The sequence below is a fragment of the Mustela lutreola genome, chromosome 3, assembly GCF_030435805.1.
Source record: "Mustela lutreola isolate mMusLut2 chromosome 3, mMusLut2.pri, whole genome shotgun sequence".
NCBI classification, from domain to species: domain Eukaryota; kingdom Metazoa; phylum Chordata; class Mammalia; order Carnivora; family Mustelidae; genus Mustela; species Mustela lutreola.
The window spans coordinates 84,372,550-84,444,638 of record NC_081292.1 but is presented as its reverse complement, the minus strand read 5'-3'; the positions used below and the strand labels follow the sequence as shown (position 1 = coordinate 84,444,638).

General features: G+C 39.9%; 1 protein-coding gene across 4 annotated transcripts; it reads right to left on the bottom strand.

The window, feature by feature from the left end:
* Positions 1–21,705: 21,705 nt before the first annotated feature.
* Positions 21,706–48,051, bottom strand: CLXN (calaxin). Of its 4 annotated transcripts, none has more exons than XM_059166484.1 (7): positions 47,873–48,051; positions 39,372–39,530; positions 38,546–38,650; positions 37,680–37,831; positions 37,332–37,436; positions 28,448–28,529; positions 21,706–24,795 (listed from the first exon to the last, which is right to left on the bottom strand). In XM_059166484.1, exons 1-6 carry the CDS (start codon positions 47,928–47,930, stop codon positions 28,470–28,472), a joined length of 639 nt encoding a protein of 212 aa, XP_059022467.1. In that variant the 5' UTR covers positions 47,931–48,051; the 3' UTR covers positions 21,706–24,795; positions 28,448–28,469. The 4 variants fall into 4 exon arrangements, with proteins under 4 accessions (XP_059022467.1, XP_059022466.1, XP_059022464.1 ...); XM_059166483.1 differs by lacking the exon at positions 21,706–24,795 and adding an exon at positions 24,812–25,050; XM_059166481.1 differs by lacking the exon at positions 21,706–24,795 and adding an exon at positions 26,959–27,316.
* Between the last annotated feature and the right edge of the window lie 24,038 nt (positions 48,052–72,089).

The following is a 72,089-nucleotide window of genomic DNA, read 5'->3' as shown; positions in this document are numbered from 1 at the left end:
CCTTCTGTGACCCTGCGGGACCTGAGGCCACGCTGACCCCGTGTGGGCTTTGCCCCGGGTAGCCTCTGGAGCGATGTCCCTCAGCGGAACAGACTTTTAAAAGTCCTGATTTTGTGCGCGGTTGCTCCGCCGCTTGCCGGGAGCCGGCCCCTCCCCCCGGAGTCTATCTTCCCGTCGCTTTGGATTCACTTCTCCGCCAGTCCTACCTTTCAGAAAGTGGTTGTTTTCTGTTTCCAGAATTGCTGTTCTTCTTCTCTTCGATCTGCCGATGGATTTTCAAGTGTTTGCAATCTTTAGATAAGCTATCTAGCTGATCTCTGGCTAGCTGAAGTAGTCTCGGCCTGCTACTTTTCCGCCATCTTGACTCCTCCTCGTGTGTAATTTCTTTTAATGTACTAAAATTTTAGGAGAACAATCTTTAAAAAACAATTTAAGCCACAACGTATATACCATTATTATATGTTTGGATAAGAATATGGTTTAAATGTACAAACATGGACAATAATCTTTAATTTACCTGTTACTGGCATGAGGATATCTAAACTGTTTTTGAGTACTAGCATTTTGGTACATTATCTTTTGGTAATTATCACCAAAGAAATTCATTTAATCAGAATTTCTTTCTTGCTTGCTACAAAAATTAAATATCCCTACTGTTTCCTTAGGAAAAACATTTAGGTAAGTAGATCTCCTTTAAATTGGCTAGAATTTTCATACATGCAAGAAAAACTAAGAAAGACCTTAGCCAATGTTGCGCTGGTAAATGTCTAATAACCAGCTCTCCAGAGAGAAAAAAAAATGTGTGCATATATACACACATAATTTTATTATCAACAATCCTGACATAAATATATTTTGCATACATTATTTTGTATACATTATTTTGTACACATTATTCTTTATCATAAATTCCATTTGATTCTCAAAGAATACTTTTGTTGACTTTTGCTGAAATCTTAGGTCTGTAGCCATCCTAACATTGCAGCAAATGTACAAATGTGATTCTGACATGACTGTGGTTTGATATTTTCATAGTTAAGCAAGTGAGGAAAGAGAAAGTGAAATCATGAAGGTGAATGTTAGGGTTTCAAGGGTTCTTCAGGACATGAGTGACTTCTTGCTAAATTGGATAGTAGGTGTTGAACACTGAAGGAGCATTCTTTCAATTTCTTGTGCTACTTCATAGGGTAACAGCTATATATATAACACACTTTTAGCTTTAAACTGCATTATAAACATTCTCTTCACCATTTCCTGAAGCCTTGACAGACAAGATAATAAATCAAATCCTGATTAGGGATGTTTGCTGATTTCTGTGGCATAAAGACCTGCCCACAACCTGTCTCATGCTACCAATGACATGTGACTAAATATGGAGCTAGGACTAGGTGTGCACTAGCTTCCACCACACTGGTGTGATAGATGCAATACCGCTAAAGAACACAAGACACAGAGTAAAATGGAGTAAAATGTTTGGGAAGGATGATTTTTGAGTTCTTACTACTTTTTCATTTAATATAATAAAATATAAGTTTATATAATTTAATAGTAAATAACAGTAAATGTTTAGAAACATCCAAAAAACTTCCTGAAAATTTAGCAGGTGTTTCTCATGTGTCATGATGAGCTAGTTTCACCACATTGCTCCTCTTGGCAAAATGTATATCCCACTGAAACTGTTAATTATGCAGTTGAGTTTGGTGAATGGCTCAATCATTAATATTAAATACAAGTATAGTTTTAGAAAACTCTTTTAAGAAGTTGTACTTTATTTACAGAACATTTAACACTGGTTCCTAACAAGATCAGTTCCTTGCATTTCTTTCACGGAGTTACCTTTGAAACTCATAATGTATGTAGTAACTTTTATTGACATATATCAGAATAAGTATACATACTGCAATAGTGAGCCAATTAATTGACCTAATTACTAATAGTAGATATGGTGGATTGCATACTGACAACGAATATGGAGCCTCACAAAACACAGATTATAAATTCTGTGGGTGTGGGGACTGGACCCCTCTAAATTCTTATAAAATAACATGGGTTATTCTTGGTAATTTGCATCTAATTATTAAAGTCTATCATTATGATAATGTGTCATCCATATTGAAACCACTTATACAGGTAAAACCATTCATGAGGTTAGCATATAAAATATAACATGGACCCAAGTAGTGATTATTGATTAAATATAGATAGGAGGACAACACTGAATATGCTATCTTAGTGAAATTAATATGAAATGCTTCTTTGAATATCTACTTCTTTTTCTTCTGGTTCCTGATAAGGCTTACTTAATTATGAATGATGGTATGTCTTGTATATGGAAGCTCTAGTGTGTGGTACCCCTGGTAGGCACAATGTGTAACTTTGCAGAAGAAAAAAAGCAAAGAATGAATAAATAAGTAGTGTATGAAGGGGAGAACCCTGATGTTTGTTGCTGGAGGGCAGAGACTTTCTCACACACCTGGCCAGGCCCTTCACAAACTATGCGGGAACCAGTCCAGGTAGGGGGGCCATCAGTACACTGGGGAGCAGCCCTCTGGCCTGTGACTGGAGTAAGGACCAGGAGGTATTACTGTTCCATGTCATGGCCACCTCTGGACATCTGTGTAAATGTCTTCTACTGTCAGATTTAAATGTCTACCTGACGCCTCTTAGTAAAGATACATAATTTTCTCCCTTAACTCGTGTTTTTCCCTAGGTGATCTACTTACATTTCTAAAATTGGATATAACTTTCACCAGTCAGGTGGAATGCACTTCTTGGGTTTTCTCTGGCCTGGATGCCCTGCTGGGAAGAACTGGAACCCTAGTAGCTGGGCCGCTAACAGAATTTCCTTTGAACCTGACCTGAGCAGGAACAGCAACTCTGTAGCTGAGGTGCTGTCACTCATACTTTATGATCCCATGCCTCAAAGACACAGGTAGACAATATGTACAATAAACACAATTAATGAATTCACAGGGAGGCCAGGCCCATCCCTCCTTGGCATTGTTAAACCTGCAGCTTCAATCACTGTGAAAAGCTTGATTGCTCAGTTCCCATGCTATAAGCAGGGTTCCCAGATTTGCTCTACTGTAGTGAATCTTGCAGTTGCATTTAATTGGTCTGCATACAGAGAATACATATTTCAGTTATTGAAATAGGAGGTAAAACTCGGAACTTTTTGTAGGAAAGAGTACAAGTGCAGAACAAGCAACCCTAGAAAATGGACCTGATTGCTAACCTCTATACACTCCCCTATCCACCAGTCAGAAACAAAACACACCACAGAAACTAAATAAGCATATACAAATATCTGCACTGGGAACACATGAAGGTTGCCACAACCTTGCAGTGTCCATTTCATAGGGAAGTTGCCACATATCAACAAATTTTATTGTTACTGGTTTTTATGTAGGGCTAATGCAAAGAAAGTTTGATTATTTAAACTCAGGCTAAACAAAGAATAAACTAAGCCTTCCTATGAAAAATAATAAAACAAAATACAAATGCATATAGAAATAGTGTCTAAGGGAACCAAGATATATAATTTTGAATTATATATTCAAAATGATTTTAAGAAATTATTTCCTAATAATATTGACAATATTAGCTAATGCTAGATACTGTTCTAAGTATATACCATATTAATATAAATTACTTATTTTCTCCTAAATCCAACCCCCAGCTGTCAATCCCATCTTCCCCAAGTCAGAGAGACCTGAAGGAAGGTAACTACAGGGGGATGGGATGTCTGCTGTGCTCTAGCACCATATGGCAGACAGAGTCTTAGAGACATAGCACCTGACAGTGTCATTTGCCTCCTATCTATAACAGAGTGACAGGGCCCAGGCACCTCACAAGTGTAGAAAGAAGAGCAGGAGGAAAGGGTCTTCCAAACAGGGAGAGCAGTGTGAGCGAAGACTTCAAATTCTGCAAGGCTGCAGAGGGCATGCCAGGAGCTGTTCCTCTATCTGCTTGAGGCTTTTTTTTTTTTTTTTTTTGGTTCCCCACCCCCACTAGTATTTTATTTCTATTCTTTTTCTTTTTTTTAATTTAATTTTATTTTCTCTATGCTTGAGTTTTTTGTGTATGTATATGACAGAAACAGATAACATGAGATCTACCCTCTTAACAAATTTTTAAGTATTTACAGTATAGTAAAGTATTACAGTATTGTTAACTGCATTACAGTATTGTAATATTACAGCATTGTTAACTATAAGCACAATGTGGCACAGCAGGTCTCTAGAATATATTTATTTTGCTAACTGAAACTTTATACCACTGAACAATAATGCCCCATTGCCCCTTCCCTAACCCCTGGCAACCATCATTCTACTTTCTGTGAGTTTGACTACTTTAGACACCTTATATAAGGGAACTCATGCAGTATTTATCCTTCTGTGACTGGCTTACTTCACTGGGCATAATGTCCTAAAATTTCATCCATGTTGTCCCATATGTAAGGGTCTTCTGCTTTTTTTAAGGCTGAATGATATTCCAATATACACATAGACCACAACTGCTCTGTTGATATATATAAGGTTGGTCCACAAATATCTAGAGTGTGTGTCCTATTGAAGCATCAGGTCAGAGCATCAACACACAAAAAACTGTTTGAAAGCCAAGTGGACTTTGCCAAGGTTTTAGAGCTGGGGTTTTGGGCAAGGATTACTTACTACAGTACTCAAAGGCACCCAGGTGTATGAACCTCACCAGGGGCCAGGAGCCCCACAGGATATGGTCAAGAGCCAGAGGCAAGTGTTTCCTCCTACTCTGTGTTAGGACTGGCTGCAATGTAATATTGAAGACTAGGATAGTGAAAAGTCAACATTCTTTGTATCTCTCTTCCCTTGAAGAGGTGGATGATGTGACTGCATTCTGCAGAATAAAGTACCTATAGTGAAATATCTCCCTGAGATTACCTGGTCTTAGAATCCTTTCCTTCAATATTCATTTACTTTCCCTTGGAAACCTGATTTTCATGGATATGAGACATTTGTTCTCTTGCCTTTGGATCTGTCAGATGGAATAGTACTTCCATTTAACAGCACCAACAGAAAAGTAGTGAAACAGTTGATATCTAAACATTGCTCAGATATTTTCTGAAATTTCTTCCTTCCAGCTCTTCTTCCTAAGTTTTTGAGTATATAAACTCCCTGTGCTTTGACTAAGAACTGGGGGAGACCTTACAAAGTGTTTTCTTAGATGTAGAAATCACTAGGCCTCAGGAGAAGAGCAGAGAAATCCTCATGCCCGAATCCTCCATGAGCAGAAAGAAACCACATCTGTGGGAAGTCATCATGAGGAGAAAATTGGGCTCATGCCTGCTCCAAAAATTAGACATTGTAAAGAAGAGTTCAGGCCAGCAGTGCCTGGCCCAGGGTAGTGAGTGGGGTATTCTTCCAGGCCACAACAGAAGCTCAGAGAGGCTGCGGGTCTTCTCTAGGTTTCACTAGAAAGGGAGTTTGCTCTGTTACAGCTGATTGGACCTCAGGCTTCATGACAGTCAGAGCTAGGAAGAACTGACTTAATAAAAAAATAAGAAACACTACCATAAGCTCTTTCCCTTGAAAGAGCTGCTGCCAATAAGTCACTGTATGAGATCTTGGCTTCCCTCTGGACTGGGAGCTGGTGGGGGCTTGCACTTTGGGTCAGAGAATCTGCTTCTTCTTGCTTGTTGTCTTATATTGGGGGTGGTACTGGTAGAGGGGCCTGTGGTCCACAGAGTGTGGGAGTGATGAGCGGGGCTGGGGTGGGGAGGGGAGGTTGCATCTTGTGGCTGGCACTGGAGCTGGTCCCTGTGACTCAGGACAAGATTGGTGGTATGGTGGGGTGGGCTGCCGCATGCCAGGGTCCTGATGGTAGTTGTGGGGGCCAAGTGTGGTGGCGGTTGCCTTCTGGCTCCTCCCTAGAGCCATGTGTCTGGGTCTGTGATTACGGGAAGCAACCAGCTACAGGCCCAGACTCGTTTGCGTACTTAGTTCCTCTGAAAGTGCAGATGCCCTTCTCAAGAAGCAGAGCTCCCCAGGAGCAGGCGAGCAGGTGCGTGGGCCTGGTAAATGTGTTTGTTCATGACCTCAGGGAACCAGGATGCATATGGCTGCTTTCAGCCTCCATTGAAAAACTTCTAAGGAACAGGAAGTGTTTGCCATTAGAATCTTACTCTGAATATGTATAAAATAAAATTAAAACTGAGTCCTGGATCCCCTATTTTTATCTGTTCCTGAGAGAATATCCTTGGTTTATTTATGATTTGAGTACCTTATAAGAAAAGAAATATAATATAAAAAATGTGTTAATGTCCTATAAAAACAAACCTATTCAATATAATTTATTAGAAATACGACCCCACACAAATATCCTTATACTTGGAAGTCACCTTAAGTTAACTTTGAGCTTAATCTTTGGCATCCTGTATAATATAGAATCTAAGTAGCTTACAGCAAATACTCAGAGGACTTTGCAGCTTTGAATTGGATGCTCTGACCCCTGAATCCTATAGGAACCAGGTGTCCTTTATCAGAAGTAGCAAGCCAAATGGCCCATGACAGTCTGAGATTATAAAATTGGATCTCATAATACCTTTTTTTCCCACATGTACTTTTTGTCTCCCTAATGATGTCTTAACCAAAAGGTACATGGATACAACCTATTTCAATATAATTGCTTTCCTTTAATTGTATTTATGTTATTCTGTACTTTTATTATATTGAGGAGAAAGTTTATAGGCCTCACAGAAGGCAAAGTAGTCCACACAAAGAGGCTAAGACCCCCTCACCAAGGTACACTCCAGAATTTTCAGGAAGTCCCACATCCCTTAGTTTGCTGTCATCCCTCAGCATCTACCCCTTCCCTGAAACCTCGGACCTGACACCTGGCCCCACAAAGGGGAACATACTGCCCTATTTCAACCCACTCCAAGATTGGCCTCTTCCTATGAAGACTGACTATAGAAAGTGATCCTCCCTGTCAAAGGAATCCATGCCCCACATGGGAGCATGGGTTGGCCTTTGGTCCTAAAGAGCAGTTTCATGATTACCTGGGTCATGGTTCTTGAAGAAAGAGCGTGCTAGCCTTCAAGAGTAGGTAGTGTAGTATAGGCCCTGTCAGGCCCACACTCTGAACCTAGGTGATGTGTTGGGTGTTGCAGCATCTTTTTTGGCTCTTCATTGAGGTCTTAAAGTCTGTTGCCAGTCTTGCCTGTTGCTTAAGCAATAACTTCAGAAGATACAACTGCCCTGTTTTTGCTTTCGTGTTTTTCATGTGGAAAGTAAAATGACAAAATGTAGGATACAGTATTTGTTCAGAGGAAACATGCTGGGGAAGTCAAGGATTGATTATAGAGTGGCACTAGGGATTTGAGCTTAAGCTTTGTTTTCAAATAGGGCATGAACCCCAATGAAGACAGTGGTGTCACCCCACCATGACCCTGAGCCTGGGCTTCTGGCTGTGTTTCAGGGCATACCTGTGACTGCAGGTAGAGAGAAGGCTGCTTTGCTAGGAAGCATTTGCAGATGTGGACCTAAGACTCACCTCATCCTCTTAGCATCATCCATTTGTGCATCCAGATCTGAGGCCACATCATGGAGCTGTTTTGTGTAGAAGTTGAGGATACTGTGTCCAAAGATTCGAAGGTCTGTGTGTCAGAGCTCTTCTGTGCTGTTTATTTGCTGAATTACCTTAGACCCAATTTTTGGTCCCAGTTTCCTTATCTGTAATAACAGAACCTTCCATCATTTCAACCTTAGTCCTACATCTATGAGCTAGCTGTGAGGCTGAGAACCACCTGGGCCACACTCTCCCAACTACAGGATGGGCCCATAATCTACTTGGCCTTCACTGTTTCCAATATCCCCACCCGCCAGGATGGCACTTTGTGACTTCCTAGCAATCAAAATACCTATTTCAATGTCATTTCAAGATCCTTTCCAGACGTGTAAAATTCTTTCTGTCCTAGTGAAGGACAATGACTGCTTTTGTTTCAGCAAGTTCAATGCCAGCCATGCCAGTAGGCCCTTGCCACTTCACGTTGTTAATATTTGACTGTTACTGTTTTTTTTTTTAACCGCATGTGCTTATTTTTTCAAATTGATAAACTTCCAGAGCCCTCTTGAGTTTGTAGTCTTTCTAAAGTTCACATTCCTCCTACTGGATTAAGAAGCAAGGTCTTTGAATTCATTCCTACCTAAATTTTCTTTTACATTTCCCCTCAGAGAAAAAAACCCACAGTGCACTGAAACTGGGAAATCCCTCCCCAGTAGGAGTTTTTCACAACATGTTGCTGTGGAAGGGACATCCTGTAGGACCTTAGCCCTTTTCACCCCCTCCTTCCACTTCCGAGGGGGAAGTATCCATGTGACGGCAGATCTTGGCTTTGTTGTCCTGCTAGCAGGAAACCAGTGTGGTTTCCCTCATTATTATGGTAGAAGGTTTTCCCCCACTTTTTTTCTTTCTCTTTCATTCTCCTCCTCTTCTTCTCCTTCTCCTTCTTCTTCTTTTTTTAAAATCAGGAACCCTTTGCACTGCAATTTTTAAAAAACTCTTATTCATTTGACAGATCACAAGTAGGCAGAGAGGCAGGCAGAGAGAGAGAGAGAGGAGGAGGAGGAGGAGGAAACAGGTTCCCCACTGAGCAGAGAGCCCGATGTGGGGCTCGATCCCAGGATCCTGGGATCATGACCTGAGGGAGGGCAGAGGCTTTAACCCACTGAGCCACACAGGTGTCCCTGTACTGCAATTTTTATGGGCAGTATCCTTTCTATGGTTTGGTGGAAGTGAGATGTGAAACCAGAGGGAAATGTGATTCAAACACAGGTGGCAGAAATCTTTGTCAAGAAGAATAATTTCCTCTGAGCCCTCTCTCTCCTCTCTCAAGGTCTCGTGTTTCCAGGCAGGTTGCTTTCTGGAGAGACAGGTGTGTGTGCCTGAGTGCGTGCATGTGTGCACATGCACACATGCATAGGAAACAAAGAAACTGAGGCCTTGAGGGACTCCATTTCCAGGAAATCTCCTCGCTATGGTTGATGCAAAGACAAAAAAAAAAAAAAAAAAAAAAAATCCCCATGGTCTCTTCATTTAAAAACATTTTTTAAAATAGAAATTTAAATATTCAGCACTTTGGTGATGATAATGATGCAGTCAACTTTTTTTTTTTTTTTTTTTTTTTAAATTCTTTGAACTTTTTAAAGCCCTTTGTGTTTCCCTAACTGTTACTCATAGGGCCGGGATAGGAAAAATGCAGGCAGGCTGGTGCCTGCTTCTGAGAACTCAAGTTTGAGCAATAGTATACCACACAAATTCAGCTAGTATATATATATTTTTTTCCTGATGGTGGCAGCAAGAAGTTGGATGGGTTTCTGGGCACATCTTGTTTCCAGTTAAATGAATGATTTCCTTTCAGCCTTGTAGGTTTGAAACAAGTTCCTGACACAGGCTCTGTGTCCTGATAGGAGCTGCTTGCCTGCGTGAAAACAGCTGGTAGGGCCGAGGTCTCCAGGCGTCCCAGATTGCTCTGTGCTAACCAGGCCCAGACGCCACCTTGTCTACCTGAGGGCTGGGGGAGGAAGGGCCGTTACTACCATGTTGACCCCTATCTCCCTCCAGGTGTCTCAAGTCAGCTTTGGGCTCTGATGTTTTAGGACATGTGGTGGGATGCTCCTGGCAGAAGCTGCAGTTGCTTTTGAAGTGTCCTTGTGGCCAGGCTTGGTGGGCAAATGGCCAAGAGATGCTATCTTTATAACATCTGCTGTCATCTCTGTTGTGTGGGAACTAATGGCTGTGTTTGAATAATTAGGCCTTTGCACCGCAGCACAACAGAAGCATGCATTGCTTCATTAAAACAAACATAATTATTGTGGTGCACATATTCAAAGCCCCTTTCATCCCTTCAGAACCTGCAGGATTTGGGAAAGTCTATGTGCTGGAGTGCTTCCTCAGGTCTCATGGATGCAAACCACCACCGGTGAGGACCTCTCTTAGGGTAGAGAGTGCATGTCTGGGAGTTCGGTTCTTGGATCTTCCTCTGTGTTCCATTACACTTTAGTCAGACTTCTGTTTTTGCATTCATTCCTTCTTGGATCTACTAGCATATGGACTTGGTTTGTCTTACTAAGCTGCTGGGGTTCTCTGCATTAGCCCTTGCTATCATGTCCATAGTTATTTCTCTTATGCAGACTTTGGAGCTGAGGTCTGCTAACCTCTCTGTGCCTCAATTTATTCATGCATTAATCATCACATCTGCCCCAGCCACTTCTAGGACACTGTGAAGATCAAATGTAGTCATAGATATAAAAATGATTTGCAAAGTATAAAAATACCACACAAATAATAAAAATCCTACAGCTACCTGAATTACAGCATGGGTACTATTTAACCAGCCCTGCCAACCTTTTGACTCAGGATGTGGCTCTTTAATAAATACAGTTGGGAAATAGGTCTTGTTTTTGTGGTGGCCAAGAAAACTCTAAAGAATGACAGTCTTGTTTATGAGAAACTCTGATCTTCAGTTTCCTGGAAGATGTTCCCTCCATGTCAGTGATCAGTGTGTTCTTTTCATTAATCAACTGATCAACATTTATGGAACACTTATAATAGGGAAAACAATGTGCCAGTTGATGCTGAAATATGAAAATGTGTGGAAGCAGTGGGGAATATGTCTCTCAAGACCCTTAAATCTACCAAACTCTGTCATTTGATGGTTAAGACAAAGATGGTATCAAGAATTCATAGGAGAGAGAATTTCTGTCCTATAGGACAAGGGAATTTCTGCACACCTCTCATTTTCAATTTTTGTTATTTGTTGATGAAGCTAGGGTTGGAGGTGTGCCATGGAGGTAGGATTTGACCTACACCATCAAGGATGAACTGCCTCTTAGTTGACAGAGGAAAATTGGCTTGTCACAAGACAATTCATTGATATACTGATTTTTTTTTTTAGACTTTAATTTTTTATTTTTTATAAACATATATTTTTATCCCCAGGGGTACAGGTCTGTGAATCACCAGGTTTACACACTTCACAGCACTCACCAAATCACATACCCTCCCCAATGTCCATAATCCCACCCCCTTCTCCCAAACCCCCTCCCCCCGGCAACCCTCAGTTTGTTTTGTGATATACTGATTTTAATCATATTTTGGAATTTGCCCCAAGATACCCAGCCGCCTATAACTTTCATATGTAGTTTATACCCATAGTACATGTGATGAACACTCATTATGACTGCCAGTTGTAGGAAAACCCAAGATTAACCTGGGACAGAGAGAAATCATCAAGGAGCTTGTGGCTGCATTGCATTGTGGGTGAAAGGGGAAATGGGATATAAAATCCTTTACACATGTCAGCTCCTGAATGAAGAAGTGTTTTGTTCTCCCATTTGGAATTTTAAGCCCATAGAGAAGGACATGAATAGATTTTGTTTTCCTTAGATATTAGCAGTACTCCTGGAGTGCTCTAAAAGGATCCAGACACTTTTCTATTTCTGCAAATCCTACAGCTTTATGGATGCTACCCAGACTTTGTATAGAGTCCTCACACAGATGAGATATTAATGAGTCATTAGCTGACAAGGAATTGCAGATAGATGAGGCACATGTTATCCTGGAGGAGTGTATCTTTTGTAGAATATGAAAGTACACTAGCCGGAAGTTGTATGATAAGTGGCTGACTACAGCAGGGTATGGTAAAATCTCAACAGGGGCTACCAGGGATAGTTTCTCGACAGAGATAAGGTCAGAAGCAAGTCTGGTGCATGTCTCCATCTCCTGATGGAGAAAAAGGACAAAGAATGTCAGGAAGAGGAAATAAAGAAAGATCAGTGCAAGTTGGTAATTTGGGAGAAGGCATTGGGATGAAATGATGGAGGTATCTATGATATGGGTGTTAAAGCGAAATGATCCTAGAGTTTGAGAGGCTGGAATTTAGCAGATCATGTTCAAAGTTCAGAATAATTGAGATGGAGATTTTAGAGGAGAATGTAGTCTAGTGATAGCAGGTCTGTGGTGTGGCTTGCTTGCTGAGAGGGTCATGCACGCTGAGGCTATATAGGATGGATAGTCACACAAACCTTTGTCATTCATGAGGGTAGAAGACCTTAAGTATGTTTGGGGAAATTTCAGAGCTCTCTAGAGCTGATGAATTTGGTGAAGAGCATTCTTCACATATCTGTCACTTTAATGGAGAATTATCATATGTCACACGAAGGCACTGAAATGAATTATGGCCCCTGGCTTGTGTGAAATCAAAGTTGAAAAATGAGTGCAATGCTATATGATGCTGTAAGAGAGGTCTGTACCACAGGCTCTGTGGTGGTGATGGTTCGAGGGTGTGCAGACCTCTTGGCAAAGACCAGGGCGGTTCATAGTAGAGAAGAAATTTGACTTGAAGGGGGAGTGGAGTTTGTCAGGCAGGGGAGGTGGAACGAAGGCAATTTCTGAAGAAGGGGTGGAGGTGACAAGACTGCTGGGTCAGCATAATGGCAAATGTAGCCTGAAGGAACATCCAAATTCTGCTGTCTTACTAAAGCACTCCAGGACACACAGAGAATCAGGCAACCACTCAGAAGCACTAAGCTTCCCTCACATCTTCTCCAGGCAGGCTCAGATATCATCCACTTCTGAAATGCAGTAGATACCTGCTAAGATAGAAAGATTTTTCTCACTCAGTGAAACCTTTATCATAAAATCACCAATCCTGTTGATCTACACATTCCCTTCTTCTAAAATTTAAGGTTTGGTGGCTAGCCATGCACTAAAAACTATAAGATTTGAAACCCTTGACATTATAACTTTACCCAGGGCTTGGAACATCAGTAGAGTCATCATCCTCAGGGAGAAATCAGTTAGCTCCCTGCAGGGGTTTGTCAATCATATAATATCTGACAATCCAACTTTTAAGTTTCACAGTGATATTTGTCCCTTAGCAGATTGTCACAATTTGTTATAGCCATGTCAATTGAATAACATTTATTTATGTCAAACCAAATTTACTATATACATCAGTTGGAGTCTTTTTATTTTCACTCCACTATTTGAAAGGTATGTTCCATTTAATAAACTTCCATAGGTAAAGTTCCAGTAAAGGCTTCAACTCAGCTTTTACTCTTCTCCAGGCAAAGAAAGACTTTCCCAGTTATGTGAGTGTCTCTGGTTAATTCATTTTTTTTTTTTTTCTGTAAGAGGCCATTTTCAATTCTATTTGCTGACCAAATGAACAAGATGCTACTGAAGCCCTTGCAAGGGTGGGCAGCAAGCAAATACTGACTCCTATTCATGATTTCATGCAATAAATCTTAGGCCTCAGGGCTGCTTTGGACCAAGGAATGCCAGTTCAGCGCTTCACTTTGTATTGTGGAGCACATTATAGAGTCATATCAATTTCCTCAAAAGATAATGCTACCCTGAGCTCACAAATTCTGTTGAGATCCAATACAAAAAAAAAAAAAAAAAAAAAAAAAAAAAAAAAAAAAAAAAAAGGTTTCCAATAGCATTTGTTTTGGGATTTAGTCATTTAGCAAATATTTATTGAGTGCCTACTATCTATTTGTGGGGTCAAGGAAGAACTCTAAGACTGACAGGTTCCATGGATTTACATTCTGGTAGAAGGAAAAACACAATGAAACAAGTAAATAGAAAAAAAAAAAAAGGAAAGAGTGAGAGCAGAGTGATGTGCCAAATGGGCACTGGCAACCGTACCATGTGGGGGCCATGCTGGGCCTCCCCTCCAGGGCTGAAGTCATGAGCCTGATCTTCCCTTTCATATTACTGAGGTGGTTTAAGAGTTTAAATGGGGTGATGGTGCTATTGAACTTTACATTTACCTTCTAAGGTTTAGGTAGCTCATTCAGCATCCACTTACTCAAAAAAATACTGATAGAAATATTAAAAACGGTCTCTGTCTGGGGATCAAAGCCTTTTGGAGAATGAAACTGCGTGTTAGGACCAGAGGTCCCAGTCTAAGTTTGCAGTGTCATGTAGACATCAAGATAGAAGAGAGCCCTCCCAGAAACTGAGGTCCTTGATCAAGGGACAGCGAGTCCCAACAGTAGGTATGACACTGTGTGGGTTCCTGGGGTGTGTAGAGAGAACCTGTGTGGCATTTGGAAGTTGTGGGGCTTTCGAGCACTGAGTTCTGGACTGCTAAGGTAGTCACTCAGCCCAAAGATGACTGAAGGAGGAAGGAAAAAGATGCTGTGTGTGGAGGACAGGAGGATAGTTCTGAGTGGCGGCCAGCAAAGTCTGTGTCTATCACAGCCTCTGGAGAAAGGAGAGCCCTCCCAGGGGGATGCAGGGCTGCATGGGACAAGTGTCCACCACCAACACTCCCCTTGCATGGTCTCAGCCTCTTCCAGTTGTACCTCACTTCTGGAGCAGCCTGTGTGTGTCATCAAAGCCGCCAGAGCTAGAGACTCCACCAAACCACTCCCTCCTCCCGTCCCCTCCCACTGCAAACCATAATCTTGCAGGCAGACAATGAAGATAGGACAGCTATTCAGAAAAACGCGTGGCTTTGGAGGCTCAGGACATGTCCCAACTGCACCTGCAGGTTTTCCTTTCCTGGGGCCGACGGGCACTGGCTGCGCTGCACCTGCCGCGGGCCAGCTCCCTGCCTTTCAGTCACATACCTCGTGCTGGGCGTGCAGGCCCTGGCCTGCTCCACATCCTGCTCTGCCCTGAAGATAGCTCCTCCACTCCACTGGCTTCTCAACACACTCTGCAAGGGAGGCTGTCCCTCTTCTCTCTGACTGTGGATTTTCTGTAATAACATGGCTATTAAAAACAGACACAAGCACCACCCTCTTGGTCCCTCTCCCTTCCATAGTTCATGGTGGGCCCTCACTTGCCTTCACACAATCTGTTGTTCATTAGTCTCTATCCTTATTGTGGTTTTCTAAGAAGCAAACCAACATGACATATGTGGGTTTAAGCTGTGTAGGTGAAGTTGGGAAAGAAATAAAACTAATCAGGAAAACCGAATTTGGTAGGATTAGAAGGCTTTTTTGAGGAGGGATTTTCTATCAGAACTCACATATCAACTCTTTGTAAGAGCAAATGCTGTTTGCTACTCTACCTTCTTTGCAAATTTCAATAAATTATTTTGAGTTGTAAGATATACATGCAGAAAGGAGATTGTACAGAAAGACAAGGAGGGAGACACCAGAAAGAAAACAGCAGTGTAAGACCCACAAGTACTGTGCCTACATGAGGGAAAGACAGTGAATTTCTTTGCTAACTCACAGAATGGCACCACTCTGAGCCCTATTAACTACACGTCTGACTCATTAGCAAGGATCTGACTAGATGGTTTTTAATAATATTGCTTCTGTGATTTGTTAGTCAGTACCAGAAAAATGCAAAGATTTTGTTATTAATGATGAAGCACATGCCATAACTTTTCTGGCAAAAACAGTTATTAAAGTATTCAAAACATTCTCCAATGACAAGAATTTAAAGTCTTATTTCATTTTCCACTTAGACACTTGTATTTCCTTCAAACTCCATTTTGTGTAGGGCTGGGAAAGCACTCTGTGCATGTGTGACTGGCAGGTGGGGACACTCCCTGGATGCTGGTGGCCCAGAGTGGTGGATCATGAAGTGAGTTTCAGGCGAAAGAGGAGGAGCAGCCCAGGTTTTACTCATTCATTCAAATGTCCTTTTGCCTGACAACCCCTCATTCTGGGAACTCTGTGTGGGGCTGGGCCACATAATAGGGGCAGTGTAGGCTGAAGAGGCAGGAGGAGATGAAAATAAACAAGAAGATGTGTGTCTTAGGAGGAGGAATATTTTTTTGAGGGATTAAATCATGGCGTGAGTATACAGCAAGCCACAAATCACTGAGGATGAGGGCCATGCTGTTCAACACACCAAAGGATGCTGGCAATTGCATGAAGATATGACATACCAAGAGGATTTCTGGCAGGTCTTCAGTAACCCCCCTCCCCACGTTGTTCCTGACTTGTGTGAGTGTCCATGTATGTAGATGAAAGGCAAGTAGGGACACCATGTTCACTTGATGTATACATTGAGGTAAAATTTATTTTAAATACCAGATTGATTGCTGGACCTTCAACATCATAGCAGCTCCATTCCTTCCTTGTTTATAAGCCAATGATCTTTTCAACTCTCTAGACTGCTGTCCTTAGGCTGGCTACAAACATTCCAATGAGGGAAAACATGTATGCTATTGTTGAACTGATGATCTACCAAGGCATTCTTCCTCATGTCTTACCAAATTATTTCTGGCTTCAAAAGAAAGACACTTGTTTTCTTCCTTCCTTCCTCTCTCCCTCCCTTCCCCCCTTCCTACATATTTCTTTGGGGATGAGTAAAATCAGATTGGCATTTGGATTAAATAAACTCCCCATTTTGTTGTCCTTTTAGGACTCAATGCATTTAAACCTTAGTTTTCATTTCTATAGGTCAGATAAGTCATTTCTTTAGCAATATGTGATGAGATTGTAAAGTCTTTGCTAGTACTGAGGATCATGCTTGGTTGATCTCCAGGCCATCAAGAGCCACGCTTCTCACACATGCCTATGCATCACCATGGAATCTAAGGAAAGGAGGGTTCCTACTCAGCAGGGATGGTGGGGCCCAAGACTTTATATTCTAGCCAAATTCCCATGAGTTGTTGCCTCTACAGGCAGTGGACTGCAGATACTCTGTAACCAAATGGACAGTCAGTATGTCCAGATTTACCTTCCAAGGAGAAGGGAGCTCCCTGAGATGAGCACATGCTTGCACCTGTGCTGAAGCATGGGTCCAGTACAGCGGTGCTCCATCCCGAGGTCAAGGTGCTCTCTGTACCCTCCCATCCCTCTGCTCACCTCTACCATGTTGTGTCATTCCTGCTATGACCAGGGAAAGGGTGACCCTAAAATAGGTGGCCCATTCCTAGGAGCTCTTTGTCATCCAACTCACCCCCTATTTATCAAGCTGGCCCATGTGCCATGAGCATGGGATGCATGGGGACACCACTGTGAGCAAGGAACCCCCTTCCTGCTCCCCACAGAGCCTGAGGTCTGGTTTGTTTATTATTCCTGGAGCCTGTGCTTAGCCATTTCCTCCTCATGTCCATCAGAAGCGTTTTTCCTAGAGAAGGTAAAACACATCTCTGTTTTCCTATACCACACACCTGGCGAAACCTAGATAAGGGTAGGGTTCATGCTGTTCTTTTTCTTTCCCTTTCTTTTCTCTACTTTACTTTTTTCCCTCTTGCCTCCCCCTTTCTTATCTCCACTTTGCCTGTCTTTGTCCCTCTTCTCCTTGTGTGTGTCTAACTTGGCATTCCACATGGAAGGGCAGATGTCTATGCTTCTACGTGGACTCCTATAGTGATGCCTGTTGTAGTGGCACTCTTTTGTTAACTGCTTCTATTTTTTGAGGTTATGGGCTTATTCTAAGCAGAGGGATTTAAGGAACCCACTTGCATAATCATGTAGAGTTTGTGTGGCCTGGCTAATTCAGGCTTTCCTTCCCCATCCTCTGAGTACTGGGCACTAACCAGCCAGCTCACTTCTGATCCCACTGCCGGAGTAAACGGGAGGATTTTTGCAGATGGGCCTTAAAGAGCCAATGTCCAGAACCAGCCTTTTGTCTGAAGGTTTTTGTCAAAGTCCTGGAGATGACATATCTGTTGCCTGTGATCCCAAGACTGTGTCCAGCTCACCTTTATTTTCTGAGCCCCACATGGGGCCCATTTTCCTATTATCTTTTATGAAGTAACTAGAAATGATCAACACGGGAGAGATGATGTACTTCAGACAGGAAAAAAAAATGATGATCTAGAGGTTTCATAGGAAGACACACAAGTCAGTGCAAAAACAAGTGGAGTTTGGTAGTGAAGACCCAAAAGATTTGGAAAGGAGAAAGTCTCACTGCATGGATAGGTGAGTTTAGTTATGTGTACATGAACACATGTGTGGGCATGCATACACATCACACACAACCGTAGCTTAAATTAAGGCTAGATGACAAAGCAAACTGAAACTCCCATAGTAGTGGGTTGTGATTTGGTGGTTAATAATAGATAGGAGGAAGGAGTCCTTAGAAGTAGCCTGTCTTCAAGAATGCTATTTTTTGTAAGGAGAAATCTCCTGGATGTTAAATGAAAAGAAATTCTTATGGCCAAGGGTTAGCATCCTATGAAAATAAACCATTCCATTCTTAGTCAAGAATTTTTGCAGGGAAGGTATTTGCCACATAGACTGAGGACTCTTTTTTTTTTTTTTTTAATGTTAGTCACCATACAGTACATCATTAGTTTTTGATGTAGTGTTCCATGATTCATTATTTGTGTATAAATCCAGTGTTCATTGCAACACGTGCCCTCCTTAATACCCATCATTGAGCTACCAGTTCGCCTACCCCCCTTCCCTCTGAAACCCTCAGACTGTTTCCTGGAGTCCATAGTTTCTCATGGTTCATCCCCCTCTGATTTCCTTCCCTTTAGTTTTCCCTTCCTTCGCCTGTGGTCCTCCATGCTATTCCTTATGTTCCACATGAATGAAAGCTTATTCTCTGCTTGACTTATTTCACTTAGCATAATCCCCTCCAACTCTATACATGTCAATGCAAATGGTAGGTATTCTCCTTTCTGATGGCTGAGTAATATTCCATTATATATATGAACCATAGCTTTTTTTTTTTTTTTTTAAATCCATTTGTCTGTTGAAGAGCATCTAGGCTCTTTCCACAATTTAGCTCTTGTGGAAATTGCTGCTATGAGCATTAGGGTGACTCTTAATCACCTCTTCATGACTGCTTAGCCGTGCTTGCCTTTGCTTCTTCCAAGCATGCCCGCTTAGGATGCAGACCCTTGGAGGAATTCCAGTCCAGCTCAGGAATTGTAGCAGGCTGACAGCCTGTGTACTTACTGAGTGCTGTCTGAATGCTATAAGGGGTAACCAAAGGAGCAACCAATATTATAGCTATTCTTGAAAACATGACACTGAATAATAAGACAGTTCCCAGATTCCTGAAATGCAGCCAGAGCATACAATCTTTACATTATAAGTTATCTATAGTTAACAATTATCTATCTATCTATCTATCTAACCTCACGTCTATTAAGATTCTAAGAGCTCTTAATCTATTCATGACTTAAACCTTCACTACGCTATGTGGCAGATGTTCTGTTGACCCCCAAATGCAGTTGTGTAAAGTAAGGCACAGAGTGGTCAAGGCATCTCTCCTGGGTCATATAAGCAAATGGTGAGAGCAGTGTTCAGTCCTGAATGGCTCTAGAACCCACTCCTAACCCTGGCTGTGTGACCTCTCCAGGTATACACAAAGACTGCTTGGGGTGGGGTTGGAGATGGTGGTGTGGCGGGTAGTGGAGCTGTGTGTGCATGGGCTCTGAAGGAGGGTACCCCCATTTTCTGTCATGATGCTCAGTAACTGTAAAGTATGTTTGCTCAGTCCTGGGGTTGTTGCTCTGAGCGTTGGGGATGTACAAAGCGCAAGTCTCCAGCTCAGATGGGAGTGGAGGCCTTGTTGAAAATGGGTACTGTGCTGCACCTATTCCCCTGGGGTTGGAAGAAAACAGAGTTTCATCGTCTCTGATTCTTTGAGTTCAAGGACCAAAGAGACTCAAATCAACTCCCCCTGGCCCCTGCCCCCTGCATCCTGCGGTCAAGTCTTAAATTGTTCTATGTTCTGATTTTATACTTTAACTATGCATACCCCACACTCCCCAAAGCAGGGCTCTCCCCTTTCAGCATTTGAAAGGATTTGATATTTTTGCATTCTTCCCCTGGAAGCAACAGGTCCTGACAGGGCATGCGGTTGGAACAGCCGCCTGCATGCCCCAGGTGGACTGAGGCAGGCCAAGAATGAAAGGGGGAGGTGTGGGGCGGCCAGAATGCAGTCACCTGAGAAAGGAGGAATTCAACCCAGAGTAATCCCTCACCCTCTTCCATGGGTGCACTTCTCCCCACCCACCCAGATGCCGTCTCCCCTCCCAGAGCTCTACAGGACAGGATGTGGGAGCACGTGGCTTCTCAGGACACCTGCCAGCGTCTCCTTGTCCTGGTGGCCTCCTCTGTACCCCTCTAGCAGTCTCTCCACATTCCTCACCCTCTCTTCCCTCTGGCCTCTCTCCAGATCCAGTGTGCTGGGCTGTGCCATGGCTTGCATGGTTCTTTGGGGTACTATTTTGAAGGGACCAGATTGTTCCTTACTGTTTTCTCTAATTTTTGTTCTGGAGGCTTCTTCCTATCCCAGCACTGCTTTTTCTGGATCACTACATTTTTTCCCTGGTTGCACATTCAGTCATAGAACATTTCTTCACCCTGACACCCTTTCCTCCTCATTCCTTTGGTCGCAGGCATTGCTAGAGCAATTACTATACACTCAAGTTAAATATTTAAAAATATTAAATACCCTCATATTTAATACATTTCTTCTACCCCCCCATCTCTAATAGACCTTTTTGACCCAGGTGGAAGTTTCACCTTGACCAAGTATAGGGAATTTGCAAAAGGGCCATGGCTCCATTTCTTTCTCCTGTTTCCAATTATTCATGACAGTTGCTTATTTGCAAAACTGCTTCTGATTATAGGTCATCAGAGGGCTGAGAGGTCCTTGGTCAAGGGACAGCGAGTCCCAACAGTAGGTATGACACTGTGTGCGTTCCTGGGGTGTGTAGAGAGAACCTGTGTGGCATTTGGAAGTTGTGGGGCTTTCGAGCACTGAGTTCTGGACTGCTAAGGTAGTCACTCAGCCCAAAGATGACTGAAGGAGGAAGGAAAAAGATGCTGTGTGTGGAGGACAGGAGGATAGTTCTGAGTGGCGGCCAGCAAAGTCTGTGTCTATCATAGCCTCTGGAGAAAGGAGAGCCCTCCCAGGGGGATGCAGGGCTGCATGGGACAAGTGTCCACCACCAACACTCCCCTTGCATGGTCTCAGCCTCTTCCAGTTGTACCTCACTTCTGGAGCAGCCTGTGTGTGTCATCAAAGCCGCCAGAGCTAGAGACTCCACCAAACCACTCCCTCCTCCCGTCCCCTCCCACTGCAAACCATAATCTTGCAGGCAGACAATGAAGATAGGACAGCTATTCAGAAAAACGCGTGGCTTTGGAGGCTCAGGACATGTCCCAACTGCACCTGCAGGTTTTCCTTTCCTGGGGCCGACGGGCACTGGCTGCGCTGCACCTGCCGCGGGCCAGCTCCCTGCCTTTCAGTCACATACCTCGTGCTGGGCGTGCAGGCCCTGGCCTGCTCCACATCCTGCTCTGCCCTGAAGATAGCTCCTCCACTCCACTGGCTTCTCAACACACTCTGCAAGGGAGGCTGTCCCTCTTCTCTCTGACTGTGGATTTTCTGTAATAACATGGCTATTAAAAAGTGATGCAACATGGGGGCTTAAGTGGGTAGGAGAAGAATCAATGAAACAAGATGGGATTGGGAGGGAGACAAACCATAAGTGACTCTTAATCTCACAAAACAAACTGAGGGTTGCTGGGGGGAGGGGGTTTGGGAGAAGGGGGTGGGATTATGGACATTGGGGAGGGTATGTGCTATGGTGAGTGCTGTGAAGTGTGTAAACCTGGTGATTCACAGACCTGTACCCCTGGGGATAAAAATATATGCTTATAAAAAATAAAAAATTAAAAAAAAAACAGACACAAGCACCACCCTCCTTTATTCTTCTGCTCATATCTGTTTTCTTTAAAGAAAGTCATGCCATAAAATATTTTTGCTCTTACTTATTTCATTTTATTTTTCCATCTCCTCCTCCTCTCTCATTCCTTTTTTCTCCTTCTCCTCCTATTTTCCAAGACAACAGCAAGTCTGATTTCCTAGATGGTTTGCTATTTGCAGACAGGGACAATATCCTTTTCTCCATCTCCCTTTTGTTACCCAGTATGTAGTCTGTGGATACTGGGTGTATTGCCATGCAGACATCATACATAAATCCAAACATGATGATTTTCACAGTCCTTGGAAATAAAGAGAGTGCACCCACTTCCTCGTTATAATTTGAGTGTAATTCCTAGGGCTGCATGTGCATGAATCAAAATACAGTACGTCTGTTTTGCCCTTAGTCAAATTTATACTATCCAATTTAAGAACATAGCAAGTAGACCAAGGTGTCTTGGCTAGTTGAGGCTCACATAATTTGGATGTAAGTTCATGTTTATTCAGTGGATTTCTTACTTCTAATCTTTCATACAAACCATGCATCTTATTCATTTCTCTTTAATATTTCAGTACCTTAGAGCCAGCATAGCAAACACATCATCTTGATTGTAGTTAATCAGGACTGTAATCATTAACAGCATGGTACTGATTGCTTTAGAATTAGTGGTATCTTGACAGGGTGAGAGTGAAATTCAGGATACTCTAATGTGTCTGTTAAATATAATAAACCACTGTGTGTATGTCTGTGAGTTTGTTAGGAGAGATGTATGTGTATGTATGTGTGTATGTGTGTTAATAGGAGACATAATTTCACTAACTCCAATCATGAAAATTCTAGTGTTGTTTATATTGAAGTTTTATCCACATTTTGTGAGATTCATGTCTATAAATACACTAGATTACTAAATATATTTTTAGAGCTACCCTTTGGATTTCTTTTACTGGCTAAGTAGCTTAAGCAATGTCACACATTTAATCAAATGTATCTCATTTCTACGTTGTTGTTCTTCTTATTGCTTCATTATATATGAGAACACAAGCATGCTCCAAGACAGAGCATGGATTCCACTGTCTAGTACATACCTGTATCAATATATGTATTTGTATTGTACTTCACAGGTCACAAAATGATGTCATAGATATTATCACATTCAATTCTTAAAAAACCTTGTGTGTTTGAGATACAGAGAGTAGGTATTATTCTCATTTTACATCAAATGAAATTTGAGTAGTACATAGCTTGCCATGAGTGGCTGTATATCCCAATTTATTTGGGATTACATTGTCCCAGTATAATTATTAGCATTTCCCTTTCTCTCTCAGTATCTTCAGTTTGGATGACAAATGCAATGTCCACACCAAAATATCCACCATTTTTCACTTCTATCAGACTTTTTAAGTTTGTGTGACCCATGCAAGGCCATGCGATACCTTGTGACAATGAGAGAGCATTGGAGCTAGAACAGGGTCTTGGCTGGGCTACAAATTCATTTCCACCTCGATTAGCATCCTTGGACCAGTTACTGGCACCCAGGAAAGGCCATATCATCATTGCTAATATTTGCCACTAAATTATGTCCTCTCATCATTGGCATCTTCTTCAGATAGACATCTTTCTTTGGTACTACCCAAGATGGCCCAAGAAACATTCTCCATTTGAGGAGTTCAGCCATTTCCTCTCCTTTCTTAAGGACTTCCATCCTCCTCACAAACCAGAAATGGTTTCAGCCTCTGTTTTCTCCTTCCATTGGAGAAAACGGTTGGTTGGGTGACACTCATCTTACTTCTAACCCTGTGCTGACCGTGGAGCCACAGAGTATAACAGCTTGGCCACCATTCATGAATCACATTTACCACATGTGGACTCCTGACAAGGCACAGTTCCAATACAATGTTTAGATTTTTATTGGTTCCAAATGTAGGCAGGTTTACATCCAAATTGTAAACTTCAGCTAAAGAAGGAAAGATGAGAACAGTGCCCTTAAAGAGAGTTGTCAACAGTCTCATTCACTAGAATGCCAGGTACATAGGGTGACTTGAAGGGGCAATTTGAAGATTATTCAGGAAGTAGGGGTGCTCAGTAATTTCAAACATCAAGAGTATGTATGGCAAGAAGAATACATATTGCTTTAGAGAAACATCTTCAATGTTAGAACTAGTTGAGGTTTGAATCTTGGCTTTGTTCTTGACCAGCTTAAGATGTTGAAGGAGTTCCTTGATTTTCTTAAACTCCTATTGTCTCATATGTAGGATAAAGACAGTAAATAATGTTTACCTCTTAGTGTAGTTGTGAGAAATGAGTAAGATAATGAATATAAAGTACTTAGCATAATACCTGGAACAAAAGTGCTCTCTGGATTGTTGTAGAATGTATTATTGAGATTGTAGCAGTCATTTTATCCACTTTCTGACTCTCTTGTATTTCTGAAGGAGTCATTAAGGAGGACTTGGCCAAATGGTTTTAATTACTCTCCTGGACTTCCCTGGGCTTTGGAGTTAATCATTCCTACCAGGAGGCAGTGACACAAGCTCTAAATGTCTCTTGCAGGAGAACTTGTAAATTCCTCTGCTTCCTTCTGTGCCATTCTCCATCTTCAGGCTCACTGTTGCCCAGCTCTGGGCTGACTTTGGAGACGGGGACAGAAGACAGGAAGGTGCACCTCAGGTTAAGTGGAGGACAGCTTGTATTTTACCCAATTTATTCAAATGCCTTTAAGTTAGCAAGCTTCTCACCCAGGGAAATCTCTGTGAGTCTGGCTGGGGCCACATAATAGGGGCAGTGTAGAGCTTAACAGGCAGGAGGGAGGTGAAAATAAACAAGAGGATGTGTGTCTTAGGGGGAGGAATATTTTCTTGGACGGATTAGGTAGGAGGCAGGAGGTACACAGAAAGCCACAAATTACCAACTGATGGAACTGTGAACAGTTAACCATTGCTCAGGTTAATGGCACTCTGATAAAGACATTTCAAATGCTGAAGAATTCTTCGTTTCATGCAGGATAGTCCACTGTTAAGACTTCCTTCCTTTTCTGCTCCCCTTAAAAACTGGGCAAGTTTCATGAGAAGAGGACTTTGATTTGCTTGGTATGTATTTAGGTTGGCTCCTCCTTCAATGGTAACTGAGACTGGAAAACATTTGAGAAGATCATCTGCTTCATTCTAACAGAGAACATAGTCACCGAATCAGAAAAGATAAATACATCACTTCTCTCTCTTTTTGAAATATTACCAGATTTACATAGTCCTCAAGATTTGCCAAATCATAATTAATATATGCATAATCTAAGCTTCTGTTTTATTATAGGTCGTTTATAATAATCTTTCCTTGTCAAATGCAATTGCCACCCTTTCTTGGCCACAGTACATGAGAATTACCATCATCTCTAGATGACTGTAGAAGAGCTGGGGATGATTCTGTGAGGAAATGAACACAGATAAAATGTAGTCAGTGAAGATACGCAATCCAAGGAGTGGGTCAGAGCAGCCTTTCCCAGATATGGCTGTCTCCACAGTTTCAAAGTATATTTGATTTTAATTACCTTTAACAATCTTTTTTAATTAAAAATGATATAACTTTTTTGGGGGAGAGTTGGGAAGGGCAGGAGATGGATTGCAATTGCATCCAAATAGTAAAGGTGATGACACTACCATCACATGGCATAGAGTCCTCATTTTACAACAAGTGAGGTGAGAGCAGGGCAACTGACTTAGACTATATTCTCCCCCATGGCTTAGCACAAAGTGGGAACTTGGTGAATGTTTTGGATGACTTTATGATGCAAGCAATTGCAGGCTTGGCTTCTTAACAAGTGCAATCTTGTACACAAAGATATTTGCAGGTTAAGAATGTAGGACTACCAGTTTTCAGTGGTAGTTTTTAAATCCTGTTGTTTTAAAAATGTACTGTTTCCCAGATAGACACCCTCCATGCTGTGGGCAAAGCAATGTGTACATCTCTCAGAGGGTCCTGGTTGGCTTTCTGCTGGTCCTCCCAAGGCACAGGGAGAAGGGGAAGCCAATGCTTTGAGGACCCAGTTGATAGGAAGGCTATAGTCACCCTTCAGAATTATAACTGCTTATCATAGTCCTAACCCAGCCACCCAGAGATAGGCAAAGGTGGGGCTGAGCAAAGCTGGCTGTACCTGAGGGCTGGAATCAGGACAGGCTAGCAGCAGGTAGGCAAGGCCCAAAGCAGGCCATGGAGCTCAGAATGAGAGGAAAGGGGGTTTTTCCTCAAAGGTTCTCTGTGTACTTGGATGACCCTACTATTAAGCTGAAAGAATTTTCAGTGTTAAAATCATTTATGAGTTGCTACAGTAGTAAAATTAAGAGAATCCGGAAATCCAGATATAGTCACAGAAGGAAATGATTTGGGCAGATACAATGAGAAACAGCAGAGGGGGTGTGTTCTGTTATGTATGGGGAAGTTCTCAAACAGAGCTAATGAGTCTGTACCAACACCGTCTTAAGTTTCACTAAAATTATTTAGATTTTTCTAAAAAGACTTTTTATTTTTAAATAATATCAAGTAATAAAATAGGGTTATTCACATGTAAGTCAACTTTTACACAATCTACAATAAAAAGTTTAGGGACAGATGTATAAGATTAGTTTTTTAAATGATAAATTAAAACCATGGTCAATTATGGTCCACAACATCAGCAAAGAGGTGAAAAGAATGTGCACCACAGGGAAGGGGGAATCAGCACCTCATGCACCAGGCACATCACACCTTCCTGGAGGGTAATCTGGCAACATGTGCTAGAAACCTCAAAGCTGGACCTCTAACCCAACTTTCACTTTTAAAAACTTGTCCTCATTAAGCAAGCAATAATGAACATGAGAAGATTTATCTACAAGGACAGTTCACTTGGGAATTATTTGTAAAAAAAAATGTGGAACAACTGAAATTTCAATGACAGGGAAGTGCTTTAATAAGGTCTGTTGTGATGGAAGGCCAGGTAGCCATTATAAGTCAGGCTGCAGACAGATATTAATCTGAGAAAGTGCCATGAGATAGTGGTCCATAAAAAAAGCAGCTTAAGTATACTCTGTGCAAAAATACAGCTATACTTACAAATGCTTTAAGAAAGCCTGAAAGGATCTACACCAGAATATTGATGGATATTTACATTTTAGTTTTTAATTTCCTAAACTTTTGAGTCTTCAGTGAACTTCTGTTACTTTGTAATCAGAAAAATATAAATTTTAAAAATTAAAAGCATTGTGTTTCACTATTTATACTTACTCAAGGTAGAAAAATTGTGTCAAACCCCATCTACATATCTACATAAGACTCTAAAATTTTAAGAAAATAGTAAAACACTTTTTATTTCATGGAATCATTTATTAGATTTATTTGTAACAATCCATTTTTTTTAAATACAAGGTGTACTTTTGCTTAAACTTGACACATATATAGTAACAAAAGGGATTTAAGGTCCCAAATAGTCTCTGAATGTTTATATATGGACAGAGGACTATGTGCATAATACTTCTCTTAGCTGCCTGCATGCATTTAAGAAAGAGGTAAACAGTAGCTCTAGGAAACCAAGTAGCTCCCATCTTTCTCATGTTGCATCAAACGCCTACAGGCACTGCTGGATGGAGGAAGCAGTTCTGTCTTCAGGACTTCATTGCTGATGGGATGTGATGTGATGTGTTTCCTGTTAAGGGGTACCTGAGGGGATTCCAAGAGGTTGGGGGTGACACCGAGGTGCACCCAGCCAGGGCGATGGGGACAAAGGGTGGGGCTGAGGTGGAGAGAGACAGGAAGCTGGGGAAGACAGGGGGTTGTGAAGGCAACTGCAATGGGGTGGAGAGCATTGGAGTGACTCCATAGACTGAAAACTGTGGCCACATAATCCATTATTTACAAAAACAGCACTTTCTTTCACCTCTGATCAGCAAGAATTTGGATTTATCTGGTAACATTTTGTCCTTTTCTATCCATAATGTTTACTGGGGACCCATTCTGTGCAGAGGACTCTGCTAATTGCTGTGGCAGACATAATGATGTGTGTAGGGATCTCTGCCCTCAGATGCTTACTGTCTATGCATATTATTCGGGCAAAATCCCAACCAATAGTATGCATTATATTGAGGTAGGTATATATTGCTTTCAGCTCTCTGAATGTCCCTCAATGCCTAGCAGACAGGTATTTATGTGCTAAATGTCACTGTTATTATTTTTTACTTTTTTTTAAAAGATTTTATTTATTTGACAGAGAGAGAGATCACAAGTAGGCAGAGAGAGGCAGAGAGAGGAAGGGAAGCAGGCTCCCTGCCTAGCAGATCGCCCGATGTGGGGCTTGATCCCAGGACCCAGGACCCTGGGATCAAGCCCCAAGCTGAAGGCAGAGGCTTTAACCTACTGAGCCACCCAGGTTCTCCACTGTTATTATTTTTTAAATGCTGTCTTCATTATTTACTGTTCCAAAGGAAATTCAATAGTTTCACTGACTTTTAAATGTATAGCCAGCATTTTTCTGACATCAAGAATATTTGCCTCAATAGTTCGTGATTATGTAATCTCTACTCATTTCATTAATACAAGTGTTTTATGGTAGTTATAAGCTTCAACAAATAGTCTATGTGATAAAATATGTGGCAATGTGAACTTGTCTTGCCAAACCCAATACTTAATAAAGGACTTCCTGTCTTCCATTTATTTCACTTGCATCTTGCACCATAGTTAAATGGTACATGTTGGTGAGTCCCATTCCCCACTGCAAGCACAAAATTCGACACCATCTTTCTGAGCTAAGTGGAAAAAATAAACAACATGCATGCACCTCTTTTTTTTACTCACTTGAGACAACACTTTTAGGTATTCATATATCATTGAATTCACTTGGATCTTTGAATACTTGAGCTTCAAATTCCAGATGACTCTGTAAAAAATGTGCTCAAATTAGTAAAGACTTCCAAAAAAGGAAAGAAAAACAAAATGTTCTGTATGTTTCCTTTATGTATGAAGAGCCACAAGTTAACTGAAGAAGAGTGGGGACCAAGAACCTGTGACACTCATACATTGTACACTCACAGGTACAGTGCTATGTTCCAACATGACACTTGGTCTGGGGCCACAAAGATGAGTAAGGCACATGACACAGCTCTCTAGGAGATTCCAGCCTAGTGACTGGATGGCCAGAAATTGAGTTTAATTCACTGAAGGAAGGGTGTAACAGGGTAAGCACACCAGGGCTCTGGAGTCCAGGAGGCCACGTGATGTCACAGCCAGGCTACTGCTGGAGTGGAGGTGCTTCCTGGAGTCAAGAAGCTGCACTGAGAGCTGGGGTAGGGAAAGGATGTAATACAGCAAGACAAGAAGACTTCACTTGGGATTTATTAACAAGGAGGGTGTGGTGACCTCAGCAAGAGCTGTTTCAGGAGTATGCTAAAGAAGCCATGGTAGTATAGGTCATAAATATAGACAATTCTCCCATGACATTTGACAGTGAAAAAGAAAGCCATTGGAGAGGAAATAGAAGTAGGTGAGGGATTAAGGTAATTTTTCTTCTTTCTTTCCTTCTTTCCTTTTCCTTTTCATTCTTTCCCATCCATGTGTTAAGACAGACAATAAGTAAATGAGTAAATATATTCTTTTTTTTTTTTATTTTTTATTTTTATTTTTTATTTTTTATAAACATATATTTTTATCCCCAGGGGTACAGGTCTGTGAATCGCCAGGTTTACACACTTCACAGCACTCACCAAATCACATACCCTCCCCAATGTCCATAATCCCACCCCCTTCTCCCAAACCCCCTCCCCCCAGCAACCCTCAGTTTGTTTCGTGAGATTAAGAGTCACTTATGGTTTGTCTCCCTCCCAATCCCATCTTGTTTCATTTATTCTTCTTCTACCCACTTAAGCCTCCATGTTGTATCACCACTTCCTCATATCAGGGAGATCATATGATAGTTGTCTTTCTCTGCTTGACTTATTTCGCTAAGCATGATACGCTCTAGTTCCATCCATGTGGTTGCAAATGGCAAGATTTCATTTCTTTTGATGGCTGCATAGTATTCCATTGTGTATATATACCACATCTTCTTGATCCATTCATCTGTTGATGGACATCTAGGTTCTTTCCATAGTTTGGCTATTGTGGACATTGCTGCTATAAACATTCGGGTGCATGTGCCCCTTTGGATCACTACATTTGTATCTTTAGGGTAAATACCCAATAGTGCAATTGCTGGGTCATAGGGCAGTTCTATTTTCAACATTTTGAGGAACCTCCATGCTGTTTTCCAGAGTGGCTGCACCAGCTTGCATTCCCACCAACAGTGTAGGAGGGTTCCCCTTTCTCCGCATCCTCGCCAGCATCTGTCATTTCCTGATTTGTTGATTTTAGCCATTCTGACTGGTGTGAGGTGATATCTCATTGTGGTTTTGATTTGTATTTCCCTGATGCCGAGTGATATGGAGCACTTTTTCATGTGTCTGTTCGCCATCTGGATGTCTTCTTTGCAGAAATGTCTGTTCATGTCTTCTGCCCATTTCTTGATTGGATTATTTGTTCTTTGGGTGTTGAGTTTGCTAAGTTCTTTATAGATTCTGGACACTAGTCCTTTATCTGATATGTCGTTTGCAAATATCTTCTCCCATTCTGTCAGTTGTCTTTTGATTTTGTTAACTGTTTCCTTTGCTGTGCAAAAGCTTTTGATCTTGATGAAATCCCAGTAGTTCATTTTTTCCCTTGCTTCCCTTGCCTTTTGCGTTGTTCCTAGGAAGATGTTGCTGCGGCAGAGGTCAAAGAGGTTGCTGCCCGTGTTCTCCTCAAGGATTTTGATGGATTCCTTTCGTACATTGAGATCCTTCATCCATTTTGAGTCTATTTTTGTGTGTGGTGTAAGGAAATGGTCCAATTTCATTTTTCTGCATGTGTCTGTCCAATTTTCCCAGCACCATTTATTGAAAAGGCTGTCTTTTTTCCATTGGACATTCTTTCCTGCTTTGTCGAAGATTAGTTGACCATAGATTTGAGGGTCTATTTCTGGGCTCTCTATTCTGTTCCATTGATCTATGTGTCTGTTTTTGTGCCAGTACCATGCTGTCTTGATGATGACAGCTTTGTAATAGAGCTTGAAGTCCGGAATTGTGATGCCACCAACGTTGGCTTTCTTTTTCAATATCCCTTTGGCTATTCGAGGTCTTTTCTGGTTCCATATAAATTTTAGCATTATTTGTTCCATTTCTTTGAAAAAGATGGATGGTACTTTGATAGGAATTGCATTAAATGTGTAAATTGCTTTAGGTAGCATAGACATTTTCACAATAATTATTCTTCCAATCCAGGAGCATGGAACATTTTTCCATTTCTTTGTGTCTTCCTCAATTTCTTTCATGAGTACTTTATAGTTTTCTGAGTATAGATTCTGTGTCTCTTTGGTTAGGTTTATTCCTAGGTATCTTATGGTTTTGGATGCAATTGTAAATGGGATTGACTCCTTAATATCTCTTTCTTCTGTCTTGCTGTTGGTGTAGAGAAATGCAACTGATTTCTGTGCATTGATTTTATATCCTGACACTTTACTGAATTCCTGTATAAGTTCTAGCAGTTTTGGAGTGGAGTCTTTTGGGTTTTCCACATATAGTATCATATCATCTGCGAAGAGTGATAATTTGACTTCTTCTTTGTCAATTTGGATGCCTTTAATTTCCTTTTGTTGTCTGATTGCTGAGGCTAGGACCTCTAGTACGATGTTGAAGAGCAGTGGTGATAATGGACATCCCTGCCGTGTTCCTGACCTTAGCGGAAAAGCTTTCAGTTTTTCTCCATTGAGAATGATATTTGCGGTGGGTTTTTCATAGATGGCTTTGATGATATTGAGGTATGTGCCCTCTATCCCTACACTTTGAAGAGTTTTGATCAGGAAGGGATGTTGTACTTTGTCAAATGCTTTTTCAGCATCTATTGAGAGTATCATATGGTTCTTGTTCTTTCTTTTATTGATGTGTTGTATCACATTGACTGATTTGCGGATGTTGAACCAACCTTGCAGCCCTGGAATAAATCCCACTTGGTCGTGGTGAATAATCTTTTTAATGTACTGTTGAATCTTATTGGCTAGTAATTTGTTGAGTATTTTCGCATCTGTGTTCATCAAGGATATCGGTCTATAGCTCTCTTTTTTGGTGGGATCCTTGTCTGGTTTTGGGATCAAGGTGATGCTGGCCTCATAAAATGAGTTTGGAAGTTTTCCTTCCATTTCTATTTTTTGGAACAGTTTTAGGAGAATAGGAATTAGTTCTTCTTTAAATGTTTGGTAGAATTCCCCCGTGAAGCCGTCTGGCCCTGGGCTTTTGTTTGTTTGGAGATTTTTAATGACTGTTTCAATCTCCTTACTGGTTATGGGTCTGTTCAGGCTTTCTATTTCTTCCTGGTTCAGTTGTGGTAGTTTATATGTTTCTAGGAATGCATCCATTTCTTCCAGATTGTCAAATTTATTGCCGTAGAGTTGCTCATAGTATGTTCTTATAATAGTTTGTATTTCTTTGGTGTTAGTTGTGATCTCTCCTCTTTCATGCATGATTTTATTTATTTGGGTCCTTTCTCTTTTCTTTTTGATAAGTCGGGCCAGGGGTTTATCAATTTTATTAATTCTTTCAAAGAACCAGCTCCTAGTTTCGTTGATTTGTTCTATTGTTTTTTTGGTTTCTATTTCATTGATTTCTGCTCTGATCTTTATGATTTCTCTTCTCCTGCTGGGCTTAGGGTTTCTTTCTTGTTCTTTCTCCAGCTCCTTTAGGTGTAGGGTTAGGTTGTGTACCTGAGACCTTTCTTGTTTCTTGAGAAAGGCTTGTACCGCTATATATTTTCCTCTCAGGACTGCTTTTGTTGTGTCCCACAGATTTTGAACCGTTGTATTTTCATTATCATTTGTTTCCATGATTTTTTTCAATTCTTCTTTAATTTCCCGGTTGACCCATTCATTCTTTAGAAGGATACTGTTTAGTCTCCATGTATTTGGGTTCTTTCCAAACTTCCTTTTGTGGTTGAGTTCTAGCTTTAGAGCATTGTGGTCTGAAAATATGCAGGGAATGATCCCAATCTTTTGATACCGGTTGAGTCCTGATTTAGGACCGAGGATGTGATCTATTCTGGAGAATGTTCCATGTGCACTAGAGAAGAATGTGTATTCTGTTGCTTTGGGATGAAATATTCTGAATATATCTGTGATGTCCATCTGGTCCAGTGTGTCGTTTAAGGCCTTTATTTCCTTGCTGATCTTTTGCTTGGATGACCTGTCCATTTCAGTGAGGGGAGTGTTAAAGTCCCCTACTATTATTGTATTATTGTTGATGTGTTTCTTTGATTTTGTTATTAATTGGTTTATATAGTTGGCTGCTCCCACATTGGGGGCATAGATATTTAAAATTGTTAAATCTTCTTGTTGGACAGACCCTTTGAGTATGATATAGTGTCCTTCCTCATCTCTTATTATAGTCTTTGTCTTAAAATCTAATTGATCTGATATAAGGATTGCCACTCCTGCTTTCTTGTGATGTCCATTAGCATGGTAAATTCTTTTCCACCCCCTCACTTTAAATCTGGAGGTGTCTTCGGGCTTAAAATGTGTTTCTTGGAGGCAACATATAGATGGGTTTTGTTTTTTTATCCATTCTGATACCCTGTGTCTTTTGACAGGGGCATTTAGCCCATTCACATTCAGGGTAACTATTGAGAGATATGAATTTAGTGCCATTGTATTGCCTGTAAGGTGACTGTTACTGTATAGGTCTCTGTTCCTTTCTGATCTACCACTTGTAGGCTCTCTCTTTGCTTAGAGGACCCCTTTCAATATTTCCTGTAGAGCTGGTTTGGTATTTGCAAATTCTTTCAGTTGTTGTTTGTCCTGGAAGCTTTTAATCTCTCCTTCTATTTTCAATGATAGCCTAGCTGGATATAGTATTCTTGGCTGCATGTTTTTCTCGTTTAGTGCTCTGAAAATATCATGCCAGCTCTTTCTGGCCTGCCAGGTCTCTGTGGATAAGTCAGCTGCCAATCTAATATTTTTACCATTGTATGTTACACACTTCTTTTCCCGGGCTGCTTTCAGGATTTTCTCTTTGTCACTGAGACTTGTAAATTTTACTATTAGGTGACGGGGTGTGGGCCTATTCTTATTGATTTTGAGGGGTGTTCTCTGAACCTCCTGAATTTTGATGCTCGTTCCCTTTGCCATATTGGGGAAATTCTCCCCAATAATTCTCTCCAGTATACCTTCTGCTCCCCTCTCACTTTCTTCTTCTTCTGGAATCCCAATTATTCTAATGTTGTTTCGTCTTATGGTGTCACTTATCTCTCGAATTCTCCCCTCGTGGTCCAGTAGCTGTTTGTCCCTCTTTTGCTCAGCTTCTTTATTCTCTGTCATTTGGTCTTCTATATCACTAATTCTTTCTTCTGCCTCATTTATCCTAGCAGTTAGAGCCTCCATTTTTGATTGCACCTCATTAATAGCTTTTTTGATTTCACCTTGGTTAGATTTTACTTCTTTTATTTCTCCAGAAAGGGCTTTTATATCTCTCGAGAGGGTTTCTCTCATATCTTCCATGCCTTTTTCGAGCCCGGCTAGAGCCTTGAGAATTGTCATTCTGAACTCTAGATCTGACATATTACCGATGTCTGTATTGATTAGGTCCCTAGCCTTCGGTACTGCCTCTTGTTCTTTTTTTTGTGTTGAATTTTTACGTCTTGTCATTTTGTCCAGATAAGTGTAAATGAAGGGGCAAGTAAAATACTAAAAGGGTGGCAACAACCCCAGGAAAATATGCTTTAACCAAATTAGAAGAGATCCAAAATCGTGAGTGGGGAGAAAGGGGATAAAAAGAGGTTCAAAAAGGAAGAAAGAAAAAAGAAAAAAAAAAAGAAAAGAAAAGAATATTTTTAAAGAAAGAAAACACCTAAGAAAAATGTAAAAAAAAAAATATATATATATTAGATAAACTAGTAAAAAATCGTTAAAAAAGAAAAAGGTAACAGTTAAAAAAAAATTTTACCCGAAGGCGAGAAAAAAAAAAATGAAAAAGAAAAAATTAAATTAACTGCAAGACTAAAAAAAATCACAGGAAAAAAGCCATGAGTTCCGTGCTTGGCTTTCTCCTCCTCTGGAATTCTGCTGCTCTCCTTGGTATTGAAACCGCACTCCTTGGTAGGTGAACTTGGTCTCGGCTGGATTTCTTGTTGATCTTCTGGGGGAGGGGCCTGTTGTAGTGATTCTCAAGTGTCTTTGCCCCAGGCGGAATTACACCGCCCTTACCCGGGGCCGGGGTGAGTAATCCGCTCGGGTTTGCTTTCAGGAGCTTTTGTTCCCTGAGCACTTTCCGTAGAGTTCCGGAGGACGGGAATACAAATGGCGGCCTCCTGGTCTCCGGCCCGGAGGAGCCGAGAGCCCAGGGCCCCACTCCTCAGTGCGCCCTCAGAGAACAGCGCCCAGTTACTCCCGTCTGCCTGACCTCCGGCCGCGCTCCGAGCTCACCGAGCCTGCGACCGGTTCAAGGTAACACGGAGCTGCGAGCTTACTGTCGGCTCTGTCTCTGTAGCCGGCTTTCCCGTTCCAATACCCGCAAGCTCTGCGACACTCAGACACCCCCGATCCTTCTGTGACCCTGCGGGACCTGAGGCCACGCTGACCCCGCGTGGGCTTCGCCCCGGTTTAGCCTCTGGAGCGATGTCCCTCAGCGGAACAGACTTTTAAAAGTCCTGATTTTGTGCGCGGTTGCTCCGCCGCTTGCCGGGAGCCGGCCCCTCCCCCCGGGGTCTATCTTCCCGTCGCTTTGGATTCACTTCTCCGCCGGTCCTACCTTTCAGAAAGTGGTTGTTTTTCTGTTTCCAGAATTGCTGTTCTTCTTCTCTTCGATCTGCCGATGGATTTTCAGGTGTTTGCAATCTTTAGATAAGCTATCTAGCTGATCTCCGGCTAGCTGAAGCAGTCTCAGCTTGCTACTTCTCCGCCATCTTGACTCCTCCCCCGAGTAAATATATTCTATATAATGATAAGAACTATGAAGAAGAGGCAGGCAGTGGTGAGGAGTGGAAGGAGAGGAATCGTTAAGACAGTGGATGGCACACACACACACAAAAAGACAGTGGATGGCATCTGTGCGGAGACTGAATGGAGTGACGGTCTGAGGGATGTGAAGGGTTCTCTGTGTACTTGGTGTACACAAGGTACTCTTGTGTACTCTGTGTACTGTAGACAGAGGCTACTTTAATTGCAAAGGCACCTAGGGAGAACAGCAAAGTGGCTGGAATGGTTCTGGGGCACGACCCCGCCATTGGGAAGGTAGCAGGAGACCATGGTTGGAGAGAGAGAAGGAGGCCCACTGAATAGACTTCAGACACACTGGGGGTTTTAGGCAAGGGAGGGGCATGGCAGCTTCTGTGTTTCCAAATATACTGGATGTTGTGGAGATTAGTCAGTAGGGTCAATAGTAGAAGCAACAAAGCTAATGATCTAGGCTGGGTGACTGAGTAGCAGCTTGATTTAGGTTGGCAATCACAGACGTGTGGAAAAGAGGTTATATTCAGGGATATATTTTGAAGTAGTAGCTGAAGTAGTAGTGCTCTAAGAGGGAAATTAAGGGTAACAGGTTTCTGACTAAAACTGAGCATACAGGAGTGTCATTTATTGAGGCAGGGAAGATGGTGGGGAATTATTTTTAGGGGAAAACCAAGAGTTTACTGAGATTATCTACTGGCATGTTGAGTAGGCAGCTGGAGATTGGGAAGGTAGATAATGGTAATATATATCACATCACTCCACCAACCTAAAATCTTCTAATTAATCCTCATGAGTTTCAAGACAAAATCCAGGCTCCAAGCTCCAATGGCCTTGGCTCTTCTATGCACATCCAGCCTCAAAATCAATCTCATACCACACTGAGTGCTCTTCTAATATAGTATTTGTTTCTCTTTTTCTTCCCCATCCTCATGCATATGCCATTACTTTGCTTAGGTTGCTCTTCTCTATTTTGACCTGGCTAACTATTCTGGCCTAACAACCCAGGTAAGCTTTCCTTGTCTCATCACCCATTCACCAGTGATTCCATACAGCTGGATTAGATGCCCTCGACTACTGCAACCCTCTACTACACATATCTTTATGGACTTGAGCACCAGGGCATGCAGGATACTCCATGATTGGTGACTGAACTTGGACGACTTGCCTAAACTCTCTGAGCCTCAGTTTTCTCATCTATAAAATGAAGATTAATAATACTACATCCTTCATAGGATTGTTAGGGGGATTTAAGGAAGTAATATGGGGCAGCGCTTAAAACATTGCCTGACATAGATGAAGCACTGAACAAGTCATTGTTATTATAGTAATACTTATCACACTGTTGTGTAATTATTTTCACACTGTTTTTTCCTAAGAAAATATTAGTCCTTGAATGCAGACATGAAGCCTTTCATCTGTGTTTCTGAAACACATTATGCTTTAATAATTGTTTCTTACATGAATGAATGAGTTAATGAATGGGGGGAAAATACCATTAGGCTACAGCAGTATTATGAAATGAACCAGCATGTTCTTCTTCAGTTGGCTTTCTTTACTTAGAAACTATTCTCTGTGGGTGAATGTAATTCATCTGATCCTTTACTCACCAAACCAAGAAGTTCTGGGTTATTGATCCTACATTATATATTGGTCACTGTTCGATGAAAGTAATATCATTACCTTTGGATCAGGAAGACATGGTCCAAAAGCTTCTAGTAGAAGGGTCTCTTCTCTTACAGCCTGTTCATAGTCTGTGAAAGACAGCTTCCCATCATGGTCATGATCCTAGGGGATGACCGGCCATGTATCAGTCAACATGTATAATACTTATTGCAAACACAAACTGTCTTTTCATGGTCAAGTATTGATAGAAGAAAGGTGTTGGAAAAATGAGAGACTAAATATTGAAATTGAAAAGAACTTTTATCATTATAATTAAAAAGCACAAGATAAGTGTTTTATTATTTATCAAGTGTCCCATTCTGGCCTGTAAGTTTTAATATAAAACCCTAAGTTTCCCATATTTACCATTTTTTTAAGTGTTATTTCAACCAAATCTTTAATTCCTTCATCAGGGTCTTCTTCAGATGGCTGTTTGAGTAGGCTGTTCTTCAACATATGGAACATTTCCTCCTTTGAAATGAATCCATCACCATTCAAATCAAACACCTCAAAGCAATCTTTTAAAAAAACAACCAATTATGTATTTGATACTATGACTAAGGAAATATTTGCTCTGACAAAATGTTCAAGGCCGAGGTCTGTATTGGGAATATTCATGACAACATTGCAGGACTGAGTGCAATCTGATTTCCATAGGAAATGCTTAATGTACACTAGCTGAATATGGTCAACAACCCTTAGAAAATGGCTCCTTACACTCACTCAGCTAAGAGTAACCATGCTAAGGAACAATGATTTGACCATTTCATCTGGAAATTCTTGGAAAACTGACTGAAATATGATCCTTAAACAGAGTTCATCAGAGTGAATTAAGAATTAAATAAGAATCAGAACACTCTAATCAATGTTCTCTACTTCCATGGTTAATAATTCAGGTAACAATATTTACCTTATGCACATTAATACATAAATCCATATGTACATAGTATGTATAGTATATGCTTATGCAGTCTTGCTTGGCATAAATTACTCCTCAGAATCTTTTGGTTTTCCTTGGTATTAATTTTTTTCAATCTTTATCATTGACTTGAATTTGCTCCATAAAAGAGGCTAATGGAGATTCGAACCAACCAACTGAAAGACAAACCTGTTTTACTGGCTGACTATTTACTGTTTACTGTTTACTGGCTGGCTAGGAATGTACATGGATGTACATTCTTTAGATATGTTAATCCTAATGTACAAAGCAATAGGGTAACCTGAAATCTTACATTTCATTTTTTCTTCCAAAGTTCCTCGAAGAAATACTGATAATCCATAAATCCACTCTGATACGTTTACACAGCCATCGTTGTCCTTATCAAAACCTCGGAATACTAAGAGAGAAGTACAACATAATACTTGTGCAGCACTTTTGTTCTCAGTAATATATTTACACTGGTGCTACCCACTTTTAAAACGTGGATAAAACTTCAGGATCAGATGGTCTGACATGCTCATTTGACAAAGAAGGAAACTAAGATATAACATTGGAAAAACTCTTTTATTTAAACTTTCACATATTCCTTTCATATTTTACAGAAACAAACTAAATTCTGAGTATCTAAATACACTAATCAATAATTATTAATATATGAATATATTGATATACAAAATGTGTTGATATGTTAACATAAAATGTGATTTTATATTTTTCTTACTCAAGAAAAGAAATGCTACTATACAATTGATAAAGTTATAACTTAATTTTTATTGAAATAGTTTTGATGATATAAGAAAATTTATGTTCTTTTAAAATTGTTCTTTTCATTATTATATTTACTAAGTATAAATAGAAATATTTTAGGTTTATGGATATAAAGTAAGGAAAAACTAATTATTCAAGCTGGGCTTTGTTGTTTTCTTAAATACACAAAATAGAGTACATAGAATCACTTCCCTGTGACCCTTCCCTCTGAATACACAAATTAATTTTTTTATATTCGAGTGAAATTAGGAATTCAGAACATTAAGCTTCCTACCAAGACTGTCCAAACTCCCAATTTTTTTCCCAGTTATGGTGGATCTGACACATTTGAATATTGCATGTCTTCTTACCTCTGTCCATAATCATGTCATCTGTCATTCCAAATGTCACGTGTAGGATGTTTCGAAATGCATTACGATCTAGCCCAATGGTGGTACCTTGCCGCTCTGTTACTTCTCCCACCAAATTATAAAAAAGATTTATAAGACAGTTTACTTCAAATTTATTAACTGTGAAAAGATAAAATTAAGATATAACAAAATACATTTTAATCTTTAGTTTATTTAAATTTTACATTAATGAGTTTATAGATAACATGAAGGCCACCAAATATTTAGTTTTTAACAGAAGACTATCCTGTTTTAAGATTCATGACCCTTAAGAGAGGATGACCACTACAAAGGATTCTCCACTAAAATAAGAAAAACAACCTTACCTCAACACAGGGGTGGAATATTAAATTTAGTCACATTATTATTTAGTCACAATATTAGCCAATTTTCCTGAATAATGATTGTGGGGCCAGATGCTAAACTTTAAAGACAGTAAAGGTGCAATTCAAAGCAAGCAAGGTAATGCTTAAGAATGGTAACTTTTCCCCAGCATTTTGATTATAGGCATTTATGAGATTTAGAGCTTAACTTCTGCCTGGAAATAGATATCAGACTCCTGAACACTAGGCAACAATTTTCATTTCACATCATCAGCCTTAGTCAAATGAATAAGCTGGATTTTGGATATCAGAATCATTTTTTTTTTCCCAGTAAAGAAGCATTTAACCATATTACAGCACCAATTATAGTTCTTATTATACATGATGTGAAAATTAACATGCAAGTACTCAGTAGTATTTTGGAGAAAAGGAATTTTTATTTAAAATATACACACAGATGTGACTACTGGTCCATACACATAAATGTATGAAGGGTGTTTATAAAACCTGAGCTAATTATTTGTGCTCCAATTTTCATTTGAGGTACGTAGGTGGAAGCACTATTGCCTGGCATAAATGTGAGTTTGAATATGAAGTATAGGTGGAGGATGAGAAAGGTTTTATTTCAAAACACAACAAATTACAGTCCAGTACTTCTAAAAACAAGGATGAAACCTGTGTGTGTTTAAAAGGTGAATTGTTTTGTTTTTGGTTTAAATAAACTAAATTTTAAAAATTGAAAAAAAATGACTATATTGCAGAAAAAAATAAAATAAAGGAAAACAGCAGATAGGAATAGAGAAATCATGGCTCATCTACAAGTCAAGACAGGCTCAAGTATGATTTCTGGTTTGGGGTATCACATTTTAGGAGGGACATTGAAAATTTGGGGAAATAAGTGATTTAGTAAAAATCTAGGTTAATACTGGAAAAGAATATAATGGTTATAGTTTTTTAAAAAGCTGTTAGTGGGGGGTTAGGTAAGCCTGGTGGTGGGTATTAAGGAGGACATGTATAGCATGGAGCACTGGGTGTGGTGTGTAAACAATGAATCTTGGAACACCGAAAAATAAAAAGTGTCTGTAGAAAATGGCTTGTCAGTTCTTCAAAAATAAAATTAAACATAGAAATATATGTAACTCAGTGATTCTACTTCTGCATATATACTTAAAAGAATTGAAAGCAAGAGCTCTGATACTTTCATATCAATGTTTATAGCAACGTTATTCACAATAAGCCTTGAAAGTGAAATCAAGCTAGGTGTCCACCAGTGAATGAATAGATAAGTAACACGTAGTGTATACATACAATGGAGTATGTTTCAGCCTTGAAAAGGAGAGAAATTTTGACTCCTTCTGCAAGATGGATGAAGCTTGCAGACATTTTCCTGAATGAAAAAAGTTATATAAAAAAGGACAGATATTGTATGATTTCACTTATATCATGTACTTAGAGTGGTGTGATCCATAGATACAGATAGTAGAATGGTGGTTGCCATGGTCTGGGGAAGGGGAAAATGGGAAGTTATAGTTTAATGGGTACAGTTTCAGTTGGGAAAAATGAAAAGATGGATGGTGGTAATGGCTCCACAACAATGTGAATGTATGTAATGCCATAGAGTTGTACACTTAAAATGGTAAATTTTATGCTATATTTATTTAACCAAACACACTAATATCCAAAAATAAGAGAGCTACTACTAGTTAAAGAAAAGCCTGCATGAAGAATGATGTTCATTCATATAAAATGTTAGCAGTGGGGATGTTTATTAGCCATTTTTCCATCTTGGCTAAAATAAAAATTAAAGAATATTACCTTAATTTATTACCCAAAGGATCCAAGGTTAGCCATAAGAAAGTTTTGTTATTATTGTTGTTGTTGTTGAAATGTTTCTTAATTTCCAGAATAAAATACTAAATGAAATTAAGGGAAATTCAAGAATGGATTTTCTACAGACCATATCTGTAAAATGGTAGATTAGCTGAGCAATCAATTAAGATATTTTTTTTCTCTGATTCTACAGAAATTAGCCATTTATTTCATCCTGGTGGGATTATCATCTGGCAACTAAAAGGAAATTTGACTTTAGGGAAAAGTTTCTCGGTTTCTTTGTTTTGTTTCATTTTTAAATCTTTATTTATTTTTAAAATTTCTTTTCAGTGTTCCAGAATTCATTGTTTATGCACCACACCCCATGTTTCATGAAATATGTGCCCTCTATAATGCCCACCACCAGTCTCACCCAACCTCCAACCCCCCACACCTCCAAAACCCTCAGATTGTTTTTCAGAGTCCATAATCTCTCATGGTTTGTCTCCCCCTTTAGTTTCCCCCAACTCTCTTCTCCTTCCCATCTCCCCATGTCCTCAGTGTTATTTCTTTTTTTTTTTTTTTCTTTTAGAGATTTTCTTTATTTATTTGGCAGACAGAGATGACAAGTAGGCAGAAAGGCGGGCAGAGAGAGAGGAGGGGCAATGGCTCCCTGCTGAGCAGAGAGCCCAATGCAGGGCTTGATCCCAGGATCCTAGGATCATGACTCGAGCTGAAGGCAGAGGCTTTAACCCACTGAGTCACCCGGGTGCCCCCTCCATGTTATTTCTTATGCTCCACAAATAAACGAAACCATATGATAATTGAATCTCTCTGCTTGACTTATTTCACTCAGCATATCTTCCAGTCCTGTCCATGTTGATACAAAAGTTGTATCCTTTCTGATGGAGGCACAATACTCCATTGTATATATGGACCACATATTCCTTAACCATTCGTCTGCTGAAGGGCATCTTGGTTCTGTTTCACAGTTTGGCAACTCTGGCCATTGTTGTTATGAACATTGGGGTACAGATGGCCCTTCTTTTCACTACAGTCTGTATATTTGGGGTAAATACTCAGTAGTGCAACTGCAGGGTCACAGTGTAGTACTATTTTAAATTTCTTAAGGAATCTCCACACTGTTTTCCAAAGTGGCTGCACCAACTTGCATTCCCACCAACAGTGTAAGAGGGTTCCCCTTTCTCCACATCCTCTCCAACACTTCTTATTTACTGTCTTGTTAATTTTGGCCATTCTAACTGGTGTAAGTTTGTATCTGGTATCTCAATGTGATTTTGATTAGAATCTCCTTGATGGCTAGTGATGATGAACTTTTTTTCATGTGTCTATTAGCCATTCGTATGTCTTCATTGGAGAAGTGTCTGTTCATGTCTTCTGCCATTTTTTGACATGATTATCTGTTTTGTGTGTGTTGAGTTTGAGGAGTTCTTTATAGGTCTTGGATATCAGCCCTTTGTCTGTAATGTCATTTGTGAATATCTTCTCCCATTCCGTGGGTTGCCTCTCTGTTTTGTTGCCTGTTTCCTTTGCTGTGCAGGAGCTTTGATCTTTATGAAGTCCCCAAAATTCATTTTCACTTTTGCTTCCTTTGCCTTTGGAGACGTGTCTTGAAAGAAGTTGCTGTGGCCAATGTCAAAGAGGTTACTGCCTATGTTCTCCTCTAAGATTCTGATGGATTCCTGCCTCACATTGAGGTCTTTTACCCATTTTGAGTTTATCCTTGTGTATGGTGTAAGAGAATGGTCGAGTTTCATTCTTCTACACATAGCTGTCCAATTTTCCCAGTACCATTTATTGAAGAGACTGGCTTTTTTCCACTGTATATTTTTTACTGCTTTGTCGAAGATTATCTGACCATATTGTTGAGGGGCCAATATCTGGGCTCTCTACTCTGTTCCACTAGTCTATGTGTCTGTTTTTATGCCAGTATCATGCTGTCTTGGTGGTCACAGCTTTGTAGTAAAGCTTGAAATCAGGCAACATGATGCCCCCAGTTTTATTTTTCTTTTTCAACACTTCCTTAGCAATTTGGGTTCTCTTCTGGTTTCATACAAAATTTAGGATTGTTTGTTCCAGCTCTTTGAAGAATACCGGTGGAATTTTGATCAGAATGGCTTTAAAAGTATAGATTTCTCTAGGTAGTATAGACATTTTAACAATGTTTATTCTTCTGATCCATGACCCTGGAATGGTCTTCCATCTTTTTGTGTCTTCTTCAATTTCTTTCATGAGTGTTCTGTAGTTCCTCAAATGCAGATCCTTTACCTCTTGGTTAGGTTTATTCCCAGGTATCTTATGGTTCTTGATGCTATAGTAAATGTAATTTACTAAATGGAATTTTTAAATTTCCCTTTCTGTATTTTCATTGTTAGTGTATAAGTAAGCAACTAATTTCTGTACATTGATTTTGTATCCTGCCACATTACTGAATTGCTGAATGAGTTCTATTAGTTTGGGAGTGAAGTCTTTTGGGGTTTTCCATATAAAGTATCATGTCATCTGTGAAGAGAGAGTTTGACTTCTTTATTGCCAATTTGAATACCTTTTACTTCTCTTTGTTGTCTGATTGTTTTTTGTCTGATTTGTTGTCTGATTGTTGCTAGGACTTCTAATACTATGAAAGCTGGGGTAGTGATTCTCATATCAGATAAGTTAGATTTTAAGCTACAGACTGTAGTCAGAGATACAGAAGGACACTACATAATTCTTAAAGGGTCTATCAACCAAGAAGATCTAACAATTGTAAATATTTATGCCCTCAATATGGGAGCAGCCAATTACATAAGAAAACTGTTAATCAAGATAAAGAGTCATATTGATATGCATACCACTTAACATGCCACTCTCAGTAATAGACAGATCATCCAAGCAGAAAATCAATAAACAAACAAGAGAATTGAATGACACATTGGACTGGATGGACCTCATAGATATATACAGAAGATTCCACCCTAAAACAACAGAATACTCATTCTTCTGGAGTGCACACGGAACCTTCTCCAGAATAGACCATATACTGGGCCACAAATCAGGGCTCAACCAGTACCAAAAAAATGAGATTATTCCCTGCATATTCTCAGATCACAATGCTTTGAAACTGGAGCTCAACCACAAGAAAAACTTTGGAAGGAATTCAAACACCTGGAAGCTAAAGACCACCTTGCTTAAGAATGCTTGGATCAACCACGAAATCAAAGAAGTACTTAAACAATTCATGGAAACCAATGAGAATGAAGATACTTTAGTCCAAATCCTATGGGATACAGCAAAGGCAGTCCTAGGGGGAAATAAACAGCCATCCAAGCCTCCCTCAAAAAAATTGCAAAATCCAGAATACACCAGCTGTCTTTACACCTTAAAGAGAATCAACAACAAATTAAGCCAAACCCACACACAAGAAGGTAAATAATCAAGATTAGAGTAGAGATCAATGAGATAGAAACTGGAGATACAGTAGAATGCATCAATGAAACTAGGAGCTGGTATTTTGAAAGAATCAATAGGATCTATAAACCATTGGCCAAACTAAGCCAAAAGAAAAGAGAGAAGGCCCAAATTAATAAAATTATGAACGAAAGGGGAGAGATCACAGCTAACACCAAGGAAATAGAAACAATCATCAGAAATTATTATCAACAGTTATATGCCAATAAGTTAAGATACCTAGATGAAATGGATGCATTCCTGGAAAACTATAAACTTCCAAAACTAAATCAGGAAGAAACTGACAACCTGAATAGAATAGACTAATATCTAGTAACAAGATTGGAGCAGTGATCAAAAACCTCCCAAAAAACAAGAGCCCAGGACCTGACAGATTCCTTGGGGAATTCTACAAAACTTTCAAAGAAGAAATAATACTATTCTCCTGAAGCTGTTTCAAAAAATTGAAGCAGAAAGAAAACTTCCAGACTCTTTTTATGAGGCCAACATTACCCTGACCCCCAAACCAGGCAAAGACCCTACCAAAAAGGAGAATTTCAGACCAATATCCCTGATGAATATGGATGCTAAGATTCTCAACAAGATCCTAGCTAATAGGATCCAACAGTACATTAAAATGGTTATACACAATGACCAGGTGGGATTTGTCACTGGGTTGCAAGGGTGGTTCAACATTCTCAAATCAATTAATGTGATAGAACAAATCAATAAGAGAAAATAGAAGAACCACATGGTCCTCTCAATTGATGCAGAAAAAACATTTGACAAAATCCAGCATCTGTTCCTGATTAAAATGCTTCAAAGTATAGGGATAGAGGGAACATTCCTCAATTTCATAAAATCTATCTATGAAAAATCCACAGCAAATATCATCCTCAATGGGAAAAAGCTGACAGCTTTTCCTTTGAGATCAGGAACACGACAAGGATGCCCAGTCTCACCGCTCTTGTTCAACATAGTATTGGAAAGTTTCTCTGTTTAAACAAGTTGTTAATGATAATGCCTGTTATTTGTAACAATTTCTATAGAATTTAACTAGTAATTATCAAGGTTTTGAAGGCCCACTTTAAAAATTTGACGTAAGGACAAAAATCAAAAGTTGACTGTTTTCCTGCCAGGTTTTCTTTTTTTCAATTTTTATTTATTTATTTGTCAGAGAAAGGGAGAGAATGAGTAAGCACACCAAACAGGGGGAGCAGCAGGGAGAGGGATAAGCAGGCTCCCTGCTGAGCAAGGAGCCCAATGCGGGACTCTGAGCCAAAGGCAGACACTTAACCTACTGAGCCACCCAGGCTCAGAGAATGACTGCAGCACATTGCATACTTACTGAACAGAGACTAAAACAAATTCAGCATTGTGTATATCAGATATTGCATTGCTTTTGTAAAATGTTCACTAGATGTTTTAAGAAGATCTGGTCTTTTCCTTGAAATGGAATTATTTTGAGAAAAACACAGTCATTTTGTGAATAGTCAAAAGGTCAATGTATTAAAAGGTAAATGAAAACCTGGCAGGAGGGATGCCTGAACATTCTAAAACGTGCTCTTCGAATTTCATAGGTAACTTTAGAATTGTATTTAGACAGAAACACAGAATTGTACTTGGTCAAGGAACCCAAGATATGTTTAATGAGAAAGATACTGTCTAATGAGCAAACTTGTAAATTTTGCTGCTGATTGCAAAACTAATGGCCACTTGAGAAAATAGGAGAATCTGCAATCCCAATATCGACTCCATTGTGCAAAGGAAGAATGGGTTTATCATCGTTCTAGAGCTTATAGGATCTAGTGCCTTCTAGTTGTATTTAGTATCTAATGTAATAAGTGGTGAGATGTTCTCCTTTAGTGAAGTGGCACTGTCTATAAAAGTTACGGTGGGTATAAACATCTGAAACTTCTTAGAAATTCTAAGACCATGTTTTACAATGTGTGATTGGAGCAGATATCTTTAATAAGTGCTCATTTTGTCACCTGCAAGGTCTCCTTTACCTTGAAACCCCACCGGCAATAGCAAAGCCCAAGTCTGGAGTTGGGAGTAAATTCTTTACTGTGTGTTTAGCTTTGTGGAACTCTTTGGTCTCCAGACACATTTCCTTTTTCTGAGGTACAGGGTTTTGTGCATTTCAACTCTTTTCAGCTATTGATAACCATTTTTCCCTTATGGATCTCCTGGTAAATTTTCAGAACTTGGATGGACACTGCCAGTGTATTTGCACTAAAAAGAGCTAGAAAGCAGACGTATGTTTGTTGTGCTAGTTTTCTCTTCTCTTCTTTTTTTTTTTTTTTTTAAGATTTTATTTATTTGACAGAGAGAGAAATCACAAGCAGGCAGGGAGGCAGGCAGAGAGAGGAGGAAGCAGGCTCTCCGCAGAGCAAAGAGCCCCATGCGGGACTCGATCCCAAGACCCTGGGATCATGACCTGAGCCGAAGGCAGAGGCTTTAACCCACTGAGCCACCCAGGTACCCCTGTTGTGCTAGTTTTCTTGAGTCCAGTGGGTTTCATACATATTTGATACCTATGTCTGAGGCTAAAACCACACATGTTGTGTCAGTATAAAAATAATGTTTCTATAATGGAAAGGTAAGTTAAGAAGAGGGTTTGAGAAGCAAGTCAGTGCATGCGTGGGAGTGTAGTACTAGATGCCTGGATACCTATATACTGGTCCTTAAGATCATGGGCAAGCATGGGTACCTGGCCAACCATCCAGAGATTCCCTTCCAGACTTCTCTTTAGCGGACATTAAGAGGGCTCCAGGAGCACTTAAACTGGAGGTGGGAAGCAGGCTGAGCAGCGGACACTTTTACCAGGTAGAACACAAGCCCTTCCAGAAACTTCTCATCCAGCACTTGATTATTACTTACAGTGCTTGCAATTTTTAATTAAGGTGTCCGTCAACTTCTGCAGCTTCTTGCGGTTCATGCCGGCGGTAGGGAATTGGGCAGCGGCGGGCGTCTAGGGTCGCGCGGCTAACGCGACCCTTTCTTGCCCTGGGTCTGGGGCAGCTGGGCGGACTCTCCCCCACTCCGCGCACGCGCGCGCGGGGCCCTAAACTCACAGAGTGGCCATGGCAACGCCTAGGCCGGCTGCCGATTGGCTTCTGGGCGCGCACGCGAGGTGCGTGCGCGGCCCTAACACACAACGTGGCCATGGCAACGCCTGGGCCAGCCACCTATTGGCTCCTGGGTCTGGGCGCACTGTCCCACTTGGAGAGTCCCTGTCAGGGATACTTGCGGATTCTGCTCTAATTGATGAGTCGGAATTTTGATTTTGTTGCTGTCTTTGGGCTTCGCAGCCCCTTCGATGGACTGCACTGTGAATCAAGGTCGTCTGAAAATATGTTGTGCACGCTGCGTGAGGGGTATTTTGGATGGTGAGCGTCGCACCAAGAGAGGCTTCAGATCTTCAGGTAGATCTGGGGAAACTTGGAGGAGCTTCAAGAATTAGCAGGTGTGTTAACCCGACATTGTTTTGCAGGGTGTAGGAGGGTGAGGAGCTTGCCTTTAACGCTGAGCTACGTTTTTGATTATGTTTTTGCTATGATGCCTGGAGGTAGCCTGGAACAAGATAACCCTCAAGATTTGAGTGATGTTACTGGGAGCAAAGGTAACTTGAAATAGTCCTTCTCCTCCCTTTCCTTCATTTTTGGAGGTGGAAGTAGAAGTTGTGGGTAGAATCCAGGAAAAGCCATCAGTAATGTTAAGCTAGTTTAAAAGGCAGCCTCCCAAAGAGACTGATTGACAACTGCCACTTGTCTGTGGGGTACAATCCAATCTTGCTTTTCTGAAAAATATGCCAGTAAAATTGGTCTTTAACTTATTTGAAAGGCAGGCTCTGTATTTTTTAATGTAGGAGGAGTTTCTGGTCTTCTTAACCACAGATGGGACACCCTCTTTGAATTAAGATAGCAATAAAATGTGTTAGCTCAGCCAGGAGCACAAAACGGTGTGTTTACCTACTTGTTTTACATCAGTGGGGAAAATGTCTTTGAAAACAAATTATTTCAGGGGTGCCGGGGTGGCTCAGTCAGTTGGGGATTTCAGGTTGTGATGATCTCAGGGTCTTGAGATTCAGGCCTGCATCAACTTCTGGCTCAGTGGGGAGTCTGCTTGTCCTTCTCCCTCTGCCTGTGCCCCCACATGTGCTCTCTCTTAAATAAATAAATGAGAAAACAAATTATTTCATAGTATACATACTGTCATTGTTAGACTGAAAGCAGAAAAATTCTGCCAGTCATGAGTAACAATCCAAAATGAATTAGTTCCAGTGTTGAGGTCTCTGATTTTCTCTCCTTGTTTTATTTCTTTGTCAGATAAAGGTTTGGGAAGCTGTTTGAAACCAGAGTCAAGGATGCCTGGTGAAGGCATGGAGTGTGTTATCCTAAAGCAAATTCTCTAAGAACGGTAAAACAATGTGAAATGATAGTGATTATGAGTTTGCAACAGTTCTCTGGTTACATAGCATTCCTATATATCCTGTTGTCTAGCAGCTGTGACACTTCTAATTAGATTGCAGAGAACGAATGGGAAGGACTAGACATATTCTAATTGTACTCACCTGTGAAACCGTCATGACTTTTGTTCGATGACAGTATTGTAGCAAGTATTTCATTTATAGAGATTGTTGTAGGACTCATTTAAAAAAACAAGGAGCCAGAAGAGTGGCTGTCAGTAGTAAGAGAAGCCACTGCCCCCACCTGTCTTGTGCTGGTTGGTCTGTTATAAACCATGTATTAAGTGTCCTGGTCAGATGCCCTGCTGGCCCGTCTTAGAGGGCAGGTCTCCACTGGAGGGGAGCACACTGATCCAGGCGTTTTTACAGACATCATACACTAGGAGCTTGTTGGTGAGCTAATCAGTTCTTACTTCACAAGTTTAGGCTTAGGACCCATCCGCCATCTTCCCTTAAAGTAGAAAAAAAATGATGTAAGGACAGTAACACAGAAGGTTGATATTAAAATTGTCAAATCTGTTCTACCAGGCAAAAGTTCTTTAACCTGCTAAGAATACAGGAATCTGTAAGATTCTCAGGAATCTTTGTAAGATTCTCTTCTTCCATTTCTCCCCTTCCCCATGTTCTTTCTTCCATGCTGTTCTTTTAGTGAAAAATTTCCAAGGGCATTCCAAAGAAGAAGAAATTAGTCCTCTAAGACAGCGGACAAGATATTTGTTAGGGGAGTATTTTGTCAACATATTGGAAAACTTCAGTGCATTCATTATATTCTTGTGAAGTTTTTTAAACTTAATATTTTTAGACTTCAGAAATAAGCTGTAGGCATGATAAGGTCAGTTAATCACATTTCAAAGCAATTTGCAGTTTTTAGTTGCTTGTGTTGAGTAGACACAGGATCACTTACTCCCTCATGGGCGTTTTCAAAGTAAGACAACTGAACCTGAACAATTACTTCATATCTAGTCAATCAATAATAGAATAATAAAAAAACCTGCATTTAATCTCTACTGTACACAAATTTTACTGTGCATGACATGATCATCAAACTTTCCAAAATTCAACTTTGCAATGGAGGCTTTTGTAAATAAAAAAAGTACATTAAAGTGACTATCAGTGCTATAAATGTTTTCTTTAATTTTGTGTGCAAAGAAGTCTTCCCTTTGATTCACAATTAACTGGAGTTTTGCTGTGATAAATAGCTTGAACCTTGAGTTGATGAAAGTCTTTTACTTCATGTGGACCTTTTATGATGAAGGCATTTGAAAGCTGTTTAGGAAATGACATCATAGAATTGATTTTCAAGTAAATTACAAATCTATTATGAAATTATTTTAATACAAGGAAAATATAAAGTTTAATTATTTACATAATTTAAATTCAATGTTACCAATTTTAGTATGTAGAGAAAATGTTGAGAAATTCAGAGGTGATCTTAGCCAACTGGGTGGTTGACTCTCCAGTTCTCTCTCTTGCCACTTGTCTTTGCTGCTACCTTGTGTTCCTTGTTGCCTTTGGCATCTCCAGTAGTTCACCTATCTGCCCTAGGACTCCTATACATTCCTCACCTATCGCCAGAGGCAGCTCTTGGAGAGTTTTTGACTTCTCTATGTAAAGTGAATCCCTTTCTAATCTGTGCTCATTCTTGGCCTCAGAACTATTTCCTTCTAGTTCTTGCTACAATGGGTGATTGCTCTCTTTGATCTCTCCTCCCCAGTAGACTTTAAATTACATAATCTCTCTCTCTCTCTCTCTCCCTATATTCATGACTATTTTTGTCTCTGGATCTCTGTATCTATTATCTGTCTTTCTGTATCTCTGAAGTTTGGCAACATGGTCCATATTCTGTTGTCTGTAGTAAGGGGGGGGGGGATTGTGAGAATTTGCCTGAGTAGGGATGGGCTCTGAGTTCCCCTGAAACACCCCATCATGGAGACCCTCTGTGAAGACATAACAAAGAAAAGCTTTTCCCAAAATATACTGGTACTCACTGGTGATAACACATTTCTAGATAACATTAAAAAGAAAACATAAACAAGTGACTGGTGAGTAATGCAAATGCCTAAGGTTAGCTAAGGATAGGATTCTTATATATATATATTTTTAAGATTTTATTTATTTATTTGTCATGGAGAGAGAGCACATAAGCAGGGTTTCAGCAGGCAGAGGGAGAAGCAGGCTTGCTGCAAGGATCTGAGGTGGGACTTGATCCCAGGGTCCTGGGATCATGACCCAAGCAGGAGGTAGACACTTAACCCACTGAGCCATCCAGGCATCTCAGGATTCTTACATCTTACATGTAACTTGTGAAGTTGTAAATTAATATGTAGTACATGACAGGTAACCATTGCAACAGCTATAATATAAGCAGGTTGAATAAGGAAGCTGGTTTTCTAGGCCTTGTAGAGCCAATCAAGAAATCCCATGGGACCCACCATGCTCCTCCTTAGTGATTTCTGGGTCATGGGGTACCCAGGGCTCGGTAATGGCAGTGGTGTTATTTGCATAACCACCAAAGGGCCAGTAGCGCCAAGGGAGCCTAGAGTGCCAGGTAACATTCTGGAACAAATCATGGCCCTCTTTAGCTCATGGGAAGCTTATCCTCTCAGACCAGGTCTGGTAATGCCTGGTCCCCTGAGCTGATGCTGACCAGAAAATGATCTGGATCAGTACAGATATTTGAGACCAGGCTCTGGAACCAATTCTCCACCTCCACATTCTCCACCATTGTTCTTGATCATTCAGAGAAAAGGAATTTCCCAGAATTGCCCATTTCCAAATAATTTTATCCCCATCAGACTCCCTTTCTTAGCCTAGATCTGATTCTTTTGAATCATGCTTAGCAATTTTATTTGATTGTGAACATTTACATTACACAATCCATCATCTGTGCACAGAACCTTCTTCCTCCTTTCTTCTCTGAAACCTGCTTCTTCCATAGACAACCCACAGAACAGGCTGCTCATGTTCTCATACCCATTTGTTTGAGCTGGAAGGAAGTCAATCCTGTTGACCTATATCATCTCTTTCTTCCTTTCTTTTTTATTGGCCATCTCAGAAAGTGCAGGTTGTGCTCTCTGCCTCGCTACCCACCTCCTGTCTCATCCATCTGCTTTTCTCTCACCCAGATCCTGCATTAGCCCACTGTCTTCCATCCTGAACTTCTCTAAGCCATCCACAAGGCTGCCAAAAGGATTTATACAGATCCAACCATGTCTGCCTTCTGCTCAATATTGAAATGCTTTCTCACTGCCTGTAAGACAATGTCCATGCTCATATAGCACAGTTTCCACAGTTCAAGGTCTGGCCTCTGCCTGCTATGTCAGCCTCTTCTTCAAGTAGCCCCTGTGTATTTGATATCTGGAGTTTCAGCAGCCTTATTAGGCCATGAGGTTCACTGGGAATTTGGGACCACTCATAGTGGAGGGTCTGTGTTTTTGTCATTGTAGGGACTCTTAGGGATGTAAAATAAGCCTCTTTGGGGGCACCTGGATGACTCAGATGGTTAAGCATCTATCTTGGAGTCAGGTCATGATCTTGGGATCCTGGAATTGAGGTTCATGTTGGACTCCCTGCTCAACAAGGAGTCTGCTTCTCCCTCTCTCACTGCCACTCCCCCCGGCTTGTTCTCTTTTCTTTCTCTCTCTCAAAATAAATAAATAAAATCACAATATAAGATAAAACAAAACAAAACAAAATAAACTTCTATCTTATTTATCCTACTGATATTTGGTTGTTTTAATTACTTTCAGTCGGGGTGCCTGGGTAGCTCAGTGGGTTAAGCCTTTGCCTTTGGCTCAGGTCATGATCTCAGGGTCCTGGAATTGAGCCCCGCATCCGCCTCTCTGCTCAACAGGGAGCCTGCTTTCCCCGGCCCCCCGCCTGCCTCTCTGCCTGCTTGTGATCTCTCTCTCTGTCAAATAAATAAAATCTTTAAAAAATTGTGTAATTAATTTCAGTCATACCTAATCCTATAAACATAAGTTCTAAAATAAGAAAGTTAGATTTCATTTTCTCTAAGGATCCTTCTGGTTTTGTGATTCTTAAAAACAAAGGTTAAATTTGATTTCTATCTATTCTCTAGCCTCTTCATTAGGCTGAACCTTATGACAGTTTCAACAATTGACCCTTTTTGACCTACAAAATCCGTGATCCCATATCAATCTAATGTATCATGATGTCTTTTTATGTTTGCTCAATATTTCAAATTAGCTATGCAGAGACAAGATTTCATCTGCAAATTCAAAGTGGCTACATTATGCTTTAGTCATTCAGATTCCCTGTGATTCCCATTCTAGATTTGTGGTTTGATATTGGAAGGAATTTGGAATATTTTTCTTTTAACTTGTCTCCCATATTTGTGGGGAACATACCAAATGGCTGACCTAGAACAGGTTGTACCTCAAGCAGGCACTGCTATGTTCTCACTGCTTGGGATGACAGAGAAAACCATGGTCATTTATTTTCTGATTTTTCATTAAAATTCATAGGTTAATGGGCAATTAAGCCACTCATGACACACATTGTTTAACACTTGAGAATTGCAACTCTACTTAAAGAAAACCTTTCCTAATCTGATCTAATCTTTAATATGGGGTTACATTTGGAAACATCAAAAGGGCATTATGGTCTTTGTAGTACTAGAAAAACAAGCAAATCAAGAAAGGCAATTTCACACTCAAAATTGTAGAAAGGATTTGATCAACATTATTATCCTTATATTTGTGGATATTTCTTTTCTGTTTCAGGGAGGAGGAATTTTTTTTTTTTTTTAGATACAAACTCTAGGGAAGTCCTTGAGATCCATTTCCATGTGGCACACTTGTTGCATTTATTCATTCATTTAATCACTATTTTGGGTGCCTGCTATGTGTCAAGTGCATCACATTAGGTGCTCTTGAATTATGCCCACTTCCTACTTCTGTGTTCTGACAATCCCTCATGTAAAGCCACTTGGTAAAGTGGGACATGTGCTAGTCTGGGCAGACTGTACTCTTGAGCTATTTGGTTCCATAAAGAAATTAATTCTCTGGGACATGCTAGTCCAGGCAGTGTTTCCTAAAATCTAGAGTTGGGGAAGGCTCAATTTGTTCACTCATTCAAATATGATATTGAGATATGACCTGTATTATTATGAAAGCATGGGCTGTTTTCAGAAGTGAGTAGCACAGACAAAAAAGTAAATAAAATAAAATAAAAAATAAAGAGAGAGAGAGGGAGAGAGAGAGAAGGGGTTTGTCTGGGTGGCTCAGTTGGTTAAGCCTCACTCTTGATTTCATTTCAGGTCATGATTCAGGAGATGGAGTCTTGTGTAAGGCTGTGTCATAGCTATGGAACTTATGTAAGATTATTTCTCTCTCTCTCTCTTTTTCTAAAAAAATAAAATAAAACAAAATAAAGAAAGTGAGTAATACAAAAAGATAGCAGATCCTTCCAATCCTTTCCAGAGATGCACTGGTGGGATGTCATGATTCATCTGTCAGGGAACAGGCCTGGGCTGCAAGTGTATGCCTTTAGATTGCACATACTCTCATTCTTCTCTTTCATTGTCTTAAAGGCAGAGAGTAATGGTCAGCATTTGGAGAAGATGGCAGGAGGCAGGTGTGTACTTACATGCTATTCACTTGTTCAGTCGGTCAGCAACCATATATTGAGCCCTTATCATGAACCAAGCATCAACTGGGATGTGGAGATACAGCATGAGGACACTGTCCACTTAATGAAAAGGCAGCTGCTGGTTCAAATACTTGAAAAGATAGATAACTACAAGCTGAGCAACATACTGTCAAGTGAATATGCAAACAATCCCAAGGAGGGGCTAGTGAGAGGCCATAGGTACTTTGTATTAAAATAAAATCAGCTGATAATAATAACAGTGACCAAAATATAAATGCCATCAGTCTAGTGCTTTGGAACTCAGATCTGAACCTAAAGTCTGCCCTGTCATTAACTAGTGAGTGAACCTGACAGTTTTCAAACCTTTTCATGCCCATTTGCCACACTGGACAATGACCAAAGCAATAGTGCCCACTTTGTAAGGCAGTTGGGAAGATAAACTGCAGTGATGGCTTTGAAGAAATTAGCCTGCTGTCTGGCACGTAGTAGACTGCCCTCAGTGCTCCTTAGTTAGCTGCAATCATTATCAGTGGTAGTCTGTGGGGGCAGTATGGTCCCCAAGATTGGCATCTCAATCTCAGGGCTGAGAATACATTACCTTACGTGGCAAAGGAGATTTTGGAGATGTCATTAAGGTTACTAATCTGCTGACCTTAAAGTAGGGATTTATCTTGGATTACTGGGTCGGTCCAATATAATCACATGAGCCCTTAAAAGCAGGAGAGGAAATTGAAGAAGGCAGAGGGGTTCAAAGCACAGGAAGGACTGCACGCACCACAGTTGGCTTCGAGATGTGGGGGTCTACGTGTCAGGGAAATGAGAACCCAAGTACTACACCACAAAGAAATTAATGCTCCAACACCCTGAATGAGGCTGGAAGTAGATTCCTCGCTCAGAGCCTCCAGATGGCTGACTACTTTCATTCTGACCTGTGACACCCAGAACTAAGAGCTCAGTTGAGCCTGCCAGAACTTTGTGTTTTTGTTTTAAGCTACTAAGTTTATGGTGATTTATAACACAGCAATAGAAAATAAATACACCATCATTTTCAAGTATTTTTAAAAAATTCAGAAGGCATTGTAATAATAATAAACATTCAAATCCCAAAGAACTATTAAAAAGCTTTATGGAGAGGGGTGCCTGGGTGGCTCAGTGGGTTAAGCAGCTGCCTTCGGCTCAGGTCATGATCTCAGGGTCCTGGGATCGAGTCTCGCATTGGGCTCTCTGCTCACCGGGGAGCCTGCTTCCTCCTCTCTCTCTCTGCCTGCCTCTCTGCCTACTTGTGATCTCTCTCTGTCAAATAAAATAATAATAATAATAATAAAAAGCTTTATGGAGATATAATTTACACAAAATAAAGATCACCAATTTTTAGTACATAATTTGATGAAGTTTGAAATGGATATATTCATATGACCATCTACAATAACAATGCTATTCTGTCACCCTGTAGGGTCCTGTCTGCCCCTTGGCAGCGAACTACTTCCCTACCACCCTGGTAAACACTGATCTGTGTATTGTCCCTTTGTTTTCCCCAGAGTGTCATATGAATGGCATCATATGGTTTTTTTATCTGGCTTCTTTCACTTGTCATAAATGCTTTTGAGATTCATTCATGCTGTTTCATATATCAGTTGTTTATTTTACTGCTGAGTATTGTTTCATTATGTAGATGTACCATATCCCTTCACCAGTTGGTGGACATATACACCTAGTTTTTGGCTATTATTAATAAAGCTACCATGTACATTCAAGCACAAGTTCTGTGAGATCATATGTACTTACTTCTCTTGGGTAAATGCCTGGGAAAGGGATTGCTGCTGGGTCAAATGATAAATATAGGTTTACCTATATAAGGAGCTATTAAACTGTTTTCCATGGTATACCAAACCATTTTGCATTCCATGGTATACCATACCATTTTGCATTCAAACCAGCATTGTATAAGAGTCCCATTTGCTCCCAATCCTCACCAACATTTAATATTGCCAGTCTTCTTAATTTTAGTCTTTCTAGTGGGTGTATGGTATTACCTCATTGTGGTTTTAATTTGCATTTCCCTATTAACTAGTGCATTGTATGTTTTCTTTTAAATACTGGGTTGTTTTTTTTTTTTTAATTTGAGTGTAGTTGAGTGTTCTTCATACATTACAGCTGGAATACATTTATCAGATACCAGTCCATTAGTTTCCTTTTATTCTTTTACTGGTGGCTTTTGAGAGGCAAAATTTTAAATTTTGATGAAATCCAATTCATCAAATTTTAATTTTATCATTTATGCTTTTTGTGTCCTAGCTAAAAAGTTTTTGCCTACTATAAAGCCACAAATATTTTTTTCTTATATTTTTTACATTTGTTTATGGTTTGTATCTTACACTTAGATCTCTGGTCATTTCAGTTAATTTTTGCATATGCATGAGCTATGGGTTAATGTTCATTATTTTTCATGTCACTATCCAATTTATACAAAATACATTTTCTATTGAATTACCTTGGCATTTTCTTTCAAATGGTTAGTGTGGGCTCAATTTTGAACTGTCTATTCTATTCCATTGATCACTATGTCTATCCTTCTGCCAATATCATACTGTGTTGATTTCTATAGTTTTATAGTGAGTCTTGAAGTCAGGTAGTGCAAGTTTTTTAACTTTGTTCCTTTTCAAAATTGTTTTGATTAATTTCAAAATTAATTTGATTTTGATGAAATTTTATTTCATATTAATTTTAGAATTAGCTTGTCAATTTCCGGAAAAAAACAAACAATACCGCTGAGATTTGATTGGTATTGATTTTATTGGTATCATATCTATATAGAAATTTGGGTAAAATTGACATCTTAACAATATTGATTTTTCTGATCCATGAACATGGTATACCTCTCCATTTATTTAGGTCTTCACTAATTTCTCTCAGGATTATTTTGGGGGTTTAAGTGTTCACATCTGAGCATTTTTGTTACATGTATTTTTAAGTATTTTTGATGTTAATATAAATGTGATGTTTAATATGTTTATAATGCTAAAGTTACATATTACTTCTATGAGTTTTTTTGTAGATTTTATGATTTTCTACATGGATGGTCATGTTGCTTACCAATAAAGGCAGTTGTACTACTTTCTTTCCAATCTTTAAGACTTTTTCTTTCTTCATCTTCATTTTTTAAGATGAAATATTATGGACATTCCCTCCAACACAACAAACAAAGCAAGAATTTCTACTTTTATGGTAGTGTTAAAGTGGTAGAAGTAGAAATCCTTGCACTGTTCCTTGTGTTGGGGGGATATGGTCAATATTTCACCATTAAATGTGATGTTCATTGTAGATTTATCATAGATGCCCTATATCAGTTTAGGAAGTTGTCTTCTATTCTAAATTTCTTGAGAGTTTTTATCATTAGTGGGTTGTTGAGTTTTTTGCTCATCCACCATTGCTGAAAGTAATGCGAGTGTCTATTACATGAGTGCTATGTTTCACAGAAAACAATGAATCTGGAATGCTTGTCTTTTAGTAAAATGAATGATTCACAACTCATTCTGAAATTTGACAGTTTTTGTATACACTTTCATAATCTGGTCAGTAAATATCAGTGTGGCACAAAAGAGTTTGTAACCACTACCTCTCTCATTGTGAATTATTGTCAACATTTCATAATATTTTAAAGCTCTTTTATTTTTTTTTAAATAAACTTGAATATGTTGCTGATTTTGTTCACTTTGAATTTGACATCCTGACTGAAATACTTTGCCTATGAATTATGCAATAGATTCATTTTATATCTGGTGCCATCTCTATAGCCGTACTCAGTGGTGCGCCCCCCCCCCCCCATTCTGGTCGAAGTTTCACAGTTTTTCAATAAAATATATTTTTTTAAATTTACTATTCCTTTTGTGTTAGAATATATGTTCTATGGCATGTTTGTTTTTTAGAAGCTCATTAAATTTCCTTCTGGAAACAGAATTGGCCAACATTTAATCTTAGACACTTTAGAAGTGTCTCATGACCATTTAAAACACACCTTTCATATCCGTACCAGTCACATGGGTAAACTTGCTTCTCAGCTGGGTCCTATTTGATGGAAAACAGGCAGAATTGAGAGGAGATGCATTCAGGCCTGGCTATACAATACTTCTCTTGCTCTGCTTGGTTCCTGCTCTGTGTAGCTGGAAACAAAGGGCATTCACTGTATGGTGGGGGTGGGGTGGGCAGGATGTTAGCAGACTGATGATTCACAGACCTGTACCCCTGAAACAAATAATAAATTATATGTTAATTAAAAATTTAGAAATATTTGTTAAGGACTATGTTGAATATTCAAGCTTTAAAGATCTTTTAAAAATTATAAATATTTTCTCCATATTTTACATATTTATTCCAAATCTCCATACTCATCATATATACATATCAATAGTTTATATTTTAAGTCACAGTGCACACTAAACTCAAGTTTTCTCTCTGATAATTCATTTGTAGTCCCATAATCCAAATAGCTTTCTAATTAACACTTTTTTTTCTAATTTGCTATCTTCTTGCAGATCTGACTAGATCACTGCAAGCTGTGCTTGATGATATTGTTGACTGGAAAGGGGCAGAAGCATCTCTGCTTTTCTCTTGTTGCAGGTGTGCCTTCTTCATTACCCTATTACTCTCAACACAGAGTTTTCATAAAGGAATGATTTTAACCTACTTGTCCTTTTTTTTTTTTTTTTAGGGCTAGTTTAGTAAAACCGGATAATTTAATCCATAAATCTGCTTAACTAGGCACATGTGAACTGCAATACCCATGACACTGTGAAAGCAAATAAATAACCAAAGGGGTCACCATCACCTCCCCTCCTTTCTCAGAATTCCTGTTTTCAGATACATAACTATTTTACGATAAAGAGCACATATTACTTTGAGAACCTGCCCTAGGATATACTTCATAACAACAACAACAAAACTAATTCTAATTTAAGAACTCATCCTGGGGGGTTCTTCTTGGTAATTTGTGAGCTCTTACGTTGTATTTCTTCATTCATGACACTCTGTGGCTGTCACACCTCTGTGCATGTATTCCTGTTTCTACTTCAAACAGAGAATTGAGAGCATCCTATGAGAAGCTTCTAAATTGTTACCTCTTTTCCTCCTACCACATATTCCATCTACCCTTCCTTCCTGCTGTAGGGAAAAATTGTTTTCTCCCTAACAAGAATAATCATCTTAATGTTTTCAAAAAGCACATCAAATTCCCTTTAGTTTTTTAGCTTATATTCAAGTACACTTTTCAGTGATGCCCTTGGAACTTTGGACGTTACTTTCAGTTTTTTTTTTCTTTTTTTTTTTTTTTTTCATTTCTATTGTCTTTGAGCATCTGTCTACCTTGAACTGTATTGTATTCTGTTAGGTGATATCATGTCCTGTGCTAAGGAGATAGCATGTTAAACAATAAAATGTTCCAAAGAGAGCTTCAGTTAAAATGACATCATTTGACATGTCAAAGTTTGGCTTGAATTTGTAGATGTTTAGTTTCCTAAAATTTTCTGGCTCTTCATCATCTATTCTCCATGCCTCCATGGTAAGTGGGCCTTAAGATCAGCTAGACCTTTCTCTTTACACTCCACACTGAGTTCGACAATGAAGAGAAATAGCATTGCTGGTCTTCTGTTTTCTTTTAGCCATAAATGCAATTTAGCTACACTTCCAGAGTTAGAGCTGAGAGGTTCTTTAATAAAATATCAGCTTTACACATTTGACCTTACTTTGTTTAAGGGAGAGTTTAGGAGGAATCGAGTACATTTTTCTTCTTCATTTATCCCTGGTGAAATCAGTTCCTGACTGATGCCAAATTTTTCCTTTGGCTAATGTAAGAGTCTCCTATTCAAGCTTTGATTACATACACATGACTGTTCAAGAGTCACAGTAGGCAAGAGGTCAAGGTACAAAGGCTGATGTTGTTTTTGCTGATTTTCCCCTAAGTATCCAACATGTGGGAAACTGTATCAACCGACTCTGTATCAGTGAAACTTCACAGTTATGATGAGCATCTTTTGGACTCCCCTGGAGCAGAACCATTCGATTCAGACCTGGAGATGGATGAAACAAAGTGTGACTAACACTGCTTTTAGAAGTCCCGGTTAATAAGACGACTGTTGTGGATGATTTAGAAAGGAAAGGTCAAATCACTGGCGAAGCACTGTTTTATACTCACCATAGCATTAACTGATAGGTTAATCAGTTAATGACACATTTGAGAAGCTGGCTGTTGTGGCTGGGAATGTGGGCTTAGCTGATGTTATAGGACTGGCAGGTACATGGGGAATTAGAGAAGATGAGTAGCTCTCAGTGGGAGGACAGTGATTCAATTTAAGATCTAAGAGGGTCTCTGGGATTGGCCCATGCTGCAGTAAATTCATTGGGAATCCTGTAATTTCAAATTCGATCTAAGAACTTAAACACTGGCAGTTTTTAGTGGTCAGAGAACCTTGCATTTAAATGAAAACTGGGACAGTGTTGTGAAGATTTTAAAAATTATTGTTATTTTTTAAATTTACATTTTAGGTGGTTAGCATAACGTTGCATTATTGGTTTCTGGAGTAGAATTCAGTGATTCATCACTTACATAAAATACCCAGTGCTCATCATAAGTAAAGCCTTTTTTGTACTTAAATCCTAAAGTGTTTCTTCTTGTTCTAGATTTCAAGTTTTTAAATGCTTCTTAAAAAACCAAGTCTTTTGTTTGAATACTTGATGTCAATTGTACTCATACTAAAGCTTACTTTATCTTTGTGTGTGTATATATTAATAAAACTAGGAGCTGGATAAACAAGTCATTCTTATTTGGATTAAAAAGTGGTTCATTTCAATGTTTCCCTTTTACTAACAAAACTCTGGATAATGAACAAATGCAACACAAAAAAGAGCTGACTTATAAAAGCTCTTCATGATTTCGGGAACAGCAGCACATAGCTAAAATACCCCCATTCTGTTCTTTCTTTCTTTTTTCTTTTTTTTTTTTTTTTTGCATAAATCTTCTATAAGGCTTTCCTTTAAACATACCAGTCTAGTAGTAGAATTTTGTTTCATGTAATCAAATCTATTTTGGGGTCATTCTCTTAACAGTTGTTGAAAATAATCATTTAATGAGAATCTCTAAGGGCAAGCTAACCTTCTACGAAAGGAGGCTCCGCTCGAACTGGCTCTGGGAAGGCCTTTAATATTTCTTTTTTACAACAGGATTGTGGAGTTTAGTTCAATGTTGACAATGGGTTGAGCATGGCTTGTATGCCCCCTTCCTGTGTCACCTCTGGTGTGTTGAGCCATCTTTTGAACAAAACTGCTTGCATATATTTCCTGTTTCTTTTTCCTCAGAGGCTCACAGACTTCTAAGTATACCTGGCCCATGTGAGTGCATCACATAAGTGGAGTGTCTGTGTTTGCATTTAGAACAGCATTAGAAAAAAAAAAAAACTCCGTAAAATAATGCAAATTTTACCTTTAAGGTAGTCATGAAATGCCCGGCATTTGTATTTCTCCCTACTACTAAGTAGCAAGAGGTACACCTGCCATATCAGAAGAGAACTTGCTGATTCAGAGAAGTGCAGATTTCCCAAAGACCAAACTTGCCCCAAGCTGGTTGCTTCGTCTGGTCCAGGTCGTATACAGAGCTTCTATGGCCCTCTATTCTGTAGCTTACTTTCATATTTATTATTTAATTTCATCCTCAACAGTACCCTTAGAAAGAATTTCCTGATTTTCTAGGGGAAGAAGCCAATATTAGAATGGTTCATTGATTAGGCCACAGACCAGTCAATTAGAGGCAGTGTTGGATTTGAACCAGGAGCAGTGACTCCACATCCATGGCATGGCATCATAGGTTTCTCTGTCATGCTGCTTTCCTGTCCAAAGTAAGATGGGTTGCCTGTCTTCTGTCTGCTGACTTTTGTCTGGCTTTCAGTGTAAGGTTGTGGATCGACCAGCTCATCTAGTATGTCTCTCAGCTAAGCCTGAGAAGCCAGAGAAAAAGTGGCACATGTATGTAATTTATCTCTTCTTTTGAGCTATTAGTTTCAATTTCAGTTGTTTTGGTACAAGTTAGTTAAGAACAATTTCTGGGAAAACTCTCCACTTCTGATTTATTGGCAGCCAAACCTATTGCTGGTACTAAGCTTCTTCCTTACCTCCCCATGTAGTGGGTTTATAGCTGGGCACAAGCCTGCCTGGAGAGACCCTGGCCTAGGACTTTCATGTAACAAGAACAACCTTGTGAGCAGATAAGATTTGTACTGTCTCGGGGTCTGTGACTTAAGATATCCAAGCAGGTTCACTTCTTGCGTCTCATGAGTTGGGACAGAGAGGATTTCTGCCACCCAGCCTGAACTATGCAGGGGATGTGGTGGAGCATTCAGGTGGAGGAACCCAAGTCTCTGAAGGGTCTTGTGGAACAGAGCTACCTGCCAGCCTGAAAAGCTCACCTAGGATCTGAGAGAAATCATCACTTACCTGTTTTAAGCTACTAGATTATTTTTGCATCTTTTGTTACAGCAAGAAAGCATGGCCAAACTAACATAGCTCACCCTACTAGATAGGTTCTAGGACCAAACCAATGGGAGCTGCCCTCATGGAGCTCCCATTCCACTGCAGGAGACGGAGAAAACAACCCAAGTAGTTAAATATGTACTGCTGTGTTGGGTATGGTAAGTGCCACAGGGGTCATGAGGGTCAGGAAGGAAGAAAAAGGTGTCAGGGGAAAGGATTGCAGTTCTGGACGGGGGTCAGGGGAAGTCTCACAGGAAAAGAGACTTGAGTAGACCACCAAAGAACATGAGAGAGCTAAGAACACAGAAGACTCGTTGGGGGAAAGCATTCCAGAAGGAGGGAACAGCCAGTGCAAAGGCCCTCAGTTAGAACAAAGTCTGGCATGCTTGCAAATCTGTGAGGAGGCCATTGTGCCCAAAGCACTGTTGTATCAGCTGTTTGTTTCTATGGAACAAGTCACTGAAAATCCTAGCGGCTGAAAACCACAATTGGTTATTAGCTGTCAATTCTGTGGGTTGGCAACCTGGGCTCAGCTCATCTGGTCTCATGCGAAGTGGTGGCTCAACAGGAGTGGGATGATCTGAAATGGGATTGGTACTCTGGTACTGATGCTGGCTCTTGGCTGGGTCTCTGTCACCAGGTGATCTCACACCTCTGGGGATGCTAACTCAGACTTCTTCACACAGACATCACCAGCAGCAGAAAGAGCTAGCAAGGGTGTTTCCGGCACCTTTTCCTCCAGAGTCTCCCAGACTCTGTTTGCCACTTAGTGTGCCCAAACAAGTCACAGGCCAACATGACTAAGGGTTGGCTATGTAAGCTGCACCTCTCATTGGGAGGAGTGGCCAAGTCATACTGCAAGAATCATTCTGGTAGAGTGGGAGGACTCACTGGATTCACATCTTTATAGACTGTCCACTTTGAGAGTAAATGAAGATGACAAGGTTAGAAGTGCCGGGACACAATCATGTGGATCTTGTAGGTTCTAGTGACTTTGGTAAGATATACTTCTTCAGGTTTGGGCCAGCTATATTAGAAAATCTTCAAAAATTATTGGAAATAGGGGCGCCTGGGTGGCTCAGTGGGTTAAGCCACTGCCTTTGGCTCAGGTCATTATCTCAGGGTCCTGGGATCGAGCCCCGTGTCAGGCTCTCTGCTCAGCAAGGAGCCTGCTTCCTCCTCTCTCTCTGCCTGCCTCTCTGCCTGCTTGTCATCTCTCTCTGTCAAATAAATAAATAAAATTAAAAAAAAAATTATTGGAAATAGATTGCCTGGGTGAGTATTATATAACTAACTGGTAGCAAGGCAGAATACTACTACTACTACTAAATATAAAAGCCACATTTAGGGCTTACTGGCACTGGGTGGGGTCCATGTATCACTTAATTCAGAGCAGCACTGCAGAGTGAGGACACCCATCCCCAGAGAGGTTAAGTGACTTTCCTAAGATGGCACAAGTGCCAGAACTAGGGTTTCTACCCATGTCTTTCAGACTGAGCCTTTCCCTTTGAACTCTGTGGCCACTAAGATCCTGGCCATGGCCCAGAGCTACCAAGAGATGTGAAGTCAGAGCTTTCACCCTGGGAATACTCCCTGCTTCCTCACTTTTAGTCGGGGAGAAAGGAACTTCTTAAAATAACCAGAGAGATTCTACAGGAAGAGCCAGAGAGGCAGCTCCCCAGTGTTTTTACTAATATGGACTTTCTTGGTCTTGAGGAAGTACTTTGTTTCAAAAATAGCTGGTGCTTTTCCAAGAAGAGACTTGGAGCTATTAGCCATTCACCTCACGCCTAAGATGCATTGCTCCTGAAGGCAGAGAGGGCGGCAGGCCTCCAACCCAGAGCCTGCAGGAGGCAGGAGGCCCGCTGGCCTCCGGAACTGCCAGGACTGGGTTTCCTCATTCCTGCTGGTGCCCAGATATTTATGCCTGGGGTGAGAGGGGACAAAGAGCCCAGCAGGAAGGGAGGGTTCCCCCCTCTTCCTTTCCTTAAGCTGAAAATGTTAGTGTTAAGCAAGTCTCTGAACACACAGCCAAGGTGACTGGACAAGCTGGTTAAAGATAAAGATTTGCCTAAGAACAAATTTTAAGCTTGATTAGTTGGAATTTACTAGGGTTTATAATGAGGGACTCTTGTTTTAACAGATAAAAAGTTGGAGGTAGAGGATGGACACCAGAAAAACTGCAATGAAAAATCTATGGCTTGTTTTTAAGAATTAGTTTAAGACATTAAGTCCTTTCTATATGCTATACATTGTTCTTAGCATTTTATATGTATTAAAGTATCTAACCTCATGTAAATCTTAGATGTAGGCAATATTATTTTCTCTGTTCTACACTTGAGGAAACCAAGGCTCAGAGTGGTTAAATAAGCTGGTTGTTTTCCAAGATGAAGGGTGGAGCCCACTTCAGAGGAGCTTCCATTTCCATTCCAAACGGACTGATTGTTTATGATTCATGTATGTGTGGATGCATGCCTGTACATATGTGTGTGCATGCACGTGTGTGTGTGTGTGTGTGTGATGTTTTTGGCAGCCATGCATTCGCCTGCATAGCTCCTGTCAAAAATTGACTGGTTTTCCCATCCTTGGGGGGCCATTTGTCCTTTGACGCTAGTGTTTCATTTATCACTTGCCATTTCTTATCAGCCTACAGTCCCTGGAAAGCTATTTCCCTTGGAAGATGGATGTGGATGCTGCTTTTTGGGTAAAGAGAATGTTCTGTTTCCACACTCCTCTCTACTGAGTGTTTTCAGACCTGGGTACGCTGTGCTTTGAGCACCAGGTTCCTCACTGAGTCTGCTTTGTAGAATGCTTTGACTCCTTGGCTCAGGGGAAGATTGTTTATATTATTATACACATTATAAAGCAGAATTCCTTCTGCAAAGGAATTTAAAGGTGAAGAATAGAACCCATATCTGAGAAATAAACATATATTTGTGCACTTGAGGGCATATGAACAAACGTATTTATTTCACATGCTTCATCATATTTTATATTATGTTTTAGACTTGGCGTCACTTGATAACAAGGAATCATCTTTTAAAAACAGATCCAAAAAATCATATGTGTTTTATAGGAAAGCCTCATCAACTTGGACTGCTCTATTGCCATGGCTCAGCTTATAATTTAAAGAAAAAAATTAATTTTAATTTAATTAATTAATTAATTCAAGAGCAGAACCTGGGACTTACATTGAGTATATTCAATGTAATGTTCCTTTGTCCTTCAGCATATTTATTATATGCAGAATCAATGTTCATTACAATGTAGACTTCATTATTCATTAACACTGTCCAACTTTTTTCCCCCTCCCTTCCTTCCTTCCTTTCTTTCTTTCTTTCTTTCTTTCCTTCTTTCGAGAGATGGAGAGTGCATGAGTGGGGTACAGAGTGATAGAGGGAGAGGGAGAGAAAATCTTAAGTAGGGTCCATGGTCCAGCTTGAAGTCTGACTCAGAGCTTGATCTCACCATCCTGAGATAATGACATGAGCTCTGGAGCCCAAATCAAGAGTCAGAGGTTTAACAGACTGAGCCATTACTAGATGTGCAACTACTTGCAAGAACTGTTACTAAGGTTGCTTAAAACTTATTACAATCCAAAGTGTTTGCTATTTCAGATCTTATCCCTACCTTTTCCATGTCCCCATAAGTGCCATTCTCACTTTGGAATGTTTATCAGATTCTGTATTAATTATTTTGTTCTTTATGTCTTCCTAAAAAAAAAAAAAAACAAAAAACCCAAGATTGCTTTCAGTTATTCCAAAGGCTTAGCATAGTGTTTCCTGAAGCCTGAGACTTGGAAGGAGCTTGTGTTTTCTCCACATCTGACACTTGCTCAGACTGTGCTATTCCTTCTGCCTGGGGGTAACTTCGTGCTTCTATTTTCTAGAATACATTTTATACAATTAGTATTAATTCTTTCAAGTTTTGGTAGCATTCTCCATGGAAACAATCTGTGCCTAGAAATTATGTTTTTGGATTGCTTTTAGTTACAAATTAGATTTCCTGAATAGTTAAAAGGCTATTTAAATTACATACTTCAAAATGGGTAAGGTTGGTAGTTTTTGCTTTTCCAGGAATTGGTCCATTTCATCTAAGTTGTAAAAGTTATGTGTGCAGACTTGTCATTACCATTTGGATATCTGCAGGATCCATAGTAATATCCCATTTCATTCTGGTACTGGTAATGTGCCCTCTCCTCCCGTCTTCCTAGTGTGCGTGTGTTTGTGTGTGTGCGTGTGACTTGTCAGTTTTGTTGACCCTTTCAAAGAAAAAGCTTTGTATTTCATTGATTTCCTCTATTGTTTCCTCTACCATTGTGCTTTTAATTTCACTGTTCTGTGCTTTTCTATAATTGTCCTTCCTTCTGCTCACTTTGTGTTTACTTTTCTAGGTTCTCGATGTGGAAACTTACACATTGCTGACTTGGAAAAGCCCCCTCTTTTAATATAAGGATTTAGTGCAGTCTGTTCCCTCTCAGCACTGCTGTGGCCTTGTCCCATGCCTTTTATAGGTGGTATTTTCATTTTCATTCAGTGCAACAAATGGTTTATTCCTCCTGAGACTTCCTCTTTGACCCATGGATATTTAAAAGTGCATTGTTTAGTTTCCATGTGTTTGAGGATATTTTTCCATTTTTTATTTCTAGTTTGACTCCCAATGTGGACAGCAAACACATTTCATATGATTACAGCTTCTTAATTTTTTTAAAATTTGTTTAAAAATTTTATTCACTGAAGAGAGATATTGAGAGAGAGAGAGAGAGAGCTAGCTAGCAGGAGCATGCACTCTTAGGGGAAGGGCAGAAGCAGAGGGAGAAGCAGACTCCCTGCTGAGCATGGAGCCCAGTGCAGATCCTATCCCAGGACCCAGAGAGGACCTGAGTCAAAGTCCAACACCCTGATTTCTGTTCTGTTGTTTGGTGCTTGCTCATTTGGGATGGTTAAGTATTCTTGGTGGCCTGGCCCTTTTATCATTATGTGCTGTTCCCCCCTGTCACCTGTTGCTGGTAATTTTCTTTGCTCTAGTTCACCTAATATTAATATGTCTTTCCTCCTTTCTTTTGATTGTTTGCATGATATATCTTATTCTTTTTCTACGTAATCATATTTGAAATGAGTTTCTGGTAGGTGATATGTACTTCAGTCATTATTTTTTCAATCAATTTTGCCATCTTTGTCTTTTAAATGATGTGTTAGGATAGTGCTATTTAGTGTAATTACTAAATTGTTAAGGCTTAGACCTGCCATTTTATTTTTTCTGCTTATTGTTTGTTCTCTGTGTCATTTTTATTGGCTTTCTGTGGGAAAAAGCTGAACTTTTTCTTTTCTTTTTTTTTTTTTAAGTTCTGTTTTGATTTATCTCTTTTTTTTTAAAAAATTAATTTATTTATTTATTTTAATTTTTTTTTTTTATAAACATGTATTTTAATCCCCAGGGGTACAGGTCTGTGAATCGCCAGGTTTACACACTTCACAGCACTCACCAAAGCACATACCCTCCCCAATGTCCATAATTCCACCCCCTTCTCCCAACCCCCCTCCCCCCAGCAACCCTCAGTTTGTTTTGTAAGATTAAGAGTCACTTATGGTTTGTCTCCCTCCCAGTCCCATCTTGTTTCATTGATTCTTTTTTTTTTTTTTTTTTAACGTATGCATTTATAGGGCTTTTTTAAAAAAAAATCTCATTGTACTAGTGTACATATTTTAGAGATTTAATTTGAGTGAAGTTTAGGAACTTTACTTCCCTTATACCCCATTCTAGTCTTGTTTAAAATCTAATTGTCTTAATTATATCTTCCATGTATGTTTAAAGACATATCAGAAGATGTTATAATTTTTGTTTCAATCATCAAGTATAATTTCGGAAACTGAATAGGAGAAGGAAAATGTATTTCCTATATACATATTTTTATTCTTTCCACTTGTTCTTACTTCCTGATGCTCCAAGTTACCTTTTTTTTAGCATTTCTTTCTGTTTAGAGAACTTCATTTAGCTACTTTTTAGGGTATCTCTGATGGTCAAAATTCTTTTTTCTTCAGCTCAATTTTTGGAATTCCTTTATCATTGAAGGGTATTTATGAGTATAAGATTCTGGGTTGACAGCTCTTTTCTTTTACTACTTAAAAAATATTCTGGACTCTAATTTCTGCAGAGAATTTTATTCCCATTCAAATTGTGTTTCCCCTAGAGATAAGGTATTCTCTACTGATAGTTATTTGCAATACATTTTTGTATGTGTTTACATTAGTTATGTGGCTATGATGTTTCTCCATATAGGTTTCTTTGGGTTTATGTTGTTTGGGATCTGCTCAACTTCTTGAATCTATAGAATTGTATCTTTGGTCAAATTTGGAGATTTTTTTTCTAGCCATTATTTCATTGGATAGAGTTTTTTGACTCACTCTCTTTCTCCTTTCAGGGACTCATGCCACAAATATAATTTTTTTAATGGACCTACAGTTCCCTGAAACTTTGTTCATATCTCCCTTTCCTTTCTCTATCTTTTCCTTGGACTGTTTTGATTGGATAACATCTGTCGTTCTATCATCCAGTTCACTGATTGTTCCTCTGTTCTCTGCATGTTGTTGTTGAATCCAGCTTAATTTCAGTTATGCCATTTTTCTGTTATAGATCTCCCTTTGGTTTTGATTTATATCTTTTATTTGCTTAGACTTTCTGTGTTTTTTTTCTTTTTTTGATTTCAAGTGTGTCTGTCATTGCTCATGAAGCATGCTTATGATGGTTACTTTAAAATCCTTCCCAGATAATTCTAACATCTCTGGCATCTTGGTGTGGCTTATTATCTTTTTTTCCATTCAGGATGGGATTTTTCTGATCCTTGGTATGGTGAGTGATTTTCAGCTGAAATTTGGAACTTTGGGTATTCTGTTACGAAAGTCTGGATTTTATTTAAACCTTCTCTATGTTAGCTGCCTTCATCAGACACTGCTCCTGCAGAGGAAAGTGGTCTCTGCCTCATTCTTGCCAGGTGAGAGTAGAGGTCCAGGTTCCTCACTTGCCCCCCCCGCCACCCCACCACCTGGCTGGCCTGGTGAGGGCTGTCTTGTTACTGCTCCCCATGTTTTCTACACTGACATTGCATCAGGGGAGGTGAAGTTCCTGATTTTTCACAGAGTCCTTTGGCACCATCCCAGTGGAGATTGGGAGTTCTTCATCACCACTGGGTGGGGGTGGATGTCTGCTCTGACACTGAGGGTGGGGGTCTTGATACCGCAGGATTCTCCCAGCTCATTATCTAGCCTTTTGTGACACATTCTGGCAGGGTGTTTGTGGCATCTCGTTATAAGCCTAGAGAGAATGGGGAGCAGGCCCTTTATGTGGCCTTTGCTAGTGGGGTTGGCCTAAGATTATAGTTTTTTTCCGGTGTACTAGAGTAAGCAGTGATTTCCTAAAAGTTTTCTGTATTTCTGAGCTGCCCCTTTGCTGGTCTTTTGGCTAGAGACAGGCAACGACAAAGAGAGGCTTCTTTGGTGTGTACCATTCTGGGGTGCCAGGGGCTCCAGCTCCATGCCTGGGATACGTAAGGCAGAAAATAAAGCTAACGAAACCATCATCATTTTTCCTTGGGCCCCAGGTTCTCTGTCTGCCTTCTTTCTGCCTTTAGGAGTCTTCTTATGATTGCCTTATATACACTATTGTTTTTATTTGTACATAGCAGGATGAAAAGGGAAAATATATCTGTTACATTTTGCTGGAAGTAGAAGCCTTGTGGGAGCTGGGTAGATTTTATAGTTTTCATTTTAAATATTTTATAAGCACCTCATTCAGCAAGTTTTTAGAATTCATAAAATTTTCGTAGTTTTTGTAAAATAGCAACTCTTTTATCACACATTTTTTCTGCATATGCAATTGTTAATTTTGTATATAATACATGTAAAATTATATTTTATATTATCCTGTATGTATAATACATAATTATATACATTATAATATATAATATACTAATATATTAATTAATTATAATTACAATATAGTATATATTTACATTTGCTGTAAAATATATTAATGTGCTAATTTATATAATTCTATATTATATATAAGGTATTATATATATAATTACATATATTTATGTTATTATTTATTATATGCAGCAAACTGATAGACCAACAAACAACCTTTTTTTTTTTTTAGTGTGAAAATGGGGCTATTTTTTCCCCTTTTTTTAAACTTTATTTTCTTTTTTTCAGTATTCCAGGATTCATTGTTCATGCATCACACCCAGTGCTCAATGCAGTAGATGCCCTCCTTAATACCCACCACCAGGTTCACCCAATTCCACCACCCCCCTCCAAAATCCTTAGTTTGTTTCTCAGAGTCCACAGTCTCGCTTTTGAGCTCCTTTTTTGCTCAAGGCTCAGAACTATGTGTCAGGGATCAAAAGAAGCAGCTGTAGTTTGCAAGGGCTGCTATAGTAAAACACTGCAGACTGAGTGGTTTAAACAACAATTATTTTCTCACAGTTCTGGAGATCAAAGTCCA

Coding starts and splice junctions, on each gene's coding strand:
- CLXN (XM_059166484.1), bottom strand. CDS start 47,930: ATGAACCGCAAGAAGCTGCAGAAGTTGACGGACACCTTAATTAAAAAT. Junction 39,531..47,872: donor AATTAAAAATTGCAAGCACT/GTAAGTAATAAT, acceptor ATCTTTTCACAG/TTAATAAATTTGAAGTAAAC. Junction 37,437..37,679: donor AAATAACACTTAAAAAAATG/GTAAATATGGGA, acceptor GTCATCCCCTAG/GATCATGACCATGATGGGAA.